The 72,089-nt window shown below is 39.4% G+C and overlaps 1 protein-coding gene and 2 long non-coding RNA genes across 4 annotated transcripts; 1 reads left to right on the top strand and 2 right to left on the bottom strand.

Moving 5' to 3' along the window:
- Positions 1 to 36,570: 36,570 nt before the first annotated feature.
- LOC145789878 (uncharacterized) lies at positions 36,571 to 39,844 on the bottom strand. 2 transcript variants are annotated; one of them, XR_014328332.1, is made up of 4 exons: positions 38,895 to 39,844; positions 38,033 to 38,109; positions 37,840 to 37,876; positions 36,571 to 36,829 (listed from the first exon to the last, which is right to left on the bottom strand). It is a non-coding gene; the product is annotated as an uncharacterized LOC145789878 (long non-coding RNA). The 2 variants fall into 2 exon arrangements; XR_014328330.1 differs by lacking the exon at positions 38,895 to 39,844 and having other exon boundaries at positions 38,033 to 38,211.
- Positions 39,845 to 39,847: 3 nt separating this feature from the next.
- Positions 39,848 to 53,345, bottom strand: LOC114306609 (uncharacterized). The gene is made up of 3 exons (XR_014328328.1): positions 53,013 to 53,345; positions 52,784 to 52,909; positions 39,848 to 40,348 (listed from the first exon to the last, which is right to left on the bottom strand). It is a non-coding gene; the product is annotated as an uncharacterized LOC114306609 (long non-coding RNA).
- A 2,819-nt stretch (positions 53,346 to 56,164) lies between these two features.
- On the top strand, positions 56,165 to 67,443 carry LOC114306617 (uncharacterized). The gene is made up of 9 exons (XM_082907543.1): positions 56,165 to 56,303; positions 56,370 to 56,386; positions 57,095 to 57,317; positions 58,092 to 58,508; positions 58,662 to 58,738; positions 64,649 to 65,704; positions 65,845 to 65,913; positions 66,012 to 66,113; positions 67,366 to 67,443. The coding sequence occupies exons 1-9, from the start codon at positions 56,165 to 56,167 to the stop codon at positions 67,441 to 67,443; spliced, it is 2,178 nt and encodes a 725-aa protein (XP_082763669.1).
- The last annotated feature ends 4,646 nt before the right edge of the window (positions 67,444 to 72,089 follow it).

Genomic DNA, 72,089 nt, shown 5'->3' with positions numbered 1-72,089 from the left:
AGACTGAGAGGCCCTCTTCACCCTCTTAGACTAAGCAGCCTCCGCGCCACCGGCACCGGCACTATCATCTGAATCGGTGTCACCGTCCTCAGAAGCCTCCTCGGTGTCGCCTTCGTCCTCCGAACTAGAACCTGAGTCATCATCCCTACCTGCAGATGTCTCAAATTGAGGATGTGCTGACTCCTCCTCCTCGCTAGACTCGTCATCCTATCTAACAGGTGCTCTACGTCCGCCTCGGCCGTGTGCTGAGACTCCTCTCCTAGCTGCTCGACAAGGCCTGGATGGCCCAGTTCACAGAGGCGGGACCTGAAAAGGACAATTTGAATGCATCGGCCAGTATGTATATCAGATGCAGATGCAAGAATTACATAGAGTGGGTGCATGCAGATATAGTGTGTGATTGCGATTTGTCAGATGTGCTCTACACATGGAATGAATCAATACAGTGAAATGTTCAGTTTCCATATGTCATTAGAAACATAATAAATGCAAGGAAATTGAAAAGTACCTGAACGCCGGAGGCACAAAGCATCGTCTCCCTCCGTAGAACCATGCCGTCGAGTGAAGCCACCACTCCGAGTAACCCCTCAGTATACTCTTTGGGAGGCTGCACACACAAGTTCAAGTCATCGGTGAATGGATGAATGTGTAAATATCTGAGTGATAAATGAAAACTGTAAAACATACCAATGGTGAGTCAGGGTCACTGACGTATCGATGGTCGAGCATCGGAGGCTCTAGTGGAATCGGGTAAGAAGTCCCATACTGCCATCCTGTCAGCTCAGTCGAAAGATCTGGCCATCCAACATACTGGTGAGTCGAGGGCATCCATCTGGTCCCACCCCTCGATGAGCCTGCCCCACTGGTCGAAGAAACGCCTCCAGCTCGGGTGCGACTCGAGGAAGGCATGTCAGCAGCTCTCCTCCTGGGGATACGGACACCTGACAGCGGAGGCATCAGGTACGTATGGCGATATGTCACGTAATCCCCCTCCTCCAGAAAAAGGACTGCATCAATACCCAGCATGAGATCCTCCGTCTTCCGAGGCGTAAGATCCCCTGCGAACCGCATCTCTGGTGGAGGCAATGACGGAACGTCCTGATCGGAGTTGCCCATCGCCTGGCGCATGAAGCGCTCTTCGAGGAACTAGGCTCTGCCGACCGGTCCCTCAAGTAGAACCCTGTATTGCGAAGTGCCCCATGCCCCAGCAAACAGAAATCGAGGATTCCCTAGCATGGCTATCCAAGGCTGCCAGGACACCTGTGGGTAGCAAGTGCATAAATTGATTAGATGTCATAAATATGCAAGATAAATCAAAGCGGAAAGCTTGAAGAACTGAGAGTTTTGGATTACCTCCGTCGCCCGTACAGTATCAAAGAACTGTCGGAGAGAGGGCAAAGCCTCTCGGGGCCTGGGCTGACATCGACCTTCAAATCTGTACGAGTAAGAGATCTCAAGGGGTGCCTCGACCTCTAGCTCAAGGGCCAGCGTCGGGAAGTACGCATAAACCAACAACTGTGAAAGGCAAGACAACGGCTGTCAAAATACAGAATGTTGTGTGCAGTGTACAATATACAGAATGCTGAGTGTAGAATGTCAGAATACAGAATGTTGTGTGCAGTGTACAATATACAGAATGCTGAGTGCAGAATGTCAGAATACAGAATGCTGAGTGTCGTGTACAATATACAAAATGCAGAGTACAGAATGTCAGAATACAAAATGTTGTGTGCAGTGTACAGTATACAGAATGCTGAGTGCAGAATGCTGAGCGTGGAATGCTGGGTGCAGTGTACAATACACAGAAAATACAGGAAAAGCAGAATGTTGAGTGCAGAATGTAGAATACAAAATGTGATATGTGCAGTGTGCGGTGTACAGATAATGAAAAGCAGAACTGTAAATTAAGAGGGCAGAATGTACCTCCCAGGCTCGCCAGTAGCCTCCAATTATGGTCCCCCGCTCATGGGAGGTCGCGCTCATATAGCAGTAAAGGGTAGCAAGGCCCACGCCACCCCAATCATACTGACTGACCCGTGATAGGTCCACTAGAGCACTAAGCAGATAAAGCCCAACTGTGTTCCCCTTATCAGAGAACAGTGTGGTTCCGAAGAGGAACATCAAGAATCCCCGGGCGTACTGCTGTACAGTCTCAATGGTCTGGGGTGAAGTCCCCATGTACTGCTCAGCAAACCAAGTGTACCTGACCCTACCCGATGATCTGTCAATCGACGGACGGGCTCCGAGCAAATAAACCCAAGCGGCCTGCCTCTCACCCATATCTGCGTCGTATGGGATCGGCCGGCCTGCCACGTCAAGGCCTGTCAACATGGAGAAGTCATATGGGATCATCGTCATATCCCTGATGGCCGAGAAATAGAAGGAGTTGGTGGTGTCCCACCACCTCTCTACAAGTGCGCCTAGGAGGGTCCTACTCGCTGGATGATGTGATAATCCCGCACAGAATAGGCCAAACCCTGCCTCGTCCACAATGTGTCAGATAGCATCCGGGAGCTCCATGTACCACTCCCTCGCGAGGATGGACCCATAACCCCGTGTGAAACGGGAAGATACCTGCATTCAGAATGAACAGATGTATTAAGTTTCAAATTCAAATGTGTGAGCTATGTGTTCAAATTCAAATGTGTGAGCTGCGTGCTCAAATTCAAATGTGTGAGCTGCGTGCTCAAATTCAAATGTGTGAGCTGCGTGTTCAAATTCAAATGTGTGAGCTGTATGTTCAAATTCAAATGTGTGAGTTGCGTGTTCAAATTCAAATATGTGAGCTGCATGTTCAAATTCAAATGTGTGAGCTCCGTGTTCAAATTCAAATGTGCGAGTTGTGTGTTCAGAATGAAAATTATGAGCTACGTGTTCAAATTGAAATGTCAGAACTGCGTGCAAGTTAAAAAGTGTACTGCGTTATGGACAAATGGGTTCAGATTGAGCAGTGTGCTATAAACCTACCGTGTTATGCACAAATGGGTCCAGATTGAGCGGTGTGTTATATAAATTAAAAGTGTACTGCGTTATGGACAAATGGGTTCAAATTGAGCAGTGTGTTATAAACCTTCCGTGTTATGGACAAATGGGTCTAGATTGAGCGGTGTGTTATATAAATTAAAAGTGTGCTGCGTTATGGACAAATGGGTTCAGATTGAGCAGTGTGCTATAAACCTACCGTGTTACGGATAAATGGGTCTAGATTGAGCGGTGTGTTATATAAATTAAAAGTGTACTGCGTTATGGACAAATGGGTTCAGAATGAGCAGTGTGCTATAAACCTACCGTGTTACGGACAAATGGGTCCAGATTGAGCGGTGTGTTATATAAATTAAAAGTGTACTGCGTTATGGACAAATGGGTTTAGATTGAGCAGCGCGCAATAAACCTACCGTGTTACAGACAAATGGGTCCAGATTGAGCGGTGTGTTATATAAATTAAAAGTGTACTGCGTTATGGACAAATGGGTTCAGATTGAGCAATGTGCTATAAACCTACCGTGTTATGGACAAATGGGTCCAGATTGAGCGGTGTGTTGTATTAACTAAAAGTGTACTGTGTTATGGACGTTGGGTTCAAATTGAGCAGCATGCTATAAACCGAATACCGTGTTATGAACGTTGGGTTCAGATTGAGCGGTGTGTTACGTTACTAAAAAGTGTACTGTGTTATGGAGGTTGGGTTCGGATTGAGCAGTGTACTATAAACCGAATACCGTGTTATGGACAAATGGGTCCAGATTGAGCGGTGTGCTATGTTATGAAAAAGTGTACTATGTTATGGACTGTGTGTTCAGATTGAGCAGTGGGCTATAAACCGAATACCGTGTTATGGACAAATGTGTTCAGATTGAGCAGTGTGCTATGCTATGAAAAAGTGTACTGCGTTGTGGACTGTGTGTTCAAATTGAGGAGTGTGCTAAAAAACAAAAAATCCAGTACAGTGTTATGGACTGCGTGTTCAGATTGAGCAGTGTTATGAGCCGTGTGCCAATTAATCGAATACTGTGTTATGGACTGCGTGTTCAGATTGAGTAGTGTTATGAGCCATGTGCCAACTAATCGAATACTGTGTTATGGACTGCGTGTTCAGATTGAGCAGTGTTATGAGCCGTGTGCCAACTAATCTAATGTTGTGTTATGAACTACGTGTTCAGATTGAGCAGTGTTATGAGCTATGTACCAACTAAACATAATGCTGTGTTATGAACTGCGTGTTCAGATTGAGCAGTGTTATGAGCTGTGTGCCCAAGGTGTGCTGTGTGCCCAAAGTGAGCCGCGTGCCAAGTTAGCAGAGTGCTGTGTATTAACTGTGTGTTTAGAATAAGTGAAGTGTTGTGTATGTAAATGTGCAAGAAGTGCAAAATACATCGCAGAAACTGCAAAAGTGAAGTACGTACCTCATACGCGTGATGAGATAGATGGGACTCCGGCTCTCGTAGCAGCAAGTCTGCAGGTGCCCATCGCGCGAAGTCCGTGAAGTGGTTGTCACGACCCCTAAACCCGGTCTTATGGGTTTAGCACCGTAACCGGCCAGTAATCCGAGATTACCGAAGGCCTGCAGAACAGTAGTACAGTAAAACAGAGTACAGGGCCTGGCGGAAGCTAATACAGTAAATAAGTAATGTCCAACGAGCTATGACAGTCTGTATGCCAAAAAGATTTTTGCATGCATTCATACGTAAACAGTACAGAACAGTATGCACAATATTTACATTCATTCAAACTAGGGACTCAACCCTACACAACAGTACGGTAAACATTCAGTCTATACAAAACAGTGAGACGGTGCAGAATGGGGAATTGTAAAACACCCCTAAGCCTTAACACGATAGGCTCGGAACCTCGCAGTGAGGCACATAGGCTGGCTTGACAAAACTGGAGTAACCCCGACGCTCCTAGCCGCGGTCTGGTGCCTGTACACCTACATATATATATGAGCAGTGAGCTAAAGCCCAGTGAATAACATAATGCGTAAAGAGGTTATGAATGAAATGTCCTTACAGTAATGAAATCAGTTCATTAAACAATACTTCAGTTTTTTCAGTCAGAACAGTTATTCAGTCATATGTGGTACATCCATTAGCATAGCAGTAAACAGTAGGTCTTAAAGACCGAACAGTAATGATGGCCATCAGTCAGTAAACAGTAGTGGTTGCACGAGGGAACCGACAGAGATCTCTGTAACAGTAACAGTAACACTAAACAGTAGGTGCTAAGGATGCCACAACACAGTTCAGAAGATAGGACATACATTCATTCAGTAAACAGTATCAGTTCAGTATTCAGAAAATAATCATTTGAACATATCTTTACACAATTGTTACTCACAGAGTTCGGGCTACAGTAAGCTAGAGCGTGTCTCTCCAGTCGCCAACCCTACACAATTAACAGATTGAACACACTAAGCTACACAGCTGGGAAAGATAATAATTTAACCCCTAATGCCTCGGTGTGTTCTACATCTATATCCTCAACAAGATGTCTACAACTAGGCCTAAGAATGCCTGGAATGAGATGAGGATGCAAAGATGCGCATTTAAAAGCATTTTCAGAAAAACAGAGTCCCGCTCGAGCGCAGGTTTACCCGCTCGAGCGGTAATGCAACAAAGGTACATGCTCGAGCGTAAACTTTCCCCCTCGAGCGTACTGTAAAAGTACTGGATGGGTGAAATATCCGCTCGATGCCCGCTCGAGCGTGAGACATGACTCCGCTCGAGCGCCCAATCCTCCGCTCGAGCGGACAGCAAAACAGTGCAGAGAGATGCTGGATGCTCGGATTCCACGCTCGAGGGGAACTTTCCCGCTCGAGCGGAAGTGCGAAATCTGGAAAACCCAGATTGCACCTCCAAGCTCAAACTCAAGTTTCAATACATCAAAACCGATCCTCTTGGGCTGAATTTCCAGAAAACATTTATCAACACATAGAATAACATGGTTCAAAGCTCAATTTGAGAAATCAAAGCCCAAGGGTGTTTAATTCAAATCCAATTTCAAACCATTTTCCAAGAACATGGAGAACATGCAAACATGCATGATCTTAAATCATTTTCAAAGCTTTAATGCTGTTTAAAAAGAGCTCAAACCTTCAAAAATAGGATGAACTCATGGAGTACGACGAAAAGATGGACATCCATGTGAGGAAACATGGACTACAACCTCAAAACTTCAATATATGTACATGCATGCAACAATTAAGCCACAATTCAACATCTAAACCATGTTTTGGCTCTACACTCCATCAATATGACATGAACCATGCAAGAATCAACTTAAAACATGAACAAGAAGACAATGGAGCTACCTTTAGTCTTGTAGTTCAAGAAGGGAGCTCAAATATGCAATCTACCCTTCAACAATTCTTCAATTTCCAAGCAATATTGAGATGAACTCAACTCCTCAAGTCTCTCTCTCTCTCTATGGTCGGCTAAGGGTCTCACAAATAGGCCAAAGAAATGTTTGATTCAATGTATAAGGCTCAAGTGTGTGTGCGAGATAGTGGTCCACTAGGGGTAGTTTGGTAAATAAGGCCAACTTTGCAATTGATCAATATTTAATCTAATTTAATCGTACCTAATCAGTTTTCAGATAATTATACCATAAAATCATATTAAATATGACGATCATAATACACTAACCCATTTTCGGTTCGGCCGCCGATAAGGCTTTTAATTAATAGTTTAAACATAAAACACGAACAGATCAAACAAACAGTCAACAGATAAAATGCAATTCAAACAGATGTATTCACTCAATTCAGTTTCAGTTTCGGTCAGTCAGTTCAGTACTTTAATCAGTTCAATTCTCAGTCAGTTATCAGTCATTATCAGTTCCGTTTAACAGTAATCGATGATTATCGGTAATCAATCAGTCATTAATCAGTAAACAGTATGAGGGTTGTTACAGTCTCCCCTCCTTATAAAGAGTTTTGTCCTCTAAACTCGAGTTACCTTCATTCTGGAAGAAAACAGGGTTCAGTGGAAACAGTTCAGGATATCTTTTAGCCATGTCATCTTCCCTTTCCCAAGTGGCATACATGCCACCATGGTTCTGCCAGTCGACTTTCACTAGCGGGATCTCTTTGTTCCTCAGTTTCTTGATCCGTCTGTTTACAATCTGTATAGGTCGTTCCTCGTAAGTGTAGTCATCACTCAACACTACACGAGTAGGCTCTATCACATGGAAGGGATCCCGGAGATAATCTCTTAACATCGAAATGTGGAAAACATTATGCATATGCTCCATTTTAGGAGGGAGCGCAACTTGATACACCACTGGATTAATTTTCTCAATAATCTCATACGGTCCGACGTATCTTGGTGCTAACTTGCCTTTGACTCCAAAACGAGTCTGGCCTTTCATTGGTGTCACTTTAACGAAAACGTGATCGCCCACTCATACTCTTTGTCCCGTCTTCTGACATCTGCATAACTTTTCTGTCTACTCTGTGCAGTTTTCAGTCTTTGCTGTATCAGTTTCACTTTCTCAGTGGTTTCATAAACAATCTCGGGCCCAAGCAAAGGCCCATCTCCAACTTCTGCCCAGCAAATCGGAGATCTACACTTTCTGCCATACAATGCCTCGAAAGGCGCCATACCAACACTCGAATGGTAGCTGTTGTTGTAGGCGAATTCAGCCAAGGGTAAATGGCTTTCCCAGTCTCCCTGAAAATCAAGGACGCACATTCTCAGTAAATCCTCCAGAGTTTGGATGGTTCTTTCTGACTGGCCATCTGTTTAAGGATGATAGGCGCTACTCAGTCTCAGTTCAGTACCCAGTGCAGTCTGTAGGCTTTGCCAAAACCTCGATGTAAACTTCGAATCCCTGTCAGAAACAATAGACACAGGCACTCCATGTAGTCTCACAATTTCATCAATATAGATAACAGCCAATTTGTCCGCATTATAGATTGTCTTGACAGGTAAGAAGTGAGCAGATTTGGTTAGTCTATCAACAATAACCCAAATTGAATCCATACCTTTTCTGGAGCGAGGTAATCCCACAATGAAATCCATCGTGATATGCTCCCATTTCCACTCTGGTATGGGTAGGGGTTGCAATAATCCGGCAGGTCGTTGATGTTCAACTTTGACCTGTTGGCAATGAAAACATTTGGACACAAAGTCGGCAATTTCTTTATTCATTCCCGGCCACCAGAAATTCTGTTTCAGATCTTGGTACATTTTCGTATTCCCCGGGTGGATAGATAATTTCGAATTGTGGCCTTCTTGCAGGACTCTTCTTTTCAGTTCAGTATCATTCGGTACACACAGTCTTTCATGAAATTTCAGTACATTATGCTCGAATTTGAATCCCGGTCTCGGTTTAGATTCTCTTTCTTCGATGATCTTCTTCAAGAAGTCATCCAGTTGTTGTTTCTCTTTAATCTCTTCAATCAGTGCCGGTTGAGCAGAAATAGCAGCTAAGGTTCCACCTTGTTCTCGTAAAACAATTTCAATTTCAGATTTTTCAAAGTCACAAAGCAACTCTTTCTGTCCTGTAAGCAAACATGCTAAGTTTCCAATCGATTTCCGGCTCAATGCATCCGCAACGGTATTGGCTTTTCCCGGATGATACAAAATTTGTAGGTCATAGTCTTTAATCAGTTCTAGCCATCTCCGCTGTCTCATGTTCAGTTCTTTCTGTGTGAAGAAATATTTCAAACTCTTGTGGTCGGTATATACTTCACATGTCACCCCGTACAGATAGTGACGCCAGATTTTCAGTGCAAACACTACTGCAGCAAGTTCCAGATCATGGGTCGGGTAGTTCTTTTCATGCGGTCTCAGTTGACGGGAATCATAAGCAATAACTTTCCCATTCTGCATTAAAACACATCCCAAACCCTTATGAGAAGCATCACTAAATACAGTATAACCATCCGTACCTGATGGTAAAGTCAAAACCGGTGCAATCACAAGTCGAGTTTTCAACTCTTGGAATGCTGATTCCCTTTGGTCAGTCCAGTCAAATGATATCCCCTTTTGTGTCAGTTGAGTCAACGGTAAAGCAATCTTGGAGAAATCTTTGACAAATCTTCTGTAGTATCCAGCCAATCCCAAAAAGCTTCGGACTTCAGTCACATTTGTCGGTCTAGGCCAACTCACTACAGCTTCAATTTTCTGCGGATCAACAGAAATTCCATTTTTGCTAACAACATGCCCCAAGAACATAACATGGTCAAGCCAAAATTCACATTTAGACAGTTTAGCATACAGTTTCTGTTCTCTTAAGGTTTGTAGGGCAAGTCTCAGATGATGTTCATGTTCTTCTATACTCTTGGAGTAAATCAATATGTCATCAATAAATACAACAATAAAGTCATCAAGGTATGGTTTGAAAATTCTGTTCATGAGGTCCATAAAAGCAGCAGGTGCATTCGTGACTCCAAAAGGCATAACCAAAAATTCGTAATGTCCATACCTCGTTCTAAAAGCGGTTTTATCAATGTCTTCTGGTTTAACCTTCAGTTGATGATACCCTGATCTGAGATCAATCTTAGAAAACACTTTAGCACCCTGTAACTGATCAAATAAGTCATCAATGTGCGGTAATGGGTATTTATTTTTCACAGTTACCTTGTTCAGTTCACGGTAATCTATACACAATCTCAATGAGCCATCTTTCTTCTTTACAAACAAAACAGGCGCACCCCATGGTGAGGTACTGGGTCTGATGAACTTTTTGTCTAACAGTTCTTGCAGTTGCACTTTCAACTCCTTCAGTTCAGTTGGGGCCATTCTGTAAGGAGCTTTCGATATCGGCTGTGTACCCAGAATCACATCAACGGTAAATTCAATCTCCCTGCCAATCAAATCCCCTGGCAGGTCATCTGGAAATACATCTGGGAATTCTCTGACTATAGGAATACAATTCACATCAGTTTTAACACTATCATCAGTAGACACAGTCAGCACAGAGCACAGATATCCTTTACATCCCTTTCTAATTAATTTAACGGCTTTCACTGACGAAATCAAATACGAAGGAGGTACTACTCCACTCCCATTAAACACGAATTCAGGCAAACCAGGTGGACGGAAAACAACTTGCTTGGTCACACAATCAATAGTGGCATGATATTTTTGTAACCAATCCATCCCCAATATTACATCAAAATGATCAATGTTCAATGGTAGTAAATCAATAAACAGATGCATATCCCCAACAATAATTTCACATGCAGGGTACATATAAGCACATGTCATGGACCCCCCTACGGGTGATGATACGGCTAGCAGATAGTTCATGGGTTCTAAGGGTCTATTCAATTTCCGTGAGAAAGCATGCGATACATAAGAATGCGTAGACCCCGAATCAATCAATACATATGCATTTTGCGTACAAATAGAGAGGATACCTGACACAACGGTCTCTATATTTTGCACGTCTCCCGGTACTAGGGCGAACACTCGGCCCTGCCTCATGGGCTCTTTCCCGGTAGCTCTGGGGTTAGGCTTTGGTGCTACAGTTGATGCTGTTGCGCTTGGTGCAGCTTTACTACTGGCTTGTGGAACAGAGGGGCAGTCTTTAACCATGTGGCCCACCTTGCCACACCTGTAGCAGGCTCCAGATATTTTGTAGCAGACCCCTTTGTGCTTCTTGCCACACTCGGAACAGGGTGGTATGAACCCACTCCCTTGACTGGGGCTGGTTGTCGTCCCCGTATTCTGTTTCTTGTTGGCCGGGTTATGCTTGCCCTTCTTAAATTTGAAACCCTGCCTTTTACTATGCCATTCAGTTGTTGGTGTTTCAGATTGTTTCACTGCTGCAATGTTCGACTCGGCCATCAATGCCCGGTCGAGAACACCCACAAAAGTCGGTAGTTTCAAAACATTTATTCGGTCAAGTATTGCAACATTAAGGCCACCCTCAAATTTTCTGGCCTTCTTATACTCAGTATCCACCATATGCGGTGCATATCTAGCAAGCTCGGTGAATTTCGTCTCATATTCGGCAACCGACGTGGTGCCCTGTTTCAGTTGTTCAAACTCAGTTACTTTCCTATCCCTGACACACTGTGGGAAGTACTTTTCAAAGAAGGACTCCTTGAACTGAGCCCAAGTCATAACAGTATTTGTATCGCGGATCAACATCCACCACCTTCTAGCTTCTTCTTGTAGGGTGAAGGTAGCTAACAATACTTTATTCGCTTCCGAGCACGGAAACACTTCAAATAGTTTCTCTGTTTCCAAAACCCAAGCTTCAGCTTTTAGCGGTTCGAGGCCTCCCTGAAAGGATGGCGGTTTCATTTTGCTGAACTTCTGAGTTAGAGCAATAATATCCCCATCATTCACATTTACATTAGGTTCCGGCTGTACCGGAGGAGGAGGTGGTGGGGGCTGTTGGTTCTGTTGTTGTTCAAGTCTAACAGTTATCAGTTCCATCATTCTTTCCATTCTTTCCATTCTTGCCTCAGTAGATGAGGATTCAGGTTCATTTGCATTATCCATTTCACTATAAGCAGTTATAACAGTTTTAAACATAAGTAGTCATTTGTTTAACAGTTTAACACGTTAGCATATATTCAGTCAGTCATATCACACACTTATCATGCTCATGAGATGCCCTAATTACGTTTCTAGGACACCCTATAGCTCATTTGGACACGTGTGTGCGGTATAACTCGTGGTTAAGTATCGCTCTGATACCACTCTGTCACGACCCCTAAACCCGGCCCTATGGGTTTAGCACTGTAACCGGCCAGTAATCCGAGATTACCGAAGGCCTACAGAACAGTAGTACAGTAAAACAGAGTACAGGGCCTGGCGGAAGCCAATACAGTAAATAAGTAATGTCCAACGAGCTGTGACAGTCTATATGCCAAAAAGATTTTTGCATGCATTCATACGTAAACAGTACAGAACAGTATGCACAATATTTACATTCATTCAAACTAGGGACTCAACCCTACACAACAGTACGGTAAACATTTAGTCTATACAAAACAGTGAGACGGTGCAGAAGGGGGAATTGTAAAACACCCCTAAGCCTTAACACGATAGGCTCGGAACCTCGCAGTGAGGCACATAGGCTGGCTTGACAAAACTGGAGTAACCCCAACGCTCCTAGCCGCGGTCTGGTGCCTGTACACCTACATATATATATATGAGCAGTGAGCTAAAGCCCAGTGAATAACATAATGCGTAAAGAGGTTATGAATGAAATGTCCTTACAGTAATGAAATCAGTTCATTAAACAATACTTCAGTTTTTTCAGTCAGAACAGTTATTCAGTCATATGTGGTACATCCATTAGCATAGCAGTAAACAGTAGGTCTTAAAGACCGAACAGTAATGATGGCCATCAGTCAGTAAACAGTAGTGGTTCCACGAGGGAACCGACAGAGATCTCTGTAACAGTAACAGTAACAGTAAACAGTAGGTGCTAAGGATGCCACAATACAGTTTAGAAGATAAGACATACATTCATTCAGTAAACAGTATCAGCTCAGTAAACAGTTCAGTTCAGTATTCAGAAAATAATCATTTGAACATATCTTTACACAATTGTTACTCACAGAGTTCGGGCTACAGTAAGCTAGAGCGTGTCTCTCCAGTCGCCAACCCTACACAATTAACAGATTGAACACACTAAGCTACACAGCTGGGAAAGATAATAATTTAACCCCTAATGCCTCGGTGTGTTCTACATCTATATCCTCAACAAGATGTCTACAACTAGGCCTAAGAATGCCTAGAATGAGATGAGGATGCAAAGATGCGCATTTAAAAGCATTTTCAGAAAAACAGAGTCCCGCTCGAGCGCAGGTTTACCCGCTCGAGCGGTAATGCAACAAAGGTACACGCTCGAGCGTAAACTTTCCCGCTCGAGCGTACTGTAAAAGTACTGGATGGGTGAAATCTCCGCTCGATGCCCGCTCGAGCGTGAGACATGACTCCGCTCGAGCGCCCAATCCTCCGCTCGAGCGGACTACAAAACAGTGCAGAGAGATGCTGGATGCTCGGATTCCACGCTCGAGCGGAACTTCCCCGCTCGAGCGGAAGTGCGAAATCTGGAAAACCCAGATTGCACCTCCAAGCTCAAACTCAAGTTTAAATACATCAAAACCGATCCTCTTGGGCTGAATTTTCAGAAAACATTTATCAACACATAGAATAACATGGTTCAAAGCTCAATTTGAGAAATCAAAGCCCAAGGGTGTTTAATTCAAATCCAATTTCAAACCATTTTCCAAGAACATGGAGAACATGTAAACATGCATGATCTTAAATCATTTTCAAAGCTTTAATGCTGTTTCAAAAGAGCTCAAACCTTCAAAAACAGGATGAACTCATGGAGTACGACCAAAAGATGGACATGCATGTGAGGAAACATGGACTACAACCTCAAAACTTCAATATATGTACATGCATGCAACAATTAAGCCACAATTCAACATCTAAACCATGTTTTGGCTCTACACTCCATCAATATGACATGAACCATGCAAGAATCAACTTAAAACATGAACAAGAAGACAATGGAGCTACCTTTAGTCTTGTAGTTCAAGAAGGGAGCTCAAATATGCAATCTACCCTTCAACAATTCTTCAATTTCCAAGCAATATTGAGAAGAACTCAACTCCTCAAGTCTCTCTCTCTCTCTATGGTCGGCTAAGGGTCTCACAAATAGGCCAAAGAAATGTTTGATTCAATGTATAAGGCTCAAGTGTGTGTGTGAGATAGTGGTCCACTAGGGGTAGTTCGGTAAATAAGGCCAACTCTGCAATTGATCAATATTTAATCTAATTTAATCGTACCTAATCAGTTTTCAGATAATTATACCATAAAATCATATTAAATATGACGATCATAATACACTAACCCATTTCCGGTTCGGCCGCCGATAAGGCCTTTAATTAATAGTTTAAACATAAAACACGAACAGATCAAACAAACAGTCAACAGATAAAATGCAATTCAAACAGATGTATTCACTCAATTCAGTTTCAATTTCGGTCAGTCAGTTCAGTACTTTAATCAGTTCAATTCTCAGTCAGTTATCAGTCATTATCAGTTCCGTTTAACAGTAATCGGTGATTATCGGTAATCAATCAGTCATTAATCAGTAAACAGTATGAGGGTTGTTACAGTGGTAGAAGGTGCTAGGACGAAGGATATGCTCCTCCGGGTCGTACTCCTCTGGGACGAATGGTCGTACCATCGGAGGCAACGGTATGATATCGGGCTCGTCCTCTGTATATGGAGGACCTCCGCCATACGGGATATCGTCGGCCATCTGAAGAAATCTGCAAAGTATGCAAAAATAAGAAAAATGAGCAAAATGAGCCAAAATTGTGAAAAGTCAACAAAAGTCAACTCTCGGGAAGAGAAAAAGTCAACAAAAGTCAACGCCCAAGAAAAGGTGCTAAACTTTGAGACGAACATTCCTCAAGTGGTGAAAATAGAGAAAGAAGCACCGGAAACAAATTCTAATCGGTTTAAAACGAAGAGAATTGAAAGTTTTCGCGAAACAACTTCGCGTGGGGCGTTGGAAAACGCGTATAAAGTGCAGATCTGAGAGAGAAAAGGGTCTGGGAGCAAAGGAGAATGTATTTCGGCCTTGGAGGTGTGATACAAACTAATTTGGAGTTGTGTACCTAAAGAACCGAAGCTAAAAGACCAAACTGCCCCGAATTTCTGTAAACTGGTCGGCTAGCCAGTTTTTCTGGTCGGCCGACCACTTTGGTGGTCAACAACTGGTCGGCCAACTTCCTAGGTGGTCGGCCATCTCTCTTGGGTGGTTTCCAAGGTCCCTTTGTTTTCCCTATGTGTTTTGATAATGATTAGAGTCCTCGGCTTTCGAGAAACTACAAGAAAAGTACACTTTTCGGCTCAAGAATGTCCCTGCGGTAACTTCAATTCAAGTCTTCAATGCGTAGCTCATCATTACTCGTCAAGAGCAAGGTGTATCCTTTTTGAGTATGTTGTGACCCCTCCCAGAGGTAAATCGAGGGTTACGTTTGAATTACGCTTTTCTCTTTCGGCATTTCCTTTCAAACACAAATTTGAAGTTACGCATTTCTTTTGCATTACCTTGCACTTTCCACACGCATTGTCGCGCATGTTTCACTTACATTTGTTATGCACACCACTTGTCGCATTGTTATGCACTCATTACTTTTGTTGTCACTCATGTTTTGCTTACATCATTATACGCACTCCTTCCGCATTGTTATGCGTCACACGTAGGTTGCATTGTTTTGCATCACTTCTGCATTGTTATGCGTTACACTTACGTTGCATTGTTTTGCATCCCTTCCGCATTGTTATGCATCACACTTAGGTTGCATTGTCATGCACCCCTCCACTTGCGTTGTCACACACTTTTCACTTGCATTGCTATGCATGTTTCTAACGATATTGTACCTATGGAGTTTCTTCCTTTTGTAGGCACGATATTGTATGTATAGTTCATTTGAAGCTGGCACGACCAGACGAACCCAAGGGCATTGTGTTCTCTGCGTGAAATGTAGCGAGAATTGTATAATTCTCTTACATCCTTTCTGCATGTAATGTAGTTTGGTTCGTATTCGCTTGCTTAAACTATTGCATTTATTGTGTATATTTGCATCGTTACAGCTTTCTTTGCATAATCATAAGTTATGTTCGGCTTTGTGCATGTCATTTGCGTCTTGCCCCAGCCTGCGGGCGCATCTCTTTATTATCTTGCATGTTTGTCTAAGTCTTCGACCTTGTCAAAAATGGGTCGTCTCTGGGCTTTGACATTCACTCCCGTCACTTGTGACTTTCGAGTTCTGTCAAAGAGGGGCAACTGTAGACACCCCATTTTTGACCGACCTTAAGACTCAGACATCATGGATTGAGCGCTCAGTGATGGTGCATGTGGTGCTCATTTAGAGGTTTCGGAGTTTTGGCTGAGAGCCTTGCCTCCGGGCCTCTGAACTCTTTTGTGCTTCGGCTCGGTTTGTGGACCGAACTTTGTTTCTCTTCCCCGGAGGGAGGGAGAGGTCTTGTAGACCATCTCTTTGTGGTTGTAGACCACTTTTTGTGGTCGTAGGCCACTTTTTCCGTTTGGAGACTAGTTTCCGATTTTCAGAGCCTTCGGTCGCGTGCCTTGTCTCGGGACTGCTTAACGTTCTCCATTTGGTGTGGTTTTTAAACCACACCTTGTTGCCTCTGCCTAGAGGAACATTGTGGTCCGGAAGACCACTTTCGTGGTTGCATACCACTTTTGATGCTCGTAGACCAGTTTTCGAGGCTTTCGGCCGCGTGTTTTACCTCCCGATCTCTCGTCTTGTATCCGTTTTGGTTTGTTTTTGGTACAAACCCTGTTTTCCTTGTTTGGAAGGTGGTACAAGGGTGGGAGACCAGTATTTCTCCTGGCCGACCACTTCTTCCTCTGCCAGCCAATTTTCTGGTTAAACAACTGGCTTTCTTAATCTTTGGGGCATCTTTTCTGGTCGGCCACCACACCACTGCATTGTTTTCATGCCCTGGACTCTCTCCCACCATGGCCGACCAGTTTTTGCTCTCAGCGACCACTTGAAGTGGTCGGCTGACCACTTTAAGTAGCAGGCTGACCACTTCAAGTGGTCGGCTGCTTTTTGACACCTTTTTGGAGATATTTTCCTCCAGCTGGCACTGTTGGAGGACATTAGGGCCATCCTCTATACACGTGTATGGAGGGATTGCTTTGGTGCTTAGCTTCTCCTAAAAGCTTTGCCTTTCGTCTTCTATAAGAGGGAAGCTCCTCTTCCCTCCTCTAAGGTCAGAAAATTGCCCTTAGAGAGATACATATAGTTTTGTATGTATCTTGCTTGGTTCTTCATTTTTGTGCTTCAAAAATGTAGATCTGTCTTAGTTTAACACACAAACACACACTCAAACACCTCCTTTGGTAGCTGAGGTGCTAAGGGGTTGTTTTTGGTGTTCTTGGACTGGTTTAAGCTAAAAGAGGCTGCTGGAGTTGCAGTTATAAAGGAGGTCTTCAAGGGTGAGTCTTTAGCCCTTAAATCCCCCATTCTTGCTTAAACTTTTAACCCTTCTTGCATCTATTTTTAAGATTAACTCTTAACTAGAAAAAGTTATATTTTTAAGTTCTTACAATAGTTGTTTTAGGTCACTTTTTCGTTTGGGGTGTTTTACTACCTCTTAGGCCTTGTTAGGCCTTGTTTTGAGCCATCCCTTTAGCCTCTTGGTCAAGCCTTTGCATGACCTTTCTACCACAGAAATCCAGAGGATTTTCAGTGATGGAAAGGTGGTTTTGGTGTCCTAAGTAGGATAGGGTCATCCCCTCTCCTTGTATTGTGAATACTAGCTTCATATGCCTCATGTTAGAGCATCTTTGTTAAGCTTGTGTTGGCTTGTTCTTAGCATTTATTTGTGGTTATTTTGCTGAGGCATACCACTATTTTTGCTTAGTTTGGTCTCTACATGCATGGTCAATACACTTGTAGTGTAAATCACACAAACAAGCTTTATGTGCTTCATGAAATAGCACGTCATTCTAGCTTGTTTTCTTTCCATTTCAGCATGTTTTTGGTGATGTTTTGCCATGTCATGACTCTGTTTTGGTTTCGTTTGGTTGGCCCTTGCATGCTCCATACACTTGTAGTGTAGTTCCATGAAATAGCCTAATATGCATCATGTTGTAACATGTCATTTTATCATGCTTTTGGCTTAGCTCTGAGAAGACTTTGTTCATATTTTAGCATGTTTAAGGTCTGATTTTAGTTGTTTTGGTCATGCATGACTTGCTTTGTATAGCTATGGTTCAACCTAGCTTGTTAGCTTTGTGCATCAAGTCCACTAGCATGCATTACTTGGATTATTTGAATGATTTGGCATCACTTGTTATGTGATTTCAGTCCTTGTTTCATGGTCACACACTTGCATTTATCACCTATTCAATGCGTTGGATAGTTTGTGTTTTATGCCTTAACATGAACCATTGCGTATGCCTTCATGCCATAACTTCCGAGCCATCATTTCAGTGTGTTTTTCGGGTTATTATGCCATGACATAACTCTAATTTTTATTGGTTAAGTCATCCCATGCTTGGTCTTAATAGGCGTAGTGTAATCTGCCTTATTTGCCTTGTATACATCATGTCTTATGCCCTTCATGATAGCCTATTTGGGCTTCTTTCCATGCATGTTTTAGACTCATTTTAACATATTCCAGGACTGTTTTGGGTTGCCTTGGCACATGCTTCATGTTTTGTATACTTGTAGTACAAATGCTCTTGTTTGCCTTAAGCTTTGAGCACCATTGCATGCTTCATTTCTGTTGTGTACATGATTTGACATCACTTAACATGACATTTCAGAGCATTTAGCATTACCATGTTCCTACCTCAATCACGCTTTAAGTGCCTTTGAGTGTTATGCATTGCTGCCTAGCTTATGCCTTAGCTTGTATGCTTGCATGCCTAGGTATTTGAGCCCTCATCTCAGCATGTTTAGGTCCTTGTTTAGACCTATTTGAGCTCTGTCCATGCTTAGTTCATGCATTTATGCCATGTATCACATGCCTCATGTGTAGTCCTCTTTGCTTGTCTTAAGCTTTAAGGACCCTTGCGTGCCATGCATGTGTTGATTAAGTGATTTGGCATCATTTTTTGTCTAATTTCAGTACACTTAGTGTTGCTACACTTCCATGCTTTTCACTCTTTAAGTGTTCTTGAGAGTTGCACCTTAGTGCCTTAGTTGGTGAGCCAATTGGCATGCATGCTTGTATGTGTTTTCGGTGCCTTCATTTTAGCATTATGGCCACGATTTTGGCATGATTGAGGTCTGTCCATTTCAGTTTAAGTCCATTGAGTATGTGGTTTGCATGTTGTAGCAGGTTTGGTGCATTACCCATTGTTGCCCTTGTTGCATTGCATTGTGCATGCATGCATTACATTGTGTTAAGAACCCCCATGATTGCCTTGCATTAAGTATGCCATCTAGTTCTTAGCATTTTGCATTGTGCATGCCATGTTATGCCTTGCATTGTGTATGCTAGGTTGCTAATTGCATTGAGTATGCCATGTTGTTGCATTACATAGCATTGTGCATGCCTTGTTTCCTGCTTGCATTGTGTTTGGAATAGGTGTTAGTCCAAACATGGGAAACGAGGGACATTTCATACTTAAAGTGATAAATCGTGCCTTAATTCCCGGTCGCCGACGCACTTGATCAGACATGATAGAGTTCTAGGCCTTATGTGTTTACTTGTGCATTCATTTTCATATTGAATTGTGCAACTTCGCCTCTCGGCCATCATGTATTGAAATGCGCAATTGGTGGCCCGAGGGTCGAGAACCTACACTCTCTTGAGTTCATGACATGATAGGGAGGGTGGTTGTGCACACATATCTTGCAAATACATTGCCATGACCTTTCTTGCTCTCTGTTGCAGCAAACTGGAATTCAGCAGCAACAACTGGCAGGCCAGCTAGAAAAACTAGCTGGCCGACCACTTTTCTGGTTTTTCAACAACCAAAAGTGGTCGGCAGGTGTCTGGAGAGACCCAAAGTGGTTGGCCACCCTCCCACAGGTTTCCCTAGGTGGAGTTTCAGCTTTATGGAGCTTGGTACAAGTTTCTGAGGACAGATGAAAACAGAGGCAAATCGGGGCATCGCATTGGATTTCCAAACGAGGCGACCAAGCATGCATCCAATCGTCTCCCTCTAAGAACCTCCTGTTTTACTGCTTTCCTTAGCTGCCATGCTTAGATACCTAGCTTTTGTTTTGGTTTGTACTTTAATTAGTTAATGCGTTAGCTATTCAATTCATTCTGTAATAATTAGTTAATTAGGATTAATTAATTAATTTGTTGTGTAATAATTAGTTTAATTAGCTTAGATTAGCTAGTTAGCTTCTTATTCGGTCCCTCTTTCAAGAGGGCGCATTATTGTAATAAGCGTGCGTGTGTGTGATGCATGTCTTCCAACCCCCATTTCTTTCTCCCTTTTACTTAACCGCTTACGATGGTTAGTTTTAGGGCATATTTTATTTGGCATACCTTATGCTCACATGTTTGCATCCATTCATCTGTCTTGCATGCACCAGGCTCGACGCATCATACTAATTGCATTGTATTTCAATTCCAATTTGAATACATCTACCAAGTTGCATTTCACATGACATTCTAGAATAGTCGAGCCTATCTTAGTTGCATCTTCGCATATGTTGCATTAGCCATCTTAACATGAACTAGGATCATGCATGATTTCTAACTAGTTCTTTGTTTTGGCTCGGAGTACACTGTGAGTGTTTATGCTTTAGCATACTGCATGTGTGTTAATGTTGCCATGTTAGCATGCTTGCCATGAGGCTAACTGCTTATGTGATTAACTGTCTGAATGCCTGTGGGTGAAGGTTGGATTACTTGAATTGGAACAATTCATTGAAATCCGCATTTTAGCCTACTTACAAGTAGCAAACTTCAAACCATTTTCCAAACAAACGGATATGCAATGCTTCGTTCCAAATTAGGCGATCTATTCTATACTTGTTTGTTGTGCGCATCACATAATAAGACTAGCTAATTAATCAGAATAAGAACACATGTGTTTTCAAAAACAAAATATCTTGCATAGTACAGGCCGATCTTTGATCAGGCGAGCGGGGGTACTCATTAAATGACCTTCCCCAATCGTACCCAAGTTCTCGAGCCGAGGCAACTTTGATGATGACAGACACGTGGCCTTAGGCACGAGTCAGGGCTTCCTAAATTCCCCCAAAATAAAATATTTAGGTGGCCACTCTGTATCTGGCAAAGCAGTCCATGTTTGGCACTTTTTTTATTAAAAATCAATTTTCCAAAACGATTTGCCGGATTTGGACTCTTTGGTGATTTATCGATCTTACATCGCACATTGTGAGATTAGATTCATAACCGTGACATTTCAGTCCGAACTGTGGTATGCCCAAATAAACCAAACGGGATTCTCCCGGGGCATTCGGGGCGCGTAAACAGGCAGAGCCCCCAAAGCAAAATGCAAAAATGCATTCAAAGTTGCATGTCCGTTCGAGCGGACATTCCCTCACTCGAGCGGAGAATGCTGGGTTTTAGAAGTTTGTTCGCCTGCAAAAATACTAGATGTTGTTTTTTCTCGCTCAAGCGGAACTTTCCGCGCTCGAGCGTAGGTCCGCTTGAGCGGCCAATCTGACGCTCGAGCGGAGATCGCGAGACAGATTTCTATAAATACGTGTTTCAGTCCAAATCTAGGGTTAATGCCTCTAGATCTTCTTCTTGGGTTCTAGGGTTTATATCTGGGCCTATTTTGCTAGTTTTCTTTGATGTTTCATTGAGTATTCAACTCATGATTTAAGGAGGATACATCAAAGGATTGTTTGTTCATTCTATACGAAAGAGAGAGTTGTTCTTCAGTGGATTCTGAAGAATTCGGATTCTAGAGTAGCCCATCGTCAAGACAATTCCGAGGTGAAGACGGGGCTGGAAGAGGCACATAGGGGTTGGTTCAATTCGGGCGTGGATTCACTAGGTAATTGAGAGTATACCTGTGTAATTCCTTTATATCTTCTTAGTGGATTGTTTTGTGGCTGTTGCCCGTGGTTTTTTTTTCACAATTGGAGGTGCTCCATTTGTGGTTTTTCCATGTTAAAATTGTTGTGTCGATTTGTCATGATTGTTTGATTGGGATTATTTTATTACTTAAAATTGATACATAATCACAAATCAATATCTAGCGGATTTCTAGATTTTTTCATCATTCATTGACGAAAATAATATCAATTCATCTTGAGTCTATATCATCATGGTATCAGAGCTGTAAAGCTCCTTCGAGCTCAGATCTATCGCCAATCTATCATCAATGGCCAATCTATCTTCTTCTTCTTCGATTCCATCTAATCTCACAATGTTGATCTCTAATCTGTCTTCATTCATTACTGTGAAGCTTGATTCCAGTAATTTTGTGATTTGGAAAAGCCAAATTCAAATTATTCTCAAAGCTACGAATCTAATTAGCTATATTGATGGTACAATTTCATGTCTTTCTGCTATGATCATAGATTCAACTAGAATAGAGATTCCTAATCCAGATCACCTTCAATGGAATCTTATTGATTCTCACCTATTAAGTTGTATTGCAGCAACTCTGTCTCCTACAATCTACTCTTCTGTATTGCAATGTCAACATTCATTTGAGATCTGGTTTGCTTTGCACAAGAGGTTTACTACGCTTTCCAGATGACACATCCATCAGTTGAAGAACAAATTAAACAATGTTTCCAGGAAGACAAATTCAATAGAAGAGTATTTGTTCAAAATCAAAGAAATTGTCAATCAGTTAGCCCTTGCTTCAGTCATCATTGATGATGAAGATCTTGTTTTACTCACACTGAATGGTCTTCCTGATGAATTTGATGCTTTTACCACCTCTGTTCGATCTCGGTCTGAAACAATCACCATGGATGAGTTATCAGCATTACTTTGTTCTGAAGCCATCCATATGGAGTCCAAAACTAAGAAGAATCTCTTAGAGCCTACAGTAGCCTTTTCAACTATTAAAGGTTCTTCTTCTTCATCAAACTTTCAATTTAGAGGACAAACCTATGGTTTCAAGGGCAGAAACTCTTACAGAGGTAATAGAGGTCGATCTCAAGATTACAGAACTGGTAGTGGTTCTAGCAGGTTCACAAGAAGTTTTGGTCGAGGCAGAGGTCGAAATCCTCATTCTACTCAACAATGTTAAATTTGTGGTGGCTTTAACCACACTGCTCTTAAGTGTTGGTATAGGATGGATTCTCAGTATTAGCCACAACCACATTCTCAGTATCAACCACGGCAGTGTCATCAGTCTTCTTCTTCATCTGCTCCTTCACATTTCAAAGCTTTTGTTGCTGCATCTGGTTCTCTTGTTGCCTCTTCTCAAGTTCCTTGGTACCTTCACTCTGTAGCAACAAATCACATCACCAATGACATGAACAATCTGACTTTTAACCAGCCTTATCAAGGAACAGATCACATCACTATTGGAAATGGTAACTCTGTCCCTATTCAGCATATTGGTAAAGGTGTTTTACCTACACCTCATCATTCTTTCAAACTTAATCATGTTTTACATGCTTCTTCTATTTCTTCTAATCTTGTTTTTGTTCAGAAATTAGCAAAGGATAACAACTACTTTATTGCATTTGATGATGCTAATTTTGTGATTTAGAACAAGCTTTCGAAGAGAGTGCTTCACAAGGGCTTTAATGTCAATGGTCTTTACCATTTCTTGCCATCTCCTACTCCTTTGTCTTCTTCTCCTTCACAGCATTCATTGCATTTCAGCAAGTCCTCTCCACCTGTTAGTGAGTACTTGGCATAATAGACTAGGTCATCCCTCTCCCTTGAAGTTTCAAAGTTTACATAGTCTTTTACATTGTACTACTAATAAGCACACTTCACTATCATGTCTTGATTGCTGTGTTGCCAAGAGCCACAGGTTGCCTTTTCAATTGTCAAATTCTACTACTCATCAACCATTGTCTCTTGTTCATAGTGATGTATGGGGTCCATATGCTTCTAATTCTAGTTATAAGTACAATGTTCTTTTTGTGGATGACTTTCCTAGGTTTAAATGGCTGTACCCTTTGGCCTATAAAAGTGAAGTTTATGCTAAGTTTGTGGAGTTTAAGGCCTATATAGAGAACCAATTTAACACATCCTTACATATTTTACGAACTGATGGAGGTACTGAGTATTTTAACGATAAAATGAAGCAGTTCCTTTCTACTCAGGGTATTATTCGTCAACATTCTGGTCCCTACACACCTCCACAAAATGATGTGGTTAAGAGGAAACATAGACACATTATTGATACAGCCATTGCTCTTCTCCATCATGCTACCACGCCTTTGAAATTCTGGTTTGATGCTATGGTTGTTGCTACTTTTCTTATTAATAGGTTACCTTCTTCTAAACTAAGTAATAAATCTCCTTTTGAACTGCTATTTCATTCCTTACCAGATTATTCTCAGTTAAGAGTTTTTGGTTGCCAATGTTTCCCTTGGCTCAAGCCACGTGTTTCTCATAAACTTCAGCCCAAATCCATCTCTTGTGTATTTCTTGGTTACCATCCCTTTGCTAAAGGCTATCGTTGTCTTGATCCTCTTACAGGAAAAGTTTATTTGTCTTATCATGTTGTGTTTAATGAGTCTATTTTTCCTTATGCTTCTATTTCTTCTTCTTCTCCTTCTTCATCTATTTCATCTTCATATATTTTTCTGGTATTCTGCTTTGCCTTCCTCTGTGGTTAATCCTAGTTCCTTTGTGGTTCCTCCTCATTATCCTTCTTCTTCTCCAGTGCTTAGTACTCCTTCTTCTTTAATGGTCCCTTCATTCTCTCATTTTATGCCTCCATTGTCTCACTCCATTCCTATTCAGTCCATCTCCATTCAGCTTCCTCTTTCTAGACCTGCTCAAAACACTCATCGTATGCTCACCAGGTCTAAAACAGTTCCCACTTGTTTGTCTGCTTAGAAAACTTCTTATTCTCTTTATTCTGATTTTGAGCCTCCTACTCATAAGGAAGCTCTTTTGTCTCCACTTTGGTCGAAAGCTATGTCTGAGGAATATGCTACTCTACAACAGCAGTAGACCTAGCCCCTTATTTCTTTACCACCTCACAAGACAACCATTGGGTGTAAGTGGGTCTTTAAAATCCAAAGGAACTTTGATGGGACTATTGCCCGGTACAAGGCACGCCTAGTTGCTATGGGCTACCTTCAACATGAAGGCATTGATTTTCAAGAGACTTTTAGTCCAGTTGCCAAACAGCCCACAATTCGCATTTTGTTGTGCCTTGCTCTTCATCATCAGTGGCTAATTCACCAACTTGATATTTCTAATGCATTTCTCCATGGGAGTCTTGAGGAAGAGGTGTATATGTTACAACCCCCTGGTTTTCAGCATGCTTCTTCCTCCTTTCAAGTATGTAAGCTGCACAAAGCATTGTATGGATTAAAACAGGCACCACGTGCTTGGTATTCCACCTTCTCATCCTTTCTTCTCTCCCAAGGATTTTGCAATAGCAAGTGTGATAGCTCTCTCTTCATTCAGCACATTGCCACCTCATTCACTGTCCTCTTGATCTATGTTGATGTCATTCTACCTACAGGCAACAATGCCTCTCATATTCAATCTCTTATTTCCCGAATGCATCAAGCATTCTCTATGAAGGAATTGGGGAATATTGCTCATTTTCTTGGCATTTCAATTTTGTCCACTGGTGGTTCAGGCTATTTCCTTTCTCAATAGAAATATGCTCAAGATCTTTTTCACAAAGCTAGCATGGCTGATTGCAAGCCATGCTCTTCTCCTATTGCAGTCAAGCCTACTCTTCCTTCTAATGCTCATTTTCCCTATGACAATCCCTCTTTATATCACAGTATTGTAGGAGGTTTGCAATATCTTACCATCACCCGACCCGATCTTTCTTTGTCTGTGAACCAATCCAGTCAACACATGCATGCCCCCACTTTTGGGCATTTTTTAGCTATTAAACGATTACTACGGTATGTTCAGGGCACCATTGCTCATGGTTTGACATATCAACCTAGTACCTTTGATCTCCATGCCTTTTCAGACTCAAACTGGGCAGGGGATATGCTTGACCGAAAGTCTACCTCTGGATATTGCATATTTTTGGGTTCCAACCTTATCTTTTGGTTTGCTAAAAAGCAGGTCACTGTGTCTCGATCCTCTACTGAGGCCGAATATCGAGCACTGGCTCATACTGCTGCTGAAAAGCTTGGATCCAAATGTTGCTTCAGGACTTGGCTATTTCCTCCCCAACAGTACCTATCCTATAGTGTGACAATGTCTCTTCTATTGCTCTTGCTTCTAATCCAGTTTTCCATTCTTGCTCCAAGCATATCGTGGTGGATTGTCATTTTGTCAGGGATCAGGTGCTTGCTAAACAACTTAGTTTACACTATATTCCTACTCAAGATCAGTTGGCTGATATATTCACCAAACCTTTATCTATAACTAAGTTCTTGTATCTTAAATCCAAGCTCATGGAGTTTTGTCACCTCATCAGCTTGCAGGGGCACGTTGAGAATACTTTATCATCCCAGCTCAGCTCAGTAGCAGTAGCAGCTAAGTCTTCATCCCATATCAGCTCAGCAGTTAAATCAGCTCTAGCTTCAGTTAGTACAGCTACAGCCACATCAGATCAGTTAGTCACAAAGTCAGTTAGCTTAGGAGTTAGTTAGCATATTATTGTGTATTAGGAGGTTTTTATAACTGATTCCCTACTGATCTATATAAACAATGTAATCTGTGTAACTTATTCATTGAAGAAAATAATATCAATTCATCTTGAGTCTATATTTCATCAGTCACCAATAGTTTAGTTTTTGGCGACCATAAAATATATGGTCGCCAATTATATACATTTGGCAACTGATTTCTACTTTAGTTGCCAAAAAATGTCGCTAACTGCTTAACCTAATTGATTATAGATGAGGGAATTAAATGAATATATATATGTAGTATTAAAAATGATATTTACTCTTTTTTTCTTTTCCCATCTCTTATTTGGCACTTACTTGACACTGCACATCATACATATAGCGACCCCAGTCTTTTCCCATTTGATTATTGTATCCGGACTTAGGTTCCGTAGATTCTGTCATTGTATAATTGTTGTTGTTGTCCCTTATTTTCTCATTTGGAATTATAGGAGGTGTTGGGCAGGTTTGTTTCAGGTTGGTTGGGTTTAGAAACCAAGTGTTGCTGTCCAGGTTTTTGGTTCTTCGCTCGAGCGAGGAGTTGTTCGCTCGAGCGAGAGGTTGCATTTGATTTGGACCTGTAGCTGTGCATTCTTGGCTCGAGCGAGATTTTCTTCGCTCGAGCGAGTTAGTTTGTTCTTCGCTCGAGCAATAGTTCCTTCGCTCGAGCGTGTGTCTGGTTTCAGACCTGAGGGTTTGAGTTCTTCGCTCGATCGAGCTTTCTTTCGCTCGAGCGAGATTTTGGGTTGTTGGCTCGAGCAAGGTTTCCTTGGCTCGAGCGTAGTTTCTCTGTGTCTGGTCGCTCGAGCGACCAAGTCTTCGCTCGAGCGAGCCTGTCCAGTTTATATACGCAACAGCGGGTTTTGATCAGTCTTTTTCATATTCTTTTGATTCCAAACCCTAGGTCCGACTTCTCTCTCTCCCTACTCACCTTCTCTCTTAGATTTGATCCACTTAGGGTGTGTTTCTACCCTAGATCCTTCATTAAAAAGATACAGGGAGTCGAGGGCTTTCATTTAATCTGAGCATTTGGTGGTTTGGAGCACTTTGGTATTTGGGCACTCATCTTTGTCTTCACCATTTGTGTTGTTTTCTTCGAGGTAGGGATTTCCTACTCCATTTTATAGGTTTTGTTCTAAGTTTTGGTAATTTGATATGTTGGGGATACATTGGTAAATTTTGGGAAAAACCCTAGTTGTATTATTGAATTAATTTGTATAAGTAATTCATGGAATTGGGAAAAGATGGTTAAATTCATGGAATTGGGGAATTCATTGATTAAATAGCATAATTGGGTAATTGGAATCATTTGCCTATTGAATTGTTGACATAGTTATTTCGAGTTTAGAAATAACTGTTTTGGGCTATCGGTGGAGGATAGTCGTGATTGTTGTAGACATTGCATGTGGATTAGGAATAACTGAAACTAATCATATTGGTTAAGTCATTAATTTTGACGGTTGCATCGATTCAGAAAATACGTGTATTGGTTGAGCATTGCATTTGCATACATTGTTTTTGTGTGGGAGGAGATAGGGGATGTACTCCACGGTTTAGGGGAAGATAGGGGATGGACCTCTAAACCGGATTTTTGTTTGGGAGGAGATAGGGGATGGACTCCATTAGCATCACTTTTATGTGTGCTTATTTATAGAAGTGTTTTATTGATACAGCACTAAAATGTGTATCAATCTGGAAGTATGAAGTGTTTTGATTTGAGCTTGAGTCTCATTTGTTTGTTGATAATGGAAGGATGTGAATATGATATATGTAATTCACTGTTGTAAGTTTGGCCAGGTTCTGAGCCATGTTGATAAAATTGGAAGGTAAAATGAGTTTTAGACAATAGTGTTATAAGACTGTAAAATGAAGTAATGGACTATCTTAGTTAACCATCTGTTGAATGCCATTGCTTTATTCATTGCTTATATGTGGTTTAGTATATTTCTACTGGGTTGTGGCTCACCCTTTATGGGAACATCATTTTCAGGTTCAGGTGATAAGCTACCTCCAAGGACTTAGCTTGGAAGGACTTGGATTTTGGAAGACTACTTTTAGTTATTTGTTTTTCATTGTTAATACATGTAAACACTCAAGCCTAGGGCTTTATTTTTATTTGAGTTAGAACTCATACTTTGTGTCCAAGTGTTGACTTGGAAAGATGTAAGCCGGTAGGGCATTTACTTTGATGTTGCATGTAATGCTTTTATTATTTGTAAGACTCTGATGGACATTATAAGGAATTATTAAAGTGTTCTCTTTAAACAATGTATGTCAACGATATATAATGGGTATATTTTTGAGGGCGTTACAACTTGGTATCAAAGCGTACCGGGTTTGAATACTTTGGGTACGTGGGAAGTGATTAGTATCACATTGGGTTCGTCTCGTTTGATAGAGACTTAGTGTAATGTTATATGCTTATGTGATAACATGTTTATGTGATTATGTGGGTATGGAATGTAGTTTCTTGGATGTTGATTGGACCCTTGAGTTTCTAGTAGTCTTGTTGGAAAGGCACTTGATCACTGCTACTTCCAACCGGAACTATAGTAACGCATTGGGACTATCATTATCCGGGAATGAAATTCGTAGGTGCTTATGTGATTATGTGCTTACGTGGAATGAATTATTGTTGTCCATTGCATTAGGACGCGAGTGTTTAGCTTCGGCACATTTATTAATGTGCTAATGTCTCTGTTTCCTTTATTAGGATGTCAGGACGAGGACGAGGACGCGGTAGGCGTGGTAGGCCGGGTAGGCAGGAGGTGCCTGTGCCAGAGGAGATTCCGGCAGTTCAAGAGGGAATTGGCCAGGCCAATGTGGCCGAGCCAGTAGGCCAGCAGGCTATGGGCGCTCTAGCCCGAGAGATAGCAGGGGCATTCAGGGAGTCAGTAGGCATTCTCAGAGCTGAGAATCAAGCTCAGGCTGTTATTGTGGATGCAGGACCTTCCTTTCTGAAGAGGGAGTTCTTCCGGTCTAATCCGGATGAATTTGTGGGTGATCCAAAAGAGCCGCTTAAGGCAGATGAATGGCTCGAACAGACAACGAAGACGTTTGAGATGCTTGGCATCGAAGACAAGGGGTTGAAAGTGACCTTGGCATCTTTTCAGTTGAAGGGGGATGCGGGTCAGTGGTGGAAGTTTACTAAGGGGCGTATAGGAGGTACGTGGGAGGCTTTTGTGAATGCTTTCCAGGAGAAGTTCTTATCTCCAGCAGTCAGGGAGAAGCTGCGAGACCAGTTTTGTCAGCTTAAGCAGACGAGTTCTTCTGTGGCCGAGTTTGAGGCTGCATTCACTAGTTTGTCCAGGTTTGCACCTGAGTTGGTGGCGTCTGAGGAACGCCGTTGTATTGAGTTTGAGAAGAAGTTGAGGCGTGGCCTCAAGCTGAGAGTTGGGGGAACTATGATTCGGGATTATGGGCGTATGGTTGATGCTGCAGCCCACATGGAAATCATGATGCAGGAGGAGGAGGAAGGACAGAAGGGCTCCAAGAGGAGTCAGGATGGTCAGAATGATGGTAGGAGACAGAAGGGTTTTAATCCTCAGCAGTCTCAGGGTAGTTTTTCTAGATCGACTTTTCCTGTGCCGAGTGCTAGTTCGGGGAAAGGTAGTCAGGGAGATATTACCTGTTTCAAGTGTGGCCAGCTGGGCCACAAGTCTCCAGTTTGTCCTCAGAGGGGAGGAGTGCAGAGAGCGGCATCATCTTCAGCTCGATCTCAGAGCCAGAGTCAGGGTAGAGGCCAGCCACTCTCGTGTTTTCTGTGTGGTCAGCCAGGGCATATGAAGAGGTATTGCCCGCAGTTGGGTGGCACACCTGGTGCATCGGGTTTGAGGCCGATTCAGGGTCAGCAGCCAGCTCAGTCAGGTCAGGCCTCAAGGGCCAATCAGGGGGCTTCATTGTCCCAGTCAGTGCAGCAATCTTATGCTCCTAGGGGTAAGCAGGTTGATCAGAGGTCATCTGGGCGCGTGTATGCTGTTACCGAGCAGGATCTTGTGCCGGCACCATCAGTTGTGAGAGGTACCTTTTTGTTTTGCAACACGGTTGCTAATGTTTTGATTGATACGGGTGCATCTCATTCCTTTGTGTCTGCTGCATTTGCATCTGTTTTGGAGTTGGAGTTAGCACAGTTAGCATCTCCTATTTGTGTAGTGTCACCTCTTGGGGGTGAATTGATTTTGAAACAAGGTGTTAGGGGTTGTGATATAGAGGTTGATTATCATAAAATCCCATTTTCCTTTGTAGTTATGCCTATGAGAGGTTTCGATGTTATTTTGGGTATGGACTAGTTATCGCCATACCGGGCAGTTATTGATTGCTACCGCCAGAGGGTCACTTGTTGTACCGTGAGCGGAGAGTATTTTCATTTTATGGGGGACCGGGTTGGTGATGTGTTGCCACCGGGGTATGTTCAGCGAGGACGGAGTGAGCTTAGTGGTCTACTTGCTAACCTTTCGATTAGTGAGGATGTTGAGACTCAGATTGTGTTGCCAAGGGTGGTTTGTGAGTACTCGGACGTCTTTCCCGAGGATCTTGTTGGTTTGCCACCGCATCGAGAGATTGAGTTCTCTATTGACCTGGTGCCCGGCACGGCGCCGATTTCTATGGCACCTTATCGTTTTGCCCCAGCCGAGTTAGTTGAGTTGAAGATCCAACTCCAGGAGTTGCTAGATAAGGGCTTTATACGTCCTAGTGTTTCGCCGTGGGGAGCACCGGCCCTCTTTGTTAAAAAGAAATGTGGTGCTTTGAGACTTTGTATAGATTATCGGAAATTGAATCGGGCTACGGTTAAGAATAAGTACCCTATGCCTCGTATAGATGATCTGTTTGATCAGTTGAAGGGTTCCCATTGTTTCTCTAAGATAGACTTGAGATCAGGTTACCACCAGTTGAGGGTCAGAGAGGAGGATATTCCGAAGACAGCATTCCGTACGCGGTATGGCCATTATGAGTTTCTGGTGATGCCATTTGGGCTCACCAATGCATCGGCAGTCTTTATGGACTTGATGAACCGGATCTTCCGGGAATTCTTGGATCGGTTTGTAGTCGTTTTTGTGGACGACATTCTTATCTATTCGCCTTCTGAGGAGGAGCACGAGGCACACTTGAGGGTGGTGCTTGAGTTACTTAGAGCCCATAGGCTGTATGCCAAGTTTGGGAAGTGTGAGTTCTGGCTGAGGGAAGTCAAATTCTTAGGCCACGTAGTATCCGGGGAAGGAGTGTCTGTTGATACATCTAAGGTGGAGGCAGTGCAAGATTGGGCACAGCCTAAGAGTGTATTTGAGATCCGCAGTTTTCTGGGATTAGCTGGGTATTACCGCCGATTTGTGAAAGATTTCTCCAGATTAGCTTCGCCTTTGACTAGATTGACTCGGAAGGGAGTCAAATTTGTATGGAGTGAGACTTGTGAAAAGTCATTTCAGGAGTTGAAAGTTAGACTGACCACTGCTCCAGTATTGATTATTCTAGAGAGAGGGTTGGGATATACAGTCTATTGTGACGCCTCACGAGAGGGTCTGGGTTGTGTGTTAATGCAAGAGGGGAAAGTAGTTGCCTATGGCTCACGTCAGTTGAAAATTCACGAGCAGAATTACCCTACGCATGATCTAGAGTTAGCAGCTGTGATATTTGCCTTGAAGATTTGGAGGCATTATCTTTATGGGGAGAAATTTGAGGTATTCTCAGATCATAAGAGTCTGAAATATTTGTTTACACAGAAAGATTTGAACTTGAGGCAGAGGAGGTGGATGGAATTCATAGAGGATTATGACTTTGAGTTGCATTATCATCCGGGAAAGGCCAATGTGGTGGCCGATGCCCTTAGCAGGAAACCTGTTGGTGACATAGCTAGTATAGCCATCCGAGAATGGGAGATGTTGGGTGCACTTGGGGAGTTTGATTTAATTCTGGGTGAATCCGTTGAGGCTGCGGCCTTGTTTTCTGTTATTGCACAGCCTTCACTTGTGACTCGAGTGTTAGAGGCTCAGAGAGGTGACTTCGAGGTAGAATCTCTCCGTGAGAAGATTTCCAGTGGGAAGGTTGAGAAAGGTTTGACGGTGTATTCCGACCTGAGTGTGAGATACCGAGACCGTCTGTTTGTGCCGGAGTCTTGCCGAGAGGAAGTACTCCGAGAGTTCCACCATTCACGCCTTGCGGTGCATCCGGGAGGCACTAAGATGTATCGGGATTTGGGTCGCCAGTTCTGGTGGCGGGGTATGAAGAGAGATGTGGCAGCTTTCGTATCTAAGTGCCTTACTTGTCAGCAAGTGAAGGCTGAACATCAGAGGCCAGCGGGTTTGTTGCAACCCTTGCCTATTGCTGAGTGGAAGTGGGAACACGTCACTATGGACTTCGTTGTGGGTCTTCCGAGGACTCAGCGGGGTAGTGATGCTATTTGGGTGGTTGTAGATCGGTTGACTAAGTCGGCGCACTTCATTCCTATGCGCGTGAGAGATTCGGTCGATCATTTTGCCGACTTGTACATTCGGGACATAGTGAGGTTACACGGGATTCCAGTGACGATTGTTTCGGATAGAGATCCTCGTTTTACTGCCAGGTTGTGGCAGAGTTTACAGAGTGCCTTAGGCACTAAGTTGACCTTTAGCACGGCTTATCATCCTCAGACTGACGGACAGTCCGAGCGTACTATTCAAATACTTGAGGATATGCTTCGGGGTTGTGTTCTAGACTTTAGTGGGTCGTGGGAGAGGCACTTGCCGTTGGTAGAGTTTGCCTACAACAACAGTTTCCAGTCTAGTATTGGTATGGCACCATTTGAGGCCTTGTATGGCCGACCGTGTAGATCTCCTGTGTGTTGGGCCGAGGTGGGTGATGCACCTCTGTTGGGTCCAGAGTTGGTGAGAGAAACGACGGAGAAAGTTGAGCTTATCCGTAAGAGGCTTGTTACAGCACAGAGTCGTCAGAAATCGTATGCCGACCGTAGGAGGAGACCTTTGGTGTTTGCGGTGGGTGATCATGTCTTTCTGAAGATATCACCTAGACGGGGTTTGATGAGGTTTGGGAAGAGTGGGAAGTTGTCCCCTCGGTTCATTGGTCCATTTGAGATCCTTGAGAGGATTGGCGAGGCTGCTTATCGTTTAGCTTTGCCGCCGCAGTTGTCCGGAGTACATGACGTATTTCATGTGAGTATGCTTCGGAAGTATGAGCCGGATCCATCACATGTGTTGGATTGGACCGATTTAGTGGTTGATGAGGATATTTCGTATGAGGAGAGACCGGTGTGGGTCTTGGATAGGCGGGATCAAGTTTTGCGAGGCAAGACCATCCCTTTGGTAAAAGTTTTGTGGAAACATCATGGAGTGGAGGAAGCCACTTGGGAGCGTGAATTGGAAGTCCGCGAAAAATATCCGGACATGTTTATTGATTTGTAATCTTGTATTTAGATTTTGTAATATTGTTGAACTTAAGAGCTTTATAAATGTCTTAAGTTGTAAAACACTGGGTATGTTTTAGTCAATGGATATATTTTGGAATTAAATTCGATATGGGAATTGCTAACATTGGAAGGAATAATGCACAATAGTAATGTAGGTTGAGATATATGTTGTTTTTATATATATTGTAAGATGCCTCTTGATAAAGAGATGAAGTGACCAGTATTGGGTCAAGTTGTTTATTATTGTTTTATAATATCTTTGGGAATTGAGAAAAGAAAAAAAAAATCTGTTTTCAAAAAAAAAAAAAAAAAAAAATTTATGCTTAATTTCGAGGACGAAATTCTTTGAAGGGGGGGAGGTTATAGCGACCCCGGTCTTTTCCCATTTGATTATTGTATCCGGACTTAGGTTCCGTAGATTCTGTCATTGTATAATTGTTGTTGTTGTCCCTTATTTTCTCATTTGGAATTATAGGAGGTGTTGGGCAGGTTTGTTTCAGGTTGGTTGGGTTTAGAAACCAAGTGTTGCTGTCCAGGTTTTTGGTTCTTCGCTCGAGCGAGGAGTTGTTCGCTCGAGCGAGAGGTTGCATTTGATTTGGACCTATAGCTGTGCATTCTTGGCTCGAGCGAGATTTTCTTCGCTCGAGCGAGTTAGTTTGTTCTTCGCTCGAGCAATAGTTCCTTCGCTCGAGCGTGTGTCTGGTTTCAGACCTGAGGGTTTGAGTTCTTCGCTCGATCGAGCTTTCTTTCGCTCGAGCGAGATTTTGGGTTGTTGGCTCGAGCAAGGTTTCCTTGGCTCGAGCGTAGTTTCTCTGTGTCTGGTTCGCTCGAGCGAGCCTGTCCAGTTTATATACGCAACAGCGGGTTTTGATCAGTCTTTTTCATATTCTTTTGATTCCAAACCCTAAGTCCGACTTCTCTCTCTCCCTACTCACCTTCTCTCTTAGATTTGATCCACTTAGGGTGTGTTTCTACCCTAGATCCTTCATTAAAAAGATACAGGGAGTCGAGGGCTTTCATTTAATCTGAGCATTTGGTGGTTTGGAGCACTTTGGTATTTGGGCACTCATCTTTGTCTTCACCATTTGTGTTGTTTTCTTCGAGGTAGGGATTTCCTACTCCATTTTATAGGTTTTGTTCTAAGTTTTGGTAATTTGATATGTTGGGGATACATTGGTAAATTTCGGGAAAAACCCTAGTTGTATTATTGAATTAATTTGTATAAGTAATTCATGGAATTGGGAAAAGATGGTTAAATTCATGGAATTGGGGAATTCATTGATTAAATAGCGTAATTGGGTAATTGGAATCATTTGCCTATTGAATTGTTGACATAGTTATTTCCAGTTTAGAAATAACTGTTTTGGGCTATCGATGGAGGATAGTCGTGATTGTTGTAGACATTGCATGTGGATTAGGAATAACTGAAACTAATCATATTGGTTAAGTCATTAATTTTGACTGTTGCATCGATTCAGAAAATACGTGTATTGGTTGAGCATTGCATTTGCATACATTGTTTTTGTGTGGGAGGAGATAGGGGATGTACTCCACGGTTTAGGGGAAGATAGGGGATGGACCTCTAAACCGGATTTTTGTTTGGGAGGAGATAGGGGATGGACTCCATTAGCATCACTTTTATGTGTGCTTATTTATAGAAGTGTTTTATTGATACAGCACTAAAATGTGTATCAATCTGGAAGTATGAAGTGTTTTGATTTGAGCTTGAGTCTCATTTGTTTGTTGATAATGGAAGGATGTGAATATGATATATGTAATTCACTGTTGTAAGTTTGGCCAGGTTCTGAGCCATGTTGATAAAATTGGAAGGTAAAATGAGTTTTAGACAATAGTGTTATAAGACTGTAAAATGAAGTAATGGACTATCTTGGTTAACCATCTGTTGAATGCCATTGCTTTATTCATTGCTTATATGTGGTTTAGTATATTTCTACTGGGCTGTAGCACACCCTTTATGGGAACATCATTTTCAGGTTCAGGTGATAAGCTACATCCAAGGACTTAGCTTGGAAGGACTTGGATTTTGGAAGACTACTTTTAGTTATTTGTTTTTCATTGTTAATACATGTAAACACTCAAGCCTAGGGCTTTATTTTTATTTGAGTTAGAACTCATACTTTGTGTCCAAGTGTTGACTTGGAAAGATGTAAGCCGGTAGGGCATTTACTTTGATGTTGCATGTAATGCTTTTATTATTTGTAAGACTCTGATGGACATTATAAGGAATTATTAAAGTGTTCTCTTTAAACAATGTATGTCAACGATATATAATGGGTATATTTTTGAGGGCGTTACAATACAAGTATTGAAGTAAGTCTATTCTATTAGGGCAATTAGGTCAGAAGTCCATTCACAAAATTTTCGAATTGATAAGTCCAAATTTAAATCTTATTAAAAAAAAAAAGATATTAATAATCAATTAAAATTTAAGAAAAAAGATATTCACTACAACAAAAAACTGGTTTTTACGGCGCGCAATGCATGCCATAAAAACCCTTCTACGACGTGCAGTGCACGTCATATTATGACCAGTCATGGAAAGTTATTCGCTTTCAACGACATGCTTCGTATGCCATTAAAAACTACTTAACGACAGATTTTGTGCGTTGTCGTTACTTTTTCTACAACATGTTAGAATAAGCAGTTAAAAACTATTTAACGGCAAATTTTGTACGTCATTGTTACTTTTTTTACGACTACTTTTGCACGCCGTAATTAGTAAGACAAATAACAACGCTGATTGCACGCCGTAAAATATGTAATACAACAACTTATTATGCCTGCAGTGGAATATGCATTTTTTTTTTAAAAAAAATAAAATAAAATTCAGCAGGTTCTATTTGACTAATTTTGTACAATCTAACAAATATTACAACCGAGCATCACAAAACATTAATCAACCACCAAAATAATATTTGAAACATCAAAAATAAACTATACCCATAAATCATAAACATTCAACAATTGTCTATACATTTCAAACATTCGAAAACTATATCCTTAAGTTCTAAACTGTCCAAAAAGTTTAAACCATCCAAAACTATGCATATCTAAGTTTCTAAACATCTCCAAAACTATTAAGAGATTATTGAAAACTATAGGCAACAATTCCTATAACAGTTGCAGCTACAGCAAACCCACATGCTCCTATCACTGTGACAAAGGTGCCCATCTAAGCTTGCGACTCTTACCGCATTGCTTCAAACCTGCATTTATCAAAACAAAAGAGATTTATGAATTAGGCCCCGGCCTCAAGTCCACTTATGACCTGGCAAAAGAGATTTTAGAATGACAAAATAGATTTATGACAATTTTAAACAATAAAGTTGATTCAGGCACTAATTTTGACAATTTAGAGGGGGAGTTCACAATGAGCCAAGAGGAAAACACCAAAAAAATGAAAGAAATAAAATAAAAAGAAAATCACCGACCATGTGGAAACTTTACAGCAACGTTAAAAAGAAAAATATAATTTAAGAGAATATTTTAATAACCTTTTTTGTTTTTTGTGTAAATGCTTTACTCAATACCACAATAACAAATAAGCATGAGTAGAAACCACGTGAAGCTAATGTTAAAGTGATAATACTAAGCTAAATGAAATCATATGCTTTTGGATAGATGAAAGAAAACAAGAGAGATAACACATGAAGTAAGCTTCAAATTTACTCTAAAAGACACAAGAATCAATTGGGAAAATATCATAATTGAGCATTTTAGTGAGCGTATAATATGCCTGTAAAACTGCATACAAGCACTTTCTATGTGCACAAACAAACATACACCAAATCCAAGTACACCTAAAATTCATGTGGTCCTTGTCCATCAGTACTACACAGCAATAGCCCAATATGATGGTTTTAGCAAGTGGAACTTCTTCTTTCATGTTTGATATAGAAATTAAATAAATATAAGATAAAATCATTCTCCTTGCATCACACCTTTTCAATTACTTAAATTAAGTGAGTGCTTCATGCTAATTTAACATAACAAAGCATCACAAGAAAGTCTATGCTTTATTTTCTAGCATATTGTTTTCCAGTAAACTAAATAGTTTTTCAACAAAAACATATTCCTTAGTTTTATTTTCTTTTTGCCATACATTCCTACATCTCTCTTTGCTACCTAAAATTACTAACATTGCAGCACAACCTTACTATGATTAAAACAAGTGATTAAAATATGAGATTTCTCATGTATAGTTCTAAGAGCATACCAACGTCAACATAGATCCTCTTTGCCGTAGCCTTGATCTGTTTTGTAGATGGAAAAAATATAACAAGAAAAGGCAATAGTTGGTCAAGTTTTCGTACAAGAAGAATATGAAAGTGAAGCAAAGCTTCTAACTACCTAATTAAAAAGTGAAGCTAAGAGGCATGTCAACCAAAGTTGAGTTCAACCATCCATACCTTGAGTTCAAAAGTTTCTTTAGAAACTGTAGATGGAAAATTGTTAAGAGGCATGTCAACTACAATTGCTAACCCACCTGTATAAATGAAGTTAATTAAGTACTAAATTACATGTGCAGATAAAGTGGGTGTTTGGGAAATGGCTATTTTTTAGGCTTTTTGACTTTTTGGCTATTTTAGTAAGCTATTTTAGTTTTTGTGTTTGGGAATATAGCATGAATTTTATTTGGGTTGTGTATTAAAAAATGTGTTTGAAATGATGTTTGAGGCTGAAATGACAAATTTGTCCCTAACCTCATTTTTTTCAAAATAAGTTTGAAGGGGCGAAATTATCATTTACTCTTTGAAATGATTGAGTTGTCAATCCTTGTGCCTACACTGTCACGTTGACAGTGTAAGCTGCGCCCTATATATATATATATATATTTTTTTTTTTTAAATCAATGGGTTTTAGGGGCTAAAAGGCTTTTTTTTTTTATAATTAAGGCTAAAATAGCCTGTGGCCAAGCTTCCCAAACACTGCCAAAAGTTTGATTTATAAAGTCAACAGCCAGATATAATTAGACATAACAAAGAATGAATTCTTATTTTCTATATATATGATAACTCAATAGGGTTAGGTATTTATGTAAATGAGAGACAATCAAAATGAAGTGATCCTGTATAATAGACCAAAAGATAGTGATATCAGTCAGAATATGAAGAAAGAAGATCATATAAAATAATACATGGTAGCTGATGAAGCTTGTAACTAAATGAATCAATTTAACTATGCCATATTAAATTGCATAAAGTATTGTTTCAATATCACTTATATCTTAAAAGTACTAGTAACATAGAAAAACAATAGTTGGGTGACTACCTGAGTTGCCTTGGGTAAGTTTTCAGCAATATTCCAGCTTGAAACAATATCCACTTGAGATTCATCATGCACAATTCCATTTTCTGGTTCAGAAATACCTTCTAATGTTTCACTATTGATTCTAACTAGGATACCACTATAATTGTACTATTGTAGAAAAATTGGAACAAAAATTTATTAGAACAGGGAATCAAAACAGAATGTATTTTACTACTGCATCGTAATCTGGAACCAATTGATACACTCCATGGCTTTAATGCACTATATATTCTTTGTATAATATCTTACACAAAATTTGGAACTTTTGCCAAAAAAATAGAAAGAGTCTATGGTTGAGTTATTAGAATGCCTAACAAATGTAGTTTAAACATATAGTTTGATAAACCAATTTTAAACCTCAAAACTGCCTAAGTATTATAATTTTTCTAGCCTTTGAGTTTAAATTTCTCTAGCCTTCACTTATTCTGAGTCATCAAATAGACTTCAAAATTTCTCTTAACAGAGATCTGGATGGTAGTACAAGGGCAACCAGAAGTTTGATATACTTGTCATGGTGCTCACTACTCGCACATTAAAATTAATTCCATTATCTTGAGGTTAAATTCAAATTGGAAAGAGAAATTTTGACTAACATAGATACATAATAAATGAAGTAGAAAAAGTACAAATAAACAAAGTAGATAATAGAGGAGAAACCACAATGTGCTAACCTGATCCATAAAAAGCAACGAATGCTAGAACTACAGTTGTTCAAGGTCAATCCACTCAAATAGATCTCTATAACCATAAAACAAGGATTACAAAGGACGGGACAAAAGATGAAACCTATTGATAACAACTTTTTGGAATTTGGAAACAACGACCAACCTAGTTTGCAAATTGCAAAGTTTTGGCGTCAACGTATTGATAAAATGTAAAGAAGGGTGGTTTTAGATGATGGATTTTTTTTTTTTTTTTTGCTTCGTCTCCTTGTTTCTGATCAAAATTCTATGAGAAATGGTTCATTTGATTGAGAAGTACCAAGTGCTAACTGACTTGTTTTTAGTGGGATTGGGTCAGGTTATGGCTCAACGGTCTATTGCTAATGTTGTTGGTAAAATAAATGCAGAAAAATGAATAAAAAAAAATTGTAAAAGAATCGAAATCCACATAAATCACATCTATCACACATCAGTGTCACTCATTTCAACAGCTGCCCATTGAGAAAACAAGAAAAACAAACAAAAAAAAATTTTACAGAATGATAGTGAATTTTACCTTGCTATTTCTTTCTCACACAAAAACATGAGATAGGACATTTGGCATGTTAGGTGTCAGCACAACAACTTTCCTCTCCTTTCACAGATTTTGCCACCAAAATTGTTGGTTATCCATAAGATTTATTCTAAACAGTAAACAACTTATCCACAACAACAACATACCCAATAGCTTCAACAAGGCTGATAACCTGCCAACTGTATTAGATGAGAGTAGGTTAATATTACAGAACATACCTAAAAAGAGTCTTACAATATTAGACTAAAATATGCTTGAGCTTAATAACATAAAACTAAATTATAAAGATAATTTTTTTTAGGGGCTTAATTTAATAAGAACCTATTCCGAGGATATGTGTATTTGAATTTTGAATAAACATTCACTAGCTCATTGAATTGAGCTTTAAAGAATTATGACAATTAGAACAACCTTCCTAAATGTAACGCCCTCAAAATAATAACATTAAACCCATCAGATAAGACATGCATTTACATATAAACTAACCGCATTCCTTTCATTCATTAGAATTCCAAGACATAAGTATTACATGTTAACCTCATAACAAAATGCCCTACGGGCTTACAGCTTTCCAAGTTAACACTTGGTTACAACAAAGAGTTCTAACTCGTTTACACATTAAGCCCTTGGCTTGAAATTACATGTAATACATCAAAAGTAAAACGACAAAACTATGCCCGCCACTAGCCTCCCAGCTATGTCCTTGGAGGTGGCATGCTTCCTGTACCTGAAAATGATATTCCCATATAGGGTGAGCCACAGCCCAGTAGAAATACACTAAACCAACCATGGACAATGACTAAAACATTAGCAATTGATAGTTGGTCAACACTGATACAATCACATAAATTACATATTTATGTCAATGACTTACAAGTCCCAATTACTTTTCATTTTCCCTTTTTCAACAGATAAGCATGCTAGCTCTATCACCATTTCCACAGATATGTATAAAAACTATATCTCACATTCAGATAAGCATAAAAGCTATATCCACATTCTCAACAGATATGTATATCAACAATATCCACAGATAAGCATACAAGCTGTATCCACACTCTACAACAGATATGTATATCAACAATATCCACAGATAAGCATACAAGCTGTATCCACACTTCACTTCACAAAGATAAGCATATGAGCTCTATCTTCACTTCTCTAGACAAGCATATGAGCTCTGTCTACGGAGTACATCCCCTATCTCCTCCAAATACCTATCCGGTTTAGAGGTCCATCCCCTATCTTCCCCTAAACCGCGGAGTACATCCCCTATCTCCTCCTCTACACATAACGTATATAAACACATTGGTTCTATATACAATCACACAATACACACAATTAATGTATTCTATCAACCGTCAAGTTCCATGACACATTCCATTGATTAGTTTCCGTTTACCTAATCATCATGCATTGTCTACAACAATCTCGACTATCCTCCACCGATAGCCCAAAGCAGTTATTTCTAAAACAGAAAATAAATGCACAAATGGATATTCAATCAACATTTCATTTCCTCATTTCTCACCAATTAATTATCCCAATTAATTAAACAATGTAATTAGGCCATTTTTCATAATTACCATTTCAACCCTTAGGTCCCATTTTCATCAATGATTCAACAATCATTCTATTTTTCTATGCCAAACATGCATCTAGGTTTATTATGAATAAAACCCCAACTTTTGTAAAATTACACAAAAGCCCCAAACTTTCACAAAATTACCAAACCAAGCCCAACATCTCAAAATACCAAAATTTAAAGACAAAACCCATAGAGAGGAGTAGGATATCCCTACCTCGAAGTTTAAGCCACAAAGGAGATGAAGACTCCAAGATCAACTTGCTCCAAATCCAAACTTTTTCAGATTAAATCGAAGCTCTCAACGCCCTCTATCTTTTTAACAAAGGCCCTAGGCTAGATTCACACCCTAGGGAGATCAAATCTTAGAGAGAGTGCAAGTTTAGAGAGAGAGGGTGTCGGATTTAGGGTTTAATCAAAGAAAAGGACTGAAAAAGTGATGTTTTAGACGCTGCTGTCCGCTGATATAAAACACGCTCGCTCGAGCGAAGGATTGGTCGCTCGAGCGACCAGACACAGAAAACTCTCGCTCGAGCCAAGAAGTTCTCGATCGAGCGAAGAAAAACCCAGACCGCTCGAGCCACGAAAAGCTTGCTCGAGCCAGAAACTACAACTCTCAGGTCCAGAACCGGGGCAACACTACTCTCGCTCGAGCGACAGACTCCTCGCTCGAGCGAAGGACCAAAAATCTGGGCAGCAACACTAGGCTCCCAAACACAACCAACCTGTAACAAACCTGCCCAACACATCCCATACTCAATATACAAAGTAAAAAGGATGCAAACAAGGTAATAAACAACATCCAACATCCACGGACACATGTCCGGATCACTGTACAACAAGGGTAAACCCGGGATCGCTATAACCTCCCCCTCTTAAAGAATTTCGCCCCCGAAATTAAGCACAAGTTTTCAAAAACAGGTTTTCCTCCATTTTAAACAATGTTACAATTTAACATTCAACAATTCGACCCATTACCGGTCATCCCATCCCTTTAACAAGAGACATATCACAATATGTAAACAACATATGTATTATCAACATGCATCAACATTATGCACTAACTTTCCAATGTCAACAATATACTTAACACCTATAATGTTACATTCAACTTCCATATGAGGCAAGTTCCAAAACATACTTCCAATAGCTAAAACATTTTTAATGTTTCACAACTTAAGACATATATAAAAGCTCTTAAGTTCAACAAAATGTAAAATTTAAATACAAAATTACATATCAATAAACAAGTCCGGATATTTCTCTCGGACTTCCAACTCACGTTCCCAAGTGGCTTCCTCCACTCCGTGATGTTTCCACAAGACTTTCACCAAAGGAATGGTCTTGCCACGCAGGACCTGATCCCGCCTATCCAAGACCCGAACCGGTCTCTCCTCATACGAGGCATCCTCATCTACCTCTAAATCAGCCCAATCCAACACATGTGATGGATCTGGCTCATACTTCCGAAGCATACTCACATGAAACACGTCATGTACCCCGGACAACTGCGGCGGTAAGGCCAACCGATAAGCAACCTCACCAATCCTCTCAAGGATCTCAAAAGGACCTATAAACCGAGGGGATAACTTCCCACTCTTTCCAAACCTCATCAAGCCTCGCCTAGGTGATATCTTCAGAAAGACATGATCACCTACCTCAAACGCCAAAGGCCTCCTCCTACGGTCGGCATAACTCTTTTGTCGACTCTGGGCTGTAACAAGCCTCCTACGGATAAGCTCAACTTTCTCCGTCGTCTCCCTAACCAACTCCGGACCCAACAAAGGTGCATCACCCACCTCGGCCCAACAAACTGGAGACCTACACGGTCGGCCATACAAGGCCTCAAACGGTGCCATACCGATGCTAGACTGAAAACTGTTGTTGTAGGCAAACTCTACCAATGGCAAGTGCCTCTCCCACGTCCCACTGAAGTCCAGGACACAACCCCGAAGCATATCCTCGAGGATTTGAATAGTACGTTCGGACTGCCCGTCAGTCTGAGGATGATAAGCCGTACTAAAGGTCAACTTAGTGCCCAGTGCACTCTGCAAACTCTGCCACAACCTAGCAGTAAAACGAGGATCTCTATCTGAGACAATCGTCACTGGGACCCCGTGCAATCTCACTACGTCCCGAATATATAAGTCGGCAAGATGATCTACCGAATCTCTCACGCGCATAGGAATAAAGTGCGCCGACTTAGTCAACCGGTCTACAACCACCCAAATAGCATCACTACCCCGTTGAGTCCTCGGAAGACCTACAACGAAGTCCATAGTGACATGCTCCCACTTCCACTCGGCAATAGGCAAGGGTTACAACAAACCCGCTGGCCTCTGATGCTCGGCCTTCACTTGCTGGCAAGTAAGGCATTTCGATACGAAAACAGCCACATCTCTCTTCATACCCCGCCACCAAAACTGGCGACCCAAATCCTGATACATCTTAGTACCTCCCGGATGCACCGCAAGGCGCGAATGGTGAAACTCTCGGAGTACTTCCTCTCGGCAAGACTCCGGTACAAACAAACGGTTTCGGTATCTCACACTCAGGTCGGGATACACCGTCAAACCCTTCTCAACTTTCCCACTGGAGATCTTCTCTCGGAGGGATTCTACCTCAAGGTCACCTCTCTGTGCCTCTAACACTCTAATCACAAGTGTAGGCTGCGCAACAACAGAAAACAAGGCCGCAGCCTCAACAGATTCGCCCAGTAGCAAATCAAACTCGCCAAGTGCTCCCAACATCTCCCATTCCCGGATGGCTATACAAGCTACATCACTAATGGTTTTCCTACTAAGGGCATCGGCCACAACATTGGCCTTTCCCGGATGATAATGCAACTCAAAATCATAATCCTTGATGAACTCCATCCATCTCCTCTGCCTCAAATTCAAGTCTCTCTGTGTAAACAGATACTTCAAACTCTTATGATCCGAGAATACCTCGAACCTCTCACCATAAAGGTAGTGCCTCCAGATTTTCAAGGCAAAGATCACAGCTGCTAACTCTAGGTCGTGTGTGGGGTAATTCTTCTCGTGTATTTTCAACTGACGTGAGCCATAAGCTACCACTTTCCCCTCTTGCATCAACACACAACCCAAACCCTCTCGTGAGGCATCACAATAAACCGCATAACCCAACCCTCTCTCCGGAATAATCAACACCGGAGCGGTGGTCAATCTAACTTTCAGTTCTTGAAACGACTTTTCACAAGTCTCACTCCACACAAACTTGACTCCTTTCCGAGTCAGTCTAGTCAACGGTGACGCTAACCTGGAGAAATCTTTCACAAACCGACGGTAATACCCAGCTAATCCCAGAAAACTGCGGATCTCAAATACACTCTTAGGCTGTGCCCAATCTTGCACTGCCTCAACCTTGGATGTATCAACAGACACCCCTTCCCCGGATACCACATGGCCTAAGAATTTGACTTCCCCCAGCCAGAACTCACACTTCCCAAACTTGGCATACAGTCTATGGGCTCTAAGTAACTCAAGCACCACTCTCAAGTGTGCCTCGTGCTCCTCCTCAGAAGGCGAATAGATAAGAATGTCGTCCACGAAGACGACCACAAATCGGTCTAAGAACTCCCGGAAAATCCGGTTCATCAAGTCCATAAAGACTGCCGGTGCATTGGTAAGCCCGAATGGCATCACCAGAAACTCGTAATGGCCATACCGCGTACGGAATGCCGTCTTAGGAATATCTTCCTCCCTGACCCTCAACTGATGGTAACCCGATCTCAAGTCTATCTTAGAGAAACAACGGGAACCCTTCAACTGGTCAAACAAATCATCTATACGGGGCATAGGATACTTATTCTTAACCGTAGCCCGATTCAACTTCCGGTAGTCTATACACAATCTCAAGGCACCATCTTTCTTTTTAACAAAGAGGGCCGGTGCTCCCCACGGTGAAACACTAGGGCGAACAAAGCCCTTATCGAGCAATTCCTGAAGCTGAACTTTCAACTCAACCAACTCTGCTGGAGCAAAACGGTAAGGTGCCATAGAAATCGGCGCCGTACCAGGCACTAAATCAATAGAGAACTCTATCTCTCGGTGAGGTGGCAAACTAACAAGATCTTCGGGAAAAACATCCGAATACTCACAAACCACCCTCGGTAACACAACCTGGGTCTCACCACTCTCACCACTCTCAAAGCTAGCAAGTAGACTACTAAGCTCACTTCGCCCTCGCGAATCATACCCCGGTGGCAAAACACTACCAACCCGGTCTCCCAAGAAATGGAACCACTCCCCGCTCAAGGTACACAATGTAACCCTCTAGCGGTAGCAATCAATAACAGCCCGGTATGACGATAACCAGTCCATACCCAAAATAACATCAAAACCCTTCATGGGCATGACAACAAACGGAAAAGGAAGCCTATAATCGGCGACCTCTATATCACATCCTCTAACACCCTGTTTCAGGATCAACTCACCACCCAAAGGCGATACCACACAAATAGGAGATGCTAACTGTGCTAACTCCAATTCCAAAACAGATGCAAATGCAGCAGATACAAAAGAATGAGATGCACCCGTGTCTATCAACACACTAGCAACTGAGTTGCAAAACAGAAAAGTACCTCTCACTACTGATGGAGCTGGTACTAAATCCTGCGCGGTAACAGCATACACGCGCCCCGTAGGCCCCTGGTCTACCTGCTCACCTCTCGGAGCAAAAGACTGTTGCACAGACTGGGATGACGAAGCTCCCGGATTGGCCCTCGAGGCCTGCACAGACTGAGCTGGCTGAAAACCCTGCGTCTGCCTAGAACCAGACGCTCCCGAAGTGGCACTCAACTGTGGGCAAAACCTCTTCATGTGCCCAGATTGTCCACACTGATAACAAGTCAAGAGCTGCCCCCTGCCCAAACTCTGACTCTGCGGTCTAGCTGAAGAAGAAGCAGCTTTCTGACCCCCACCCTTCTGCGGGCAAACTGAAACCTTGTGACCCATCTGGCCACACTTGTAACAAGTGAATTCCCCCTGACTGCCTCTCCCCGAGCCTACACTCGGCACTGGAAAGGTCGATCTAGAGACTGCACCCTGAGACTGCTGAGGGTTATTACCCTTCTGTCTCCTGCCATCACTCTGACTATCTTGGCTCCTCTTGGAGCCTCCCTGACCCTCATCCTCCTCCTGCATCATAAGCTCCATATGAGCTGCAGCGTCCACTAGGTGTCTATACTCTCGAATATAAGACCCACCAATTCTCAACTTGAGGCCCCGCCTCAACTTCCGCTCAAACTCATAGCAACGGCGTTCCTCAGACGCCACCAGTTCAGGTGCAAACCTAGACAGACTGGTAAAAGTAGCCTCAAACTCGGCCACTGACAAGCCCTGCTGATTAAGCCGGCTAAACTGATCCCTCAGCTTCTCCCTAGCTGCTGCTGATAAAAACCTCTCCTGAAAAGCATTCACAAACGCCTCCCAAGTACCACCAACACGAGCTTTCTCGTACTTCCACCATTGACCCGCATCTCCCTTCAGTTGAAAGGATGCCAAGGTCACTTTCAGTGCTCCGTCCTCGATGCCAAGCATCTCAAACGTCTTCATTGTCTGTTCGGGCCATTCATCTGCCTTAAGCGGTTCTTTAGGATCCCCGATAAACTCGTCCGGATTACACCGGAAGAACTCCCTCTTCAAGAAGGAAGGCCCTGTCTCAGCTGCCTGATTCCCAGCTCTAAGAATACCTAAAGCTCCTGCTATCTCTCTGGCCAAGGCACCCATAGCCTGCTGACCCACTGGCTCGGCCACATTGGCCTGCCCAACTCCCTCCTGCATTGCCGGAATCTCACCCTGTAACGGTACTTCCTGCCTCGCAGGTCTACCACGCCTAGCACCTCTTCCTCGTCCTGACATCCTAATAAAGGTAACACAGAACGTTAGCACATTCATAGGTGTGCCGAAACTAAACACTCACGTCCTAATGCATGGACAAGTGTAATTCACTCCACATAAGCACATAAACACATAAGCACTTACGAATTTCATTTCCGGATAATGATAGTCCCAAGGCGTTACTAGAGTTCCGGTTAGAAATAGCATTGATCAAGTGCCTTTCCAACAAGACTCCCAGAAACTCAAGGATCCAATCAACATCCTAGAAATTAAATCCCATACCCACATAGTCACATAAGCATGTTATCACTTAAGCACATAGCATATGGTACTACATCTACATCTCTATCAAGCGAGACAAACCCATTGTGATCCTAATCACTTCCCACGTACCCAAAGTATTCGAACCCGGTACGCTCTGATACCAAGTTGTAACGCCCTCAAAATAATAACATTAAACCCATCAGATAAGACATGCATTTACATATAAACTAACCGCATTCCTTTCATTCATTAGAATTCCAAGACATAAGTATTACATGTTAACCTCATAACAAAATGCCCTACGGGCTTACAGCTTTCCAAGTTAACACTTGGTTACAACAAAGAGTTCTAACTCGTTTACACATTAAGCCCTTGGCTTGAAATTACATGTAATACATCAAAAGTAAAACGACAAAACTATGCCCGCCACTAGCCTCCCAGCTATGTCCTTGGAGGTGGCATGCTTCCTGTACCTGAAAATGATATTCCCATATAGGGTGAGCCACAGCCCAGTAGAAATACACTAAACCAACCATGGACAATGACTAAAACATTAGCAATTGATAGTTGGTCAACACTGATACAATCACATAAATTACATATTTATGTCAATGACTTACAAGTCCCAATTACTTTTCATTTTCCCTTTTTCAACAGATAAGCATGCTAGCTCTATCACCATTTCCACAGATATGTATAAAAACTATATCTCACATTCAGATAAGCATAAAAGCTATATCCACATTCTCAACAGATATGTATATCAACAATATCCACAGATAAGCATACAAGCTGTATCCACACTCTACAACAGATATGTATATCAACAATATCCACAGATAAGCATACAAGCTGTATCCACACTTCACTTCACAAAGATAAGCATATGAGCTCTATCTTCACTTCTCTAGACAAGCATATGAGCTCTGTCTACGGAGTACATCCCCTATCTCCTCCAAATACCTATCCGGTTTAGAGGTCCATCCCCTATCTTCCCCTAAACCGCGGAGTACATCCCCTATCTCCTCCTCTACACATAACGTATATAAACACATTGGTTCTATATACAATCACACAATACACACAATTAATGTATTCTATCAACCGTCAAGTTCCATGACACATTCCATTGATTAGTTTCCGTTTACCTAATCATCATGCATTGTCTACAACAATCTCGACTATCCTCCACCGATAGCCCAAAGCAGTTATTTCTAAAACAGAAAATAAATGCACAAATGGATATTCAATCAACATTTCATTTCCTCATTTCTCACCAATTAATTATCCCAATTAATTAAACAATGTAATTAGGCCATTTTTCATAATTACCATTTCAACCCTTAGGTCCCATTTTCATCAATGATTCAACAATCATTCTATTTTTCTATGCCAAACATGCATCTAGGTTTATTATGAATAAAACCCCAACTTTTGTAAAATTACACAAAAGCCCCAAACTTTCACAAAATTACCAAACCAAGCCCAACATCTCAAAATACCAAAATTTAAAGACAAAACCCATAGAGAGGAGTAGGATATCCCTACCTCGAAGTTTAAGCCACAAAGGAGATGAAGACTCCAAGATCAACTTGCTCCAAATCCAAACTTTTTCAGATTAAATCGAAGCTCTCAACGCCCTCTATCTTTTTAACAAAGGCCCTAGGCTAGATTCACACCCTAGGGAGATCAAATCTTAGAGAGAGTGCAAGTTTAGAGAGAGAGGGTGTCGGATTTAGGGTTTAATCAAAGAAAAGGACTGAAAAAGTGATGTTTTAGACGCTGCTGTCCGCTGATATAAAACACGCTCGCTCGAGCGAAGGATTGGTCGCTCGAGCGACCAGACACAGAAAACTCTCGCTCGAGCCAAGAAGTTCTCGATCGAGCGAAGAAAAACCCAGACCGCTCGAGCCACGAAAAGCTTGCTCGAGCCAGAAACTACAACTCTCAGGTCCAGAACCGGGGCAACACTACTCTCGCTCGAGCGACAGACTCCTCGCTCGAGCGAAGGACCAAAAATCTGGGCAGCAACACTAGGCTCCCAAACACAACCAACCTGTAACAAACCTGCCCAACACATCCCATACTCAATATACAAAGTAAAAAGGATGCAAACAAGGTAATAAACAACATCCAACATCCACGGACACATGTCCGGATCACTGTACAACAAGGGTAAACCCGGGATCGCTATACTAAATTAACAGTTTCATGAAGAATAGGATCAAGAAGGTGCAATTGTTTGTTTGTTGGGTTCAGTCAAGGACTGATTTTGCATACAAAGCACAGTAACTATCTCCATTTTTTATCATGCTCAGAGCTTGATTCCATCCCTTAATAAGCAGCAATAGAAATATTAGAAAGTTGCACTGTTCCATCATCTAGCATGAAACAATGAAACACAGACTTTATGTCCCTTTTTTTCTTTCTTTTTTGGCTTTTAATATATAAGAAATTGTCACTAGATACTGATGACATGACAATGATTAAAACTTTCTAATTAAGCCTGCATAGCTATATAAAAATTAAAAAAATAATAAAATTGAAAATAAACAACTTGAGAGGACAACATTTGAAACCATAACTTGGTCACTTACACTGTCTAAAGTCAAACTATGTTGGCTCACAAAAGCAAAAGCAATTGAATACAATATAAAATGAAAAGGAATCCAATCGTGATGGAGATGACAGTGTGACAAACTCAAAACAAGTGGTTCAAAATGAAAATAAAGGAACCAACACCCAACACAATAAAGGAACCAACACCCAAAATTCACAGCAATCTGTGGCTCTGATTATATCAGGAAAAAAAAAATGCATTTATACCTAAATATATAACCCTCAAGAGTGACACTTGGGGTGCCAATTTCCCTATTAAAAGCAACCTATGGACCAATCATTGAGTGAAATTTAGATTAAGAACAATCACATAAAAATAAATAAATAGCTAGCAAGGATATGCAGCAAGCAATAAGCAGGGAAGTGCTGAAGTGAAGTACCAATAAAATGGGATGTGTCTATAGGGTAAATATTGAGGAACAAATAAAATATGAATTTCACAAAATACTATGTTATGTCAAGGGTGTATTTTGATGAGATTTTTGAGGAATTTATGACATAGAAAGTATAATAGAAATCTACACCATTCATGAATCAAAATATCAAATAGATTAAGAAAGAAAACACAGAGGTGCATATTACAACAAGATCAAACCCCAAGCCAAACACCACAAATAAAAACAACCAAAGGCTATCAGCAGCCACACCCAGATTCAAAGCATCACAGCCATCTGCAATATTTGTGTCTACTCTTTGCTACTAAAAACAGTTTAGTTATTCAAATAAATAAATAAATAAATAAATAAATAAATAATAATAATAATAATAATAATAATAATAATAAATTATAATGACTAGTATTGTTTACTCCATCTAATAGAATTATAATTTTGCCCATGTACTAATTAAAAGTAAAAACTAATTAATGCCTAAGATACATAGGTAGATGCATTGGTGAAATAACCAAACCATCTATGAGAATACAAAATATTGTCAAAAAGTATTAACACCATCACCTGAGGATTTCCATTCATACAATACTTATGCATTATCTATATTGTCCACTCCTCTTTTGGTGCACAACCTATGTGGAACACCAGTGTCCTTTTCGTGCCAATCAAATTAGATCCTAACTTCACATTTCGTTCTTTCCCAATGGCTTTCCAATAGCCAAATTCAGTTTCTCTCTTACTTTCTGAGCCATTTGGGTACTTCCTTCCACGAGAAGAAAAGAAGAACCACTCATTCTCTGAAGGAATGACTGATTCAGCTAGCAATATATAAAAATCACTAACCATCCTCTGTACTCTATAAATAGGACTTTATATTCTTCAAACACAAAATAATGTATTTAAGCATGTGAACCACAAAATAAATACAAACAATGGCACTTAATACCCATGAAACAGTGAAAGTAAGGCATAATATCCAGAAGCCAATGCATAATTACTTCTATAAACATATCATTTTGTCCTATTGAAACCATACCACATGGGACACCTATAGATATAATGAAAATTCTGAGTCGATGTCATCATAAATAATTCTCATTAATATAAGTTGTAAAAGTGCATATTATTATAAGTCTCATTAATAGTAGTTCTCAAGTGTACTGCTTCACATTACTCACTGAAACCAAACCAAAGTAGGGGATGCCCTTCAAACTAACACAAGAAAAAAATGAAAGTATAGACAAGATACATAGGTGAAATAACCAAACCATTCACCAAAATCCCAACACAAATTCCCATTTGATTTTTTTTGAAAGAGATTCCCTATTTGATAAAAGCCACTAACATAACAAAATAAAAAATCACCAACACCAAAACTCATCAAAAATTCAAATACAATCTTACATAGTTTTTGCCAAACTGTGACGGTGATGTGGGTTCAATTGGAAGAGATTCTATAAATGAAACCATGAATTCTTCATCTGATTGGCCAAAGGTTTTGGAGGATTGGGTTTTTTTTGGAACAAGTTTGTTTCTGCCTAGAAAAATTATTTATAAAAAGAAAATTTGATAGTTCTATCAACAAAATTGGTGAATATGGATGTTTTTTATGTTGAAATAATTTCCAATGAGACCATCAAACCATCATCACCAACACCTTCCCACCTAAAAGACTTCAACCTCAAATCAACTTTTTTTTTTACTCAAATTATGAATCAAATTAGATGGAAAAAAAATTGGTAAATGGTTGCAAATGCTCTAATATGTAGTTTCCATTTCAAAAGGCAAAAAAAACCCCAAAACCAAATTCAGGGATAGCTAGCTCCACACAGATTAATTACAAAACAATAAAAGTGAGATGAAATGAAAGAATCAAAATTAAAGAAGAAATACCCGAATGCGAGCAGTGGCATCTTAACCAGACCGAAGAAGTACATCGATGTCATGCCTCATCTGCTTCATCACCGCCTCTCTCTTGTTCCTCAGCAACTTTATCCTGGCCTCTTCGTCATTGTCTTGCTATTTTTACAATCATCAAATTCAATATACATATACACACCCATTGTTTGTCAAATTTTAGGGTTTTATAAAAAATCGAAGCAAGAAATGAGAGAAGACAAACCATCTGGAGAAGTTGAAGCCGCTGCGTAAGAGAGATTCCCAATTTCATTGCTTTCTTGCAGTGTCTGGTGGCTACACTCAATGCAGTCATGTTTTCTTCTTCTTCAACGATTTGCTGAGAGAGAAAGGGAGAGGGGGGTAACGATCTGCTAAGAAGAACAAAAAAAAACAAAGCTCCAACTTTTTCTAAGAATGGTGAAGATCTTCCAAGTTCCAATCTAGAAAAAAGGGAGAAAACATAGGGTTTTGGTTCGGGACCTTGAAATCGCCATGAGAGACAGAGAGAGAGACTGAGAGAGAGGGAGACAAACAGATTGAGATAGCATCTGTAAAGTGAGAGAGCTATGCCCAATTCATAGAGTATTTCATTTTACCATTTTGGTGCCAGAGTATTTCATTTTGGCACCTATTTTTATTTTGGTCATGTTAGTCACGACAAAAATTGCATGCCGTGAAAAGTAAAATATTTTTAACGGCTAGCATATGTGCGTTGTGAAAAATGTATTTTTTAATGGCGGACTTTTTGTATGTCGTAAAAAGTATAATATTTTTAACGGCTGACTTTTTGTGCGCTGTGAATGTTTAATATTTTTAACGGCTAGTGTACGTGTGTCGTATATAGTTGATGTATTAACAACATGCCATATACGCATCGTAGAACATTTTATTATTTACGGCTAACATTGCAAGCCGTAAAAAAATCATCATTATTAGCATTCACGGCCTACGCAATAGACACGCCATGGTTGGGAAATAATTTACGACATGCAAAAAAAGGAAGTCGTAAAAGTGAAAAACTACGGCTTGCATTTACTGTATGTCGTTAATGTAGAGTCATAAAAACTCAATTTTGTTGTAGTGATTAATAATTCAATTAAAATTTACGAGATATTATATTTTTATTTATTTATTTTGCTCAATCCCGTATTTCACACAAGTCAACTATTCGTTTTAAAAGATGAGAAGAAATTTGTTAACCCTTTTTCATATGCAGATTGTGTGAACATAAATATTGGGATAAGGTCAATTCCAAAGCAGCTTTCCCTTTATCAATTTATTTGTGAGTGGTGCTACATTGTCCTAATTTTGTCTCTTCAATTCCACTTCTAATGAAGTGGTCCACTCCCATGTTAAATGTTCTCACACTCCTCTCTCTCTCATCTTTAACCTTCTTAATTCCACATCATTAGAGATGAAATTGGAAGAGCAAAATCAGAGATATGAATCATTATTCTTTATTTGTACAAAAATTAAATGAATTGATTACTTAGTAACTAATAAAGAGATAAGGGGATAAACCTTTCATTTATTATTGAGATACCAACATTATCTCTGTGGATGGCTTATTCGAAAAGAATACATGAATTTCCACTAGCCCATGATGACAAGTGTTCTTCCTACACTTGACCTTCATGAATCTTCTATTGTGATGTTGGTCATGTTATTATGGCACATTTCCCTGCACAAATATTGAGTTTTTGAATCTTCTTCCATTGTATACATGGAATTGTAGGTGATAAGAAATTTGACATCACCCTCTTTGCTATCTACAATTTGATGAAAATTACCAAGAAATTTAAGAAAGTGTTTCCTTTTCTAAAAAAAAACAAAAAATTAAGAATAAAATTGTGTACATTTTTTCTTTTTATGAATAAAACTGGAAGCTTTGTAAATGAAGAGAAATGATATTTTGGGCATTTTACCTTTTTTTTTTTTTTTTTTTTTTTTTTTGTATCTCACGTCTTGCACTAGAAAATTGATCAACGACTAATAAATATCTCGGCAACAGAAGTCAACTTTACATGATTGAGAAGTTTCTATCGTTTGCACCAAGAAAATCTATAATAACGATAAATTCATGACACGTGTGATATTGCAGAATTTCACAATACAAGGTTTCACCATTATTTCGGACATTCCGTACACGTCGTATTCCATATAACGACGACCTTGTTAAATTTAGTAAATGCTCTGAATATGTTAGTTATGAAAACAATTTAATTACTCATCAATTTTTGGGATTACAAATCTATGATCATATTTAACAAATTAAGTGCAAAGATGAGGAAAAGAAGACAATGACTATTAAAAGCCTGACAAAACCTTTAAATACTAACATGCTTGTCTCTTTACTTCAAGGGCTGATTATATTACTAATGGAGACAAGAAAGATTGTAGAAATATTTAGGATATAGCCAAAGATTTAGAACTAAAATGCTTGTTTTAAATAGAAGTTGCTATTAGCTAAAAGATAATTAAACAATAGTAGTTCCAACTAGAGAAAAACACAATTTTCTTTGCACTAGTACTACAGTCTTTAGTCATTAAAATAATAATTTAAAAAGGACAGTATCCAAAGAATAGCTAGCAAGCATAATGTTGAACTCATAAATTTGAGCATTATGAATCTTGCAATTCATAGATTCTAACTCACATATTTGATTCATCCACCATCTTGGAAGAAGGCATGGCTGGCCAAATATTTAGCTCATCTCAACCTGTCAAATATATCTCCAAACAAAATTTTAGAACGAGAACTTTTTATTAAGTGATATTTTTTACAAATTTAAGTAAACTATGGATGCTTGTTGCCTTTCTATTAACAATTAGAAGCCAAAAAATTGTGATTTTTTTTTTTTAAAAGAACTCCTAATGTGGAAAGGAGAAACATAGAAATAGACATTAAATTAAAAGATATGATAGATCATGTGATTTTCCAAAGAAAGTATTCCATGTAAATCCATTTATTATTATTTGGCATATAAATGTTAATAATACTGCTCTAGTTTTTTACATTAATGACATTAAAATTCAAGGGGCGGACGCGCATCTACTGTCTTTCACAGGTTGTATAGTGTGTAAGTAGTTTTGTATGAACACAAAATTGGTTTTGAAATGATGGAAAATTTAAAATAGAGACAGAAAATAATATCTCAACTTTTTGTTTTTCTTTAAATCTATTTGTCTTTCTCTCCCTCTCTTGCCCTAAATCTATTCAGGACACTTGGTGTCATTTTCTTCATCTTCAACATTGAATTTCATCTTTTTCTTTTGTGTACCAGAAGTTGTTTAGCTCCTCCATTGTCTCTCTCTCTCTCTCTCTCTCTCTCTCCCTCCATGCACCATTTTGAGTACTTAAACTTCTAATTAAACATGGCTGATGAGATGGTTACATCAAGCCAATCATCTCAGACTAGTACTTCTTTTCGATCAATCAGCATCTTGGTTGTGGATGATGATACCACATGTCTTTCCATTGTTGCTGCTATACTTAAATCATGGAATTATCAAGGTACTAATATATATATTTTGTGAGTGTTTTTGTTAACTAATGTTTAAGGGATCTTTTAAATGTTAGTGATTTCAAAAAGCTTTGTTTGCATTTTCTTCTTCTTCTTCTTTTTTTTTTTTTCCCTCCTACAGATTTCTTCATTTTCTTTCAACCCACTTTTCGCATAAGAAGTTGAAGTGAGAATTTATCACAAGGTATAGAGTTGGGATGTCTATGGCTAATACTTTTGGAGATTAAAAATTAAATAAATAAAAAAAAGGTGGTTCATCTTCTCCATTTTATGTCCCGTGGACCAAAAAAAAGATTTGCTCTCCTTTTTAATGGCATCTCTCTCTCTCTCTCTCTCTCTCTCTCCATATATATATATATATATATTGTTTCTTTCCACTATTTCTCCATTTTTCCTTACATGTTTATTTTCTTTAGTGCCTTAAAAATTTATTGGCAAACAGATCTATTTCCCCATTCAGCAATTGAAATAAAATGAAAACTTGTTGCTTGCTTATTACTAAATTAATTATGAGTTCCTCATAAAATTGGATCTAACAGTCAATTTGATTGTCGGCTGTATACATTAATTCATTGGACTTTTTTTTTTATATACAATTTCATCAAAATAATTTATTACTACAATTGGAGAGGATTTATGTACATGCAACTCAAATCCGTGACTTATGTGTAATTTCAAATGATCTATATTTATGTTGATTGTCTATGACCTATTATTGTTCATTTCATCTTATTTATACGAGTTTATAAGGAGTGTATGCATTTCATATTTTTGGTTCTAGGAAGTTCTAACACAAGATTTACTTCTTAGTTTATCTCACTTACCAAATCGTTCTTGTGCTCTAATCTCAGTTGTGACAGTCAAACATCCAATTGAAGCTTTGTGTACCCTAAGAATTAGGGGTGGCTCCTTTGACCTTGTAATAACGGATGTGCATATGCCAGACATGAATGGATTCGAGTTACAAAGGCAAATTCATGAAGAGTTCAAGCTACCTGTAGTTTGTAAGTATCATTTTAAACTGTAAGTGCCAACCTAGTTGATATGTATTATTGAGCTATGATGCAATTCAGTCAAGTCCTTATCTTATACTTTTTTCATTATCAATAAAATTTTATTTTGATGATAAATATATATATATATATATATCATTTTAAACTATTACTATTGAAAAAAAGAAATTACAACTTTCGCATTGTTGTATTGAAATTGATGATCCAATAGAGTTGACTATTTTTTTTTTTTTTGGCCCCCCAATTTGTCAAGCCTTTTTGGCTATCAATCATTTTCTATATTGGATCCTAACAAGAGGAACAAAGACACTTTTACTGTCATACTTTAATTTCTTTTCCATTAATTCATAGCGGCTATGTAGCTGTTTTCACTTCTTGGGATAAAATTAAAAAGATTTTTAATAGCAAATATGTGACAAAACCACCAGTATCACATCACCACACCTCAACACAATCAATAAGAGAACTTTTTTGTATGGCCACCATGTCTTTATTAAGGCTTAGTCCTAAGGAGGTCATGAGTTCAATTCCTCTTAGAGGGGTTGAATTAAGGGAGTACAAGCACTTAGGTGTTTTGCCAAGAGTGAGAAGATTTTCTCTCATAGGTGCTAATCTAACAACTAACATTTGTCGGTCAAAAAAAAAAAGGAAACTTTTTCGTATATACTCCATTGGGATACATAATTGTAACTTAAACATTTGCAGATTTTGTTTAGTATATAATAAGCTTTTGTTGGGTTGTGGCCAAATTTTTTCCTAATGCAGTTATGTCGGTTGATAACAAAGACAGTATCATATTAAAGGGGTTACAAAGCGGGGGTGCATTTTTCATAGTAAAACCGATTGCCCGAGATGACTTGAAAAATTTATGGCAATATACAGTTGCAAAGAAGAAAGGCAAAACCATTATCGAGGAAATTGGGAGTGACGAAGAAATGTCAGTTCAAGAAACATCCCAAACTGACAAAGGTTCTAATGATGATGTAGAGTCTACGTCGTCTGCAAATGAGTATAGGAAAAGCACAAAGGAGTCTAAGAGAAAAACCACGACAAAGGACACAAACAATTCTGACAAGAGAGAAAACAAGGACAATTGTTCTACCCCGAAGAAGGCAAAGGTTGTCTGGACAAATGCACTCCACAGCCAGTTCTTGGAAGCCATTAGAAGCATAGGCCTTGAAAGTAAGAGATTTCTCTAGCTAATTTTTCTAATTCTTTAATCTTGACTTGTATATTCATAGCTCTCCCATTTACTTTATAATGATACCCTTCCTGATTGTTTTTTCTTTTTTTTTCTTTTCTTTTTCTATTTTTTTTTCTTTTAATAATATCCAGGGGCTGTTCCAAAGAAAATTCTTGAGCTCATGAATGTGCCAGGATTAACTAGAGAAAATGTTGCCAGTCATTTACAGGTTTGTTATATTTCGTTACAAATGATTTATCTTTTATATATAACTCAGTTTGTCATCTCTTGAATCTATATTAATATACAATCTTGCTTCTTTTGTAATAAACTAAAAATCAAGAAGCAAAACGGTCTAGAAAATTTAACTTACCTCAAACATTTCTATTTTAACATGTCAATCTACAAGCTTAAGATATGAAACTTAGTAACATTAGAATATGGATGATCTACACACACACACCAGAACTTGTGCTTCTTTGCTCATGAAACACTAAATTGCAAATAAATGGCCATCCCTTGTTACCAAAATTACTTCATATACTTGAAATTGGATGCATAATCTTTCAAGTACCAAAAATACTATAAATAAGTAGTTAAATAAACAATGTAGGTACTTTTGCGTGTTTTTATAAAGATGGAAAATAAAAAAACCTAGACAATTGGAGATACTAGAAAACTTTATCCACTGCAGCCAAGATTTTAAAAAGCAGCCACAACTGTTATGTAACGCAGTTACATAATAGTTGTGGTGCTTACCACCACTTGTTACGGCCACTATAGCAGTATAACAGAAATTCATATTTGTAACGGCCGTTTCGGTGGTACGTTCTTTTTTTTTTATCAGTAAATGAAGGAACTGCATTGATGAAGAAGAAAAACCATAATAAGTGTGAAGATTACTTGAATAAAAAAAGGCAAGAAACAAGAAGTATCAAAGTGATTCATTATAATCCTAACTAGGTTGGCACTAAGAGGAACACACATGCTAACTCAGGTCCAAGGTTGGCAAAGATCCAACAAAATAGAGGGGCAATAGTACAGAACACACCCCATAAATGTCATGACCCGAACCCACCCCCGTGGGTTAAGGACATAACTGGCCAGTAATCATGAGATTACCTACGGCCTCGAACCAAACCAAACGTATTTTAACAGAGTTAACGGGGGCCAAACGGAAGCAATTTAAAACTTTGTCCATAGAGCTGTGCTTACATGGCACATCATAACAAACCATACATATGTACATTAATAACTCACCACAAAATATGTACCACACAAGGTTCTGTACATACAGGATCATATAAGTCTAAGTCAACTCATGAAAACTATATACAGACATGTTCAAAGGCTTCGCTAACATGACAACATGAAACAAAATGACAAAAAGGCGAAAACGGGTCTCATGCGTGAGACGCGAGGGCTGACTCTTCAAAACCTTTGTTGTTCCGCATAAATATCACTAGGGCTGGGTCTGGATTTCTCTTGGCTCACCTACAAACACATGAATGAGCGTGAGCGATAGCTCACTGAACAATATCAAATAAAGGAGTTATACAAACGGTACGTAGAACAACATGCTTCAAACGGCCTTGGGCCCAATTCACATTTCTATTTAACATATATACATACACAATTTAAGTCAAGTGACAGTGGTTCCAAACATACTGGCCTTTGGCCCATTTATCTTCCATTCATGTCAAGCTGGCCACTGGCCCATCCATTCACGTCAAATTGGCCTCTGGCCCATTCTTTGATGTCAAACTGGCCTCTGGCCCATTCATTCATGTCAAACTGGCCTCTGGCCCATTCATATCAAACATTTGTCCGTGATTCAAATTAGCAAACTTATAAGCCTTATAAGGAAATAAGCAATTGGACAAATGACAATTTCAAAATATCAATATTACTCACAGTGATAGGTTGGTTGGTTTGCCCTGGAGCTCGACCCTACACATTTCATAAACACAAAAGCGTCACAAACAATTCAATCCGTTCTAAATTCACATTTTCCTCTTTAGGCTTCATTCTTATCTCTTTAACTCAAGTACAATGCTCAATGCATGCTTAAGAGTACTTAGAAGTGAAAGAGAATAGAAAATGAAACACAGAATGTCCTTTTTAAAATTTCAGAAAACAGGGTCCCCACTCAAGCGGACCCTTGAGGCCTGCAAAAGTACTGGATATGTCAAATTTACGCTCGATCACGAACTCTAGCGCTCGAGCGGAAGGCCTCACTACATGGCTCCCCGCTCGAGCATGAAATTACCCTGCTCAAGCGGACACCATATCTGCAAAAAGTGCTGGATGCATCAAAATTACGCTTGAGCGTGAGATCTGGCGCTCGAGTTGAAGGTCTGTCTAAATAGTTCCCCGCTCGAGCGTGCACTTACCCGCTCGAGCGGACATCCAAGTCTGCAAAAATACTGGGAGCACGAAATTCACGCTCGAGCTGCAGTTTCCCCGCTCTAGCGGACATCAAATTTTCTGGGTTTTCCAGAACGTGTTCTTAAGTTCCAATTCGACATTCAACTAACATTTCTTGCATGCAATAGCTCAAACTTCAAATACACTTGTACTAATATGGTATAAACCCCAAATTACAACCCAATGAAGCTCAATTTCACAAATAAATCACATGCATGTCCCAATCTTTCATCAAACTCATTCTAACATAACAAATTCATGCATTGAAGCTCATATTCTCATGAATTGTACATGCATGTGCTATATAACCCTTACTCTCAACTTAGAAGATGAAGAGGTGATCAAAACATGAGCTTCAACTACAAACTTACATGGATCATACCCTTTGTGCTCAAACATGCAATATTCAAAGCAATTACACACATGCATGCATACATTGACCTTCAATTCAACATAATAACTCAATTTCATTTCAATTCTTACTCTTGATTACCCAACTAGCTTGTATACACAAAATTACAAACTAGAATCCATGAAATACTCACCTAGGAGCTTTGATTCTCACAATCTATAGCAAATTCTTGGGAAATCTTCAAGGTTCCAAGCTTTGAGCCAAAATTGCACAATTTCTCCCCCTTTCTCTCTCTATGGCCGACCCTCTCTCTCTCTCTCTCTCTCTCACAATTGTATAACTCAGATTTTTGAGTTCCAAAGAAATAAAGGAGAGTGTATAAGGCCCTATAAGTAAAAGTCCACTAACCAAAATTATAATATTAAATAATTTGAACACTATGCCATTAACTAAATCAATTTAATCTGATCCGAATCAATTTCTAATTAAATTATAGGCTCCAAAAATTACGTTAATCACAATGGCATAATCAATTTCGGTTTCCGTGGCCGATAAGGCCTTCAATTTAATTTCCAAAGTAGATAATCAAACAGATATTCCTACGGTGAACAGATAAAAATTCAAAACCACATATTTTCACATAATAGCACACACAATCATGTTAAACACATAATCATACTCATATTAAGGACCAATTAAAATATTACGGAACAGGAATATCACAATAAACACCTTAACAGCAACCACAACTAACTCCATAACAGCTAAACTGCATACAATAGTTGACAAAATGAGGCAGCAGACCAAAGCACCAACATGTTGCCATACAAACCAGATAATAACAATCCATACACACCAGATGGTGGTAGGCCAAGATACTAAACTAGCTAGCAGCCCTCAACTACAATCCTTAATCTGATCTAGATTGTCGATTAAGTCCATGATAGAGCACATAATCCCCTATAATGAAGCTTTAATCCAGAGAGCAAATCTGATCGTAATAATCTCACATAACTCAAACCCACTAGGCTGAATTCCATTAAATATACAGTTATTTCTTAACTTCCAAATGGACCAATCGTGACGGTGTTACGTAACGGTCGTACCAGTACCGTAACGGTCCATTACACTTTTTTATAATATTTTGAATAGTTTCCTTTTCAAAATAAATAAATAAATAAATAAGCTTACAAGAAAAGAATAAATATTTAAGTGATTCAAACCAAAAATAAAATAAAATAAAAAATCTTATATGAATTTTTCTTATTTATAATTTATTTTTTAATTTTTATTTCATTACATTAACATATAAAATAAAAAATATATAAACAGTGGTTGTATTTATTTTTATAATCATTTTATTTAATATTTAATTATAAATATTTTTTATTTTCTATTGTAATATGTTGTCTAAAAAATGTCTTTTAAAAAATAAATAAAATCAGTAGCTCAAAAATAATTTTTGTTTATGGCACAATTTTTATTTTTATATTCATTTCATTTAATACTTAATTGTAAATAATTTTATTTAACTAGCTATAAAGTGGGAATGTTTGTGTTAATTGGAAAGGTTAGTGTAAATCTATATTAACGCATACAGCCTTATGGGTAAAATACCAAGTAAAAGGAATGTGTTATTCTATTAATAATTGTGAATATTTTTTATTTAGTTGAGGTGTTGGTCAAAAAAATTTGTAAATATTTAAAACAATTGTTTAAATCTTATTAACTATTGAAATAAAATTAAAAGCTCCTTTTATAGTGATTTAAAAATATGAAATATATTGTATCATACTTAAAAACTAACAAAAATTGATCAAAATCTATTTTAAACCCCAATAAATGTGAATCTTTAAAAATAAATAAATAAATAAATAATTTATGTGTATTGGTAATTTTTTTTAAAAATTGTGCGAAAAAAAAAATTACGGTTCTGATTACCGCAACCGTTACGCTATGTACTTTACATCTGCAACTACAATCGCGCCATTGCAACCGTTACGACAACAACAACCAATGACTGACTTCTTCTCTCTCTCTCTCCAAAAAACCTCTCTCTTTCTAAACCTCCACCCCGGGTCTCGCTGTTGGCCAGCCGGCCGTCGCCTTTGGCGATGGCGGTCGGCTGGCCTCACCTCTTTCGTGCGTGATCGTTGTTTTCCGTCTTAATAAACTTGAATCCCCATTGTTTTTCCTTTTCTTTTTCAGTTCTCTTGGGTGTTTGGGGTGGGTTTCAGCCTTGGGGGGTTTCCGCCATGGTAGGCGCCTTGATTATGGGTGGGTTGGTTTTGTTTTGGAACTTCATTCGTGCGCTTCTACGCAAGTGGGAGTTTGAGGGGTGGATTCCAGTCAGATCTGTGGAGGTCGGTGTTGGGCCGAATAAAGGGTTGATCCAAATCTGTTTTGGAGCTTCATTCGTTCGGCTCTGTCATTCTAATGTAGCTCTGGTGTTCGGCAATCTCTAGAGAGGGTGTTTGTTCTTGGGGGAGTCCGGAGTGGGTGAAGTCCGGCGTGGGAGTTCCGGCCATAAGAGTGCGAGTAGTAGAACAGCAGATCATGGGTGATGTACTGCAAAGGATGCAGTGCTATGGGGGTGGGAGTTTCCGGCCGTAGAGCTCGAGTAGCAGCATAGCAGATTGGGAGAAATGTCAAGCGTGGGTGATGTACTGCAAAGGGAGCAGTGCTTCGGAGTGGGAGCTCCGGCTGTAGAGCTCGAATAGCAGCACAGCAGATCGGGGCAGTTCCGGCAATGGAGATGTCAGACGTGGGAGAAGGCTGGGGAAAGGAGTTCTTCAGGCGTGGGTGAAGGCTGGTCAGGAGCAGGTCAGCTAAGAGTTCTTTAGGCGTGGGAGAAGGCTGGTCAGGAGCAGGTCTGCAGGCGTGGGTTGTTGGAAAGAGTGTGTTTGGGTGGTGTGGGCTTTGGGAATGATTAGTTTTATTTTAAAAATTTTGTAAGCAGGTGGTCGTGGGGAGCAGCTTGGATTTGGGCAGTGTGGTTTGATTTTGCGGGGATTCATGTTTTTTATCTTCTTGTTAAGTCCTTCTTAACTTTTTATTTTTATTTTTTAAAAAAAAAAATTTCGTGAGGCCAAGGGGTTGGTTGTATGAATGCGAGTAGCAGTAGTAGGGGTAACTTGTACTTTCCGAATCTCTCTCGATGCATGTCATCTTCCTGTACCTTTAATTTCATGCTGTTAATGAAATTTTTCTTTGCCGATCAAAAAAAAAAAAAAACAACAACCAATGACTGAGATCAATGAGAAGCAAGATCTGAGTGAAATAATTGTAGTTCTTAGTACTTTGTAGCAGTAATCATTGTCAAAACTCAAAAATGATGGAATGAATATGATGAATTTGCAGAAGTATCGAATTTTCTTGAAGCGAGTTTCTGAAGCAAGCTATAAAATTCAATCTGCCACTGAAAGGAACATGGTTGAAAGGACCTTTCGATCAACTTTCGCATCAGGACAACCTTCTTCCTCAATGTTCAATAGATCGCAGCGGCGATATGGAGGGTATGTCCCAGTTCCCAACCTTGGCAATAATATTTCATGTTGTTCTACCCAGGAAGCTTCATCTACCAACTTCTCCATGCCTCGATTCGGATGCACCCAATCACTTCTACTATGCAATCAAGGTAATTTGAAGAAACCAACCATTGGCAATGGTAGTGTAAAACGTCCTTATAATCATCAAACCAGTTTGTCGCTCCATGGAAATACTTCAGGTGGCACTGGCCTCATGACTGGTCCAAATTTGTTCGAAATGTACCAACAAAAGAATCAACTAGCACCACAGACACAGAGCTTTAAAAATGGCATGTTGAACTACAATTCTACTACATCTGGAGTTCACGGCTACAATGATATCGGTGTAACAGGCTATGGAAAAATGGGGGCTTTCAACAGTTCTAATAACTTGAACCTTAAACCTAAACCCAATGGCAATTCCTACAAAAATAATTATGCTGGATACCAAATGGCTGGTGATGGGAGGCTTGTTGGATTAGGATTTAAGGGTCGGGAGGCATCAACAAATTATAACAGTAACAATTTCTTGATGAATGGGAAACAAAATAATGAAAGTATGATTATTATGCCGTTGTTGAGTGGCAATTTTGGTGATCATTTGGCACAAGGAGTGATCACTTCTAATGGGTTTCAGAGCCAAGGTCAAGTCTCGCCAACAACATTTAATTGTGCCATTCAACAAGAAAACAATTCAGTGACCCCAATGCCACCCACACCTCTAGTGCAACAAAACAGTTTTGGGAATGAACGAGGAGAAAGTGACCGTTTCTTTGGTCTGTTGAATAATGTCTCAGACTTTGATAGCAACTCTTTCATACAACCATTTGGAGAAGATGATCTTAGCTTTAATTTCTTGAACCAAATCAACATTCAATCTCCAACTCAGGTATGGAAAAAGCTTCTGTTACTTTTACTAGCTGAACAAAATTTGTTAATCTTCTTGGAACTTTATATTTTCTATCCCGGACTGCATAAAGTGATACAATAATCTCTCTTTCTGTTTTTTGGTTTTTAAATGTGTAACAGCAAGATGGTTCTTTCAGTCAATATCATGTGGAAGCTAACCCACTAGTGAACCAGCAGTCCCTTGGACAGGCATGTACCCACTTAATTAATCCATAATCAATATCATGGCTGATTGAATATATATATATACTTTTTATATATGAATGTTTCATTTTACTCCAAAGTAGTTCATTCAGAAACCTGGTGGTGGTGAGATGGTCTCAAACTTTGGCAGTGTCAAGAGTCAATCAGATAAATATGTTCCATCATTTGAGCAGAACCCTAGTCAGGCAGGTTTTGTGTCTACTTGATTTGAAACTCCTTCCCTTGATAAATAAACTGCATAATGGGGTTCCTCTAAATCTTTTTAGATTTTAGATTAATTACACCAATATTGTTAAAGTAGGCATTTTGTTGTATCTTAATTCCCAATCATTTACAAAATATAAATTTAAATGATCTCAACTAAGTCATGGGAATCGGCTGGGATTTAAGGATAATATTAGAGATCTCAAAAATTATATCAAAAGTTTTACCAAATGTCTCACATGGGTGTGAGACTCACACAAAGTGGATTTCATGTGAGTCTCACATTCATGTGAAACATTTGATAGAATTTTTGGTAAAATTTTTTTGATTCTCTAACATTTTTGAGACATAAATATAAGACCCAAACCATGAGTTTTGACTGATGAATAGGTTAAAAAATCTTTCAAAGCCAACGTTGACTTCGGGTAAGTCCAAAGCCCAACTTGGCCATATAAGCCTAATTTGAGTTTTAATTCAAATTTCTTTTCTTTTCTTTTTTAAATTCAAAATTTATTTATAATAAAATTTTTTAAAATGCATTAAAAAAATTAGATTTTTATATTGAATCATAAAAAAATTAAACATAAACATTATTTATTGAATTGTGAAATTAATACACATTATGGTTATGTTATGAAATTATATGTATCATTAATCTGGTGACAATATAATTATTAATATTATAGTTGGCATCCTACTCATTTAATTTATCAATTTTAATTTTATTCTTTTATTAAAAATACACACATACATAAAAAAGTTATTTTGTAAAAAAAGAAAGAAAAAGAAAGAAAAGAGAGAGATGTACCTGCATATGAAATTAGACTTTATATGCCTGGTTTTGGGCTGGGCTCTAAAGAGTCCATTGGAATGAGCTAATGGGCCGACCCACGGACCCTCCCTAAGAGATTTCAGCTTAACAACCCTCATTTATTGGTTTGGGAATAGTAATTTTTTTTGTTAAAATATGATGTGAAACAAAATAATAAGCTTGGGATGATAGTTTGAATTTTTATAAGAAAAAAAGGTGCAAAAAATATATAAAAAAGAGAATTTTTCACTTTTTTGTATAATTTTTGGACTTTTTGACTGCAATTAATGTTGCCAAACTTACCCTTAAAGTCAAGGAGTCATGGTTCTCCTAGTGTTTCCCACATGTTGAGATTTCATTTTGAAGTTTGATATTCCTAGAAAATTTCCTCACCGAAATTCGGTTTTGATTTTTGTTTGCAGCAAGATGATGAAGAATTCCTGAAGTCAGTGTTTGCCTCTGGTGAGTTTGACTGGGATGATAACCCTGGACGACTCTGAATCCAATTCCAACCATGCAAAAGCTTCTGTACCTATCTAGTAGTTGCATTAGATTTTGTAGTTATTACCAGCATATCATAGCATAATGCATATATGCATCTTATCTATCTGTAAATGCTAGGAGAGATATGGACTCATATATATAGCAGCTCAATATAGAGTTTGGATATGGTTTCAAGAAATTTTCGAGCTTGCTTGGAAATAACTGACCTTTCAATTTTGCAGCTCTATGTGGTTAGCATATATAAATGACTTCGTATTTGGACGTATATATAATTAAGAAATTAGAACTTGCTATGTGGCAACACATACACAAACAAAAACAAAAAAAACAAAAAAAAAAAGAGAGAATGTGTGGTTGAAATTTATTTTAAGAGTGATTCACAACATATCCAAGATGAATATTTAGTCGTTTTTATGTACATATCTTTGTATTTTAATTACGTGCTCTATCTAGCATTTTTGTTGGCAAGGCCTTGGAAATTGTTTTCTTGTGTTTTCAAAAATAAAAAAGCATAGAAAATTTTGAAAAGATTCATTGTATTCATTTTTTTCTTGGCAAATTTTTTTTTTTTTAAAAAAAAAAAAAAGTTTGAGTGGTTCCAAAAAAAATAAAAACAAATAAAGAAGTTATTTCAAGAACCTCAATTTTAAATTTCAATTTTGTTATTTCTTTTAACACCGGAAATAATTTCAAATTTACCCTCACCAATCCATTTTTTTTAAATTGACAAAATAAAACATTTATTGATGAACAAAGAACTCATTACATCAAGAGAAAAAAAAAAAAAAAAAAAAAAGGATCCTAACTAGGTTGGCGACAATATGCCCACCCAATCCCTTACTAGCACACCATCAAAACTTGGTGAATTACCAACCAAAGCCAAGCAAAAACAACAATTGACATACCCGCACCAACCCTTTAACCACAAGTTGTCATCCCAGGCACTAAAGCCAACCAACCACCTCTCCCTTCCTTTCTTGATGCTTGCTAACCCCTTGTATTTCTTTGTTGCCACCCATAATCCCTTCCTCGCCACCAACTCTCACCCCTTACAACACACCTACCACTCCACCTCTTTTCTTCCCCTCCTTGCTTCCCTCTCATTACCCAGAAGCTCCATTTCCCTTCCATTTGCGAACTCCAAATCCCATACCCTCCTCTCCCAACCTGGATGCCTCTTCTTTCATTACCCAACCTGGATGCCTCTTCTTTCATTACCCAACCTGGATGCCTCTTCTTTCATTACCCAACCTTGACCACCTACCACTATTGATTTGCAGAGTTGAGAGAGAGAGAGAGAGAGAGAGTTGCATAGAACATAGATCTAAATATTGGTCGGTATTCGTACCGAAAAATCGAAGCACCGATTCGAATATGGACCTGTATAGCGGTGAGAATGAAATTTGCAGCTGCAGTGTCCGAGTCCCAGTACGTAGTGGCTTAAATCTGATACGTAGGGCGATACAGTCCGATACAGGTTGGTTGTCGCCGGTACAGATGAAAATCAATGTAGAGAACCTACAAGATCTAAGCTTCTTTGGGTTGTGGAGTTCACTTCGACCTTCAAGCTTTTTGAAGGAAGGTTTGTCCCTGAGTTGCAAGTTGTAATTTATGCTGTCAACACTTGTGCTCTATTTTTGGTGAGTTGTTGTGCCATGCTCTGTTTTCTGCTTCACATTTCATTCCCCCCCCCCCCCCCCGCTTTTTTTGTGTGTGTGTGTTTGTGTCTTGTTTTAGTGTAAATGTTTAGGGTTTTTTTCCCCCCTTATTTATTTGTTTATACACTTACACTACACCTCCGTTTATATTAATATATATATATATATATATATTTCTGTTGAGTAAAGCAAGGGGAAAAAAACAAGAAAAATAAATATTCAAATCAAGATCTGTCAAAAGCTTAGATCCACAAAGAAGGTTAGTGGAAAGGTTTGTTATTGTTCATTGATCATTTTTTTTTTTTTGGTGCTATGTTTTTGTACTATTTTTCTTTAATTTTTTAATTTATTTATTTGTGTCTTGCTTTGGTGTAAATGCTTAAGATTTAGAATTTTTTATTTTTTATTTATTTTTTGTTTTTTGGTTTTAAGTAAAGAGGTTTATTCCAACAAGATTTTTTTATTTTTATTTTAAATGTATTATTGTTACTAAGTAAATTAGAATTATAATATTTGTCAACTGAAAACTGTTATTTGTAGATAATTGAAAGTTATAATTAAGACTAAAATAAATACATATCATTTAGTTGAAAATGAGTTAAAAGTGCTCCTGCAAATCAAATTTTTGATTAAAATGTGACAAATTAAGGCTAAAAAAGTCCAAAAAATGCATAAAATTGAGTTTTAGAGGAATTGCTAATGATTTTTAAAATTTCATGACCACAACACCCGATTCCCGATACGTACTGGCCGACACTATCGACACCGATACTTCGCGATTGATACTGTTACGTTACTCGATACCGCGATTTAGAACTATGGCATAGAAGGTAGATGGAAATAAGAAGAGGTGTTGATTTTTTTTTTTTTTTTTTTTGATTAGCAAAAGAAAATTTATTAATGAAAATCGGATGTACATAATACAAAGATGAACATCAATAAAGAGAGGCGAGTGCCAAAAACATCAAAGCAAACTAGACAATTCCAACTTGGTTGGGACCAGAAATAAAGCTAATCATCTACTAGTACTACACCATGGCTGGAGAGAAACCGACCGAACAAACAAACAAAAAACAAAGGAAATAATAATCACCCTGAACACCCAAAACACCGATCTTAACAGTCCATCTACACCTCATACCAAACAAAATCCCGTTCCAATTCAGACCCTCATAACAATCAATCATCTTAAACCAATACCCCATCTCTTGAATTTTAGAAGTACCAATGATGCTTTCAGTAACTTCTTTTTCCTTTCTTTATTCCTTTGATTTGAATTATTGGGATATGAGGCCTTATGAACACCTCCACCCTCATGCCTCTTAGAAGATTCCTCAATCTTGATCAAATTGCTACTCACTATCGGAATAGAAGACTTTTCAATAACGTCAACTCCTTCCAGTACTCCTTTGGGCCCAAGAGAGAAAAGTGAACTTGGCTCATAAGATACTTGCACAATCTTATCTTTTTTCCAATAGGAACTCTAAGATCTATAGCAGTAGATTTGGGCCTCCAAAATAATGAATGAACATGCCAATATTTATGTTGTGGGCCAAGCACACTCCTTAAATTAAGAGATTTCATTTGCACCAAGTTTAGCACAGATCCTCCATAAAAACCATTTCTCTTTTACACACTGATTGCTACTTGATGATGACTCATTTAACTTGTTTGAGTTTGAAGAAAGCACCATTTTTTATCTCCAAACTCTTTTTTCCCCATTAACAGAGATTTGATCTTTCTCTGCACTAAATTTGAGTGCTACATCTTCATGAAAATCAAAGGTTTTACATATTCTAATAGGGTATATGTTTCCTTTATACTCCAAACTTATGACCGCATTTATAGGTTTCATGCTATTTGTTATCAATCTGACCTTGTCATAATCAAGAGAATCGGTATTGTTAACTTCAACAAACTGGATTACCTCACCCTACAAGATACCAATGCTTTTGAATGTGTTAGCATTCCATAACTTAAATGGAACTCCATAACAACACAACCAAACATATCTCTCTTGATCGAGATTTACCCATTTTCTCCATTCTGTTACTGAAAACACACCAATCATAGATCCACCCCTTCAGTTGGTCATACCCCTCCTTCATAGCTTGTGATGAGTTGAAGGTTAGGATTGCACTCTTCTGACTAATATCTCACCTAAACCTTTTTTGCATAATTCGTCTCTAAATGACGGAAAAGAGAAGAAGTTTTTGAGCTTACTATCAAACTCACAAAGAGCCATTCATTATCTAACTTAAAAGCTTTTGCCACTAAATAATCCTTCCTATCAGTAGCTCCACTTTTTACTTCTTCAGCTTAAGATTTCTGACCTCCAACCAGTGTTAAATCTTGCTCAGACCGCCTTTGTAAATCTATCTTCAAAGGTTTACTTGATTCATGCTGCTTTAATTGATGCTTGGTGAACACTGCATTTTTAACTTTTAGCTCCTTATCCTCAGCCCACAAACCATTTTCTTTTTTATCAGCCAAATTTTAAGCCACCGAGCAATCGAATCTGATGAAGCCGAATCTTGTACCTATTACTATCGTTCTTTTCACTGGGATGAACACATCCTTCACTGCCCAAAATTTGTTGAACAGGATATACAAGCTCTTTGGACCCATTGATTCAGGAATGTTATCCACAAAAATAGTGAACAAACCATCATTTTGGATATCAATATTGCTACCCTCTTTCCTTCTCAGAACTGGGTTCCAACCTCCACTAACTCTACCCTCTCAGAATCTTTTTTCCATCCTGTATGACACTACTCTTTCCTCCATCCCATAGCCGAAGTTTCTTTGTATATCTCTCTGTTCTTGACTTCTTCAAATCATAAACCAAGAACAAGACCAACCCCAATATTGACACAAACAAGAACAAACCCAATAAGAGGTGTTGATAATAGCAGGAACAGAAGAAGAAGAAAAATAAAATAAAATGAGGGGATTAGAGAGTCGCACAGGTGTGAGGGGATGGA

Source organism: Camellia sinensis, chromosome 1 (genome assembly GCF_055761805.1).
Source record: "Camellia sinensis isolate YWXY chromosome 1, ASM5576180v1, whole genome shotgun sequence".
In the NCBI taxonomy this organism is placed as follows: Eukaryota; Viridiplantae; Streptophyta; class Magnoliopsida; order Ericales; family Theaceae; genus Camellia; species Camellia sinensis.
The sequence above is the reverse complement of the archived record's forward strand: the minus strand, read 5'-3'. Positions and strand labels throughout refer to the sequence as shown.

Bases quoted from the DNA above. Each gene is read 5' to 3' on its own strand.
- LOC114306617 (XM_082907543.1), top strand. From the start codon at position 56,165: ATGGCTGATGAGATGGTTACATCAAGCCAATCATCTCAGACTAGTACT. The intron at 57,318-58,091 runs GTAAGTATCATT...TTCCTAATGCAG, and splicing joins GTTCAAGCTACCTGTAGTTT to TTATGTCGGTTGATAACAAA. The intron at 58,739-64,648 runs GTTTGTTATATT...ATGAATTTGCAG, and splicing joins ATGTTGCCAGTCATTTACAG to AAGTATCGAATTTTCTTGAA.